Consider the following 72,089-nt stretch of genomic DNA (forward strand, 5'->3'; position numbering starts at 1 on the left):
TTTGAAGAAACATTTCTGATGTGCATTTTGAGACGAAACAATGTTACGATGTGAGTGCAAGGTGTTAAAATTATTATTTTTTGTCCGAGACTATAAGCCCTGTCCAGGAAACCACCCCTTTATGTTGGTGCTGTATTGTCTTTTAATGCTGATACACTCTTTAAAAGAAAGTGTTAAAATAACACATCTTGTGTGTAGTTAAGGAAAACACATTAAATGTGTTGTCCTTAACCTAACATATCTCTCTCTCCATCTCAAGGTTTTTATTGACGTCATCCTTGTTGTAAAACAGTACATTTCCACTGTTTGTGTTTGGTATAATAACACCTGCAAAATCAGCTTCTAGTCAAAGTCAGACCATCGACAAAGCTAAACTGAGCATTGAACGCAACTAAGATTATTCAATAAATCATCTTTATTTTATTATTATATCACTTTGTCTCCTGCTGTTTTCTTATACTTTTTGTATCTGCAATGTGGCTTAACTTACAACAAAGTTAATTTTTTTACCTGACATGAGAGACATCTATCTAACAATTTTGGATGTGGCCATAGGGTACATTGTGGTCATAAAGGGTTTGACATGTTTAGAAACAATGCTCAGGTAGGCTGTGGCATTTAAACGATGCCCAGTTGGCACTTAGGGGCCTAAAGTGTGCCAAAAAAACATCCCCCACACCATTACAGGACCACCACCATCCTGCACAGTGGTAACGAGGCATGATGGATCCATGTTCTCATTCTGTTTACGCTAAATTCTGACTCTACCATCTGAATGTCTTAACAGAAATCGTGACTCATCAGACCAGTCAACATTTTTCCAGTCTTTAACCTTCCAATTTTGGTGAGCTCATGCAAATTGTAGCCTCTTTTTCTTATTTGTGGTGGAGATGAGTGGTACCCGATGGGGTCTTCAGCTGTTGTAGCCCATCCACCTCAAGGTTGTGCATGTTGTGGCTTCAGAAATGCTTTGCTGCATACCTCGGTTGTAGTGAGTAGTTATTTCAGTCAAAGTTGCTCTTCTATCAGCTTGAATCAGTCGGCCCATTCTCCTCTGACCTATAGCATTAACAAGGATTTTTTTTACCTCATTCTTTGTAAACCCTAGACATGGTTGTGCGTGAAAATCCCAGTAACTGAGCAGATTGTGAAATACTCAGATCGGCCAGTCTGGCACCAACAAACATGCCACGCTCAAAATTGCTTAAATCATCTTTCTTTCCCATTCAGTTTGGAGTTTAGGAGATTGTTTTGACCAGGAATACACCCCTAAATGCATTGAAGCAACTGCCATGTGATTGGATGATTAGATAATTGCATTAATGAGAAATTGAACAGGTGTTCCTAATAATCCTTTAGGTGAGTGTATAGTGTTTGCATAAACAATGTATGTCAAAGTTTAACATACAACTTTCTGTGTACAATAGGATTGACGTTTACTCTTTATAGCATACAGTGTAGCTTTTTGAAATTTGCTGATCATTCTGATTTTAAGGTTGAACAGTTACGTGAAGTCGTGAACCATGAAGACCATAAAACACTTCCTCTCATGTATCTGGGTCAGTTTCATTTTGCAGATTTAAGGCATTGAAATAAATTATAGCTTCACGACTATAGGATTTAATAAAATGGTTACTGTAGTACAAACAGTTGGAAAACTGATAGACTACACTGTAAAAAAAAAAGTAATTAAAAAACAATTAAATGACTGTCTGCCAAACAAAAACCATGAAATGAAAGTAATATTTCTTAAACAACAAAAACAATAATTCTACAGATTATTTTTCTTTAGAAGTTATGCAGCCACACACTTATTTTACAAATTTCCCCAAGATTATTATGATCAAACACCTTAAAAGTGCCCAATAAAAGTGAGAGACATTGTCTCTGCATTTTACCCATCATGAACACACAAACCACACACAGACACAAATACTAAGAATCTATCCATGCAACACTTAAATCACTTCCTGCCAGCTGTAGAAATCAAACCCACAACATCTAGGTTATAAAACACTCTGACTCTCTAAGGGCATGTGTATTGGCAAGGGCCGCACGATACAATACATATCACGATACATGGCCCATTATCCAATGTATCACAATACAATACAATACGTTGCATATTGCGACACATTGCAATACTTTTTCTTTTTTTATCAAAAATATAAAAAAATTGAGCTGAATTTTTTTTACTTTTTTTGAAGCCAAAGTGCTTTCACACGTCCACTTGGTCGACTAAGGTGTTTTAAAGTCGCCATGAAACGGAAGTAGCGATTGCCTTATTTTCCCCGTGGTGACGTATATCCGAATGAAACGGCTTTTGAGATGAAATAAGGCAGGGCTGGATTTGAATTTGTCCATCGAGATCTGATTGGATCGTTTGAAGTTGGGTCGTGTTGCTAATTGCTAATCACTGCGATCTTCTCCCGGACCCCGCCCACCTGCCATACTTTTGACCGGAAGTGAAGAGAGATCGTTTTGAGGAGGGGAGGAGATTTGCATTTTTGATTAAAGATTATGAGCACACACGAATTTTAAAAAAATAATGAAGCTCACAGATAAGTCATTTGTTAATAATACCACACTATTAAAAATACATATATAGTTTTTCATTTCAATTTCATTGCGACTTTAAAATTTTCTGCCATTTTCTCACTCCCGCTAACTTCTGAGACATTGGATGAATGAATGACAGACAAGCGACAACTACAGCAGCGACAGAGGATGTTGTTTGACGCACACAGAGGGATTTGATGGGTTTCTAGAAATGTAGTAGAGATTGAAATACCGATACACTATCGTGGAAAAAAATTATCATGATAGATTGCTGTATCAATATTTTGCACAGCCCTACTCATGCTTGCGCAGCACAGGTCTGTGATTGTCACTTTTACCTCCAGACTTTGTGAGCTTTATTTATAAGCTTCTTGATGCCATTTTATATGGTATATGAGGCATACTTATTGTGCACTCATACCATGAACTTAACATTTTTTATGAACAATGAGCTTGCATATTCACAATATAAAATCTGCCACTAGGAGAATGGTGTGATGTCACTGGGATCATTGCGTGATCTCACGGGTTTGGACCTTTCTGTGATGATTACGTTTTGTTGGGTTAGGTGGTGGTAAATATCAGTAACCTAGAAAATATCTTAAAGGGACCATTTTGGAATCCATTCAGTTGATCTCCGGGTCTGGCGGTACCACTTTTAGCATAGCTTAGCACAATCCATTGAATCTGATTAGACCATTAGCATCGCGCTAAAAAATAACCAAAGAGTTTCGATATTGTTCCTATTTAAAACTTGACTCTTCTGTAGTTACATTGTGTACACAGATGGAAAATTAAAAGTTGTGATTTTCTATTTTTAGCGCAATGCTAATGGTCTAATCAGATTCAATGGATTGTGCTAAGCTATGCTAAAAGTGGTAGCGCCAGACCCAGAGATCAGCTAAATGGATTCCAAAAATAATTGGTCGTAAAATTAGGTCCCTTTTACAGACAGAGTAGCCTACTATAATGCTTCACTATGCATACAGAGACTTAGATTAAATGCTTGTTACATATATGTGCAGGAGAATCAGTGTGGCAGATTTTTTTGTTACCACTGAATGCGTCACTCATCCCTTTATCATCTGATCTGTGTCTTGTGCCTAAAAACATTCATTCTTAATCTGAGCATCTAGGTTACAGTTTTTTTACGATTGCTTACACACAAAATCTTTTCAGGTGGTCACACGATTTTTGAAACCTCACACTCAAAGTGCAAAACTACATGCTAAATTTTCAAAACCATAAGCTATTAGATAGACCTATAAATAGGTCAAAGGTCAGATTACCTGTTTTTGGCAATCTGCAAATCCCCCTCCACCAATTCCTGGACCAGGACCCCACACACAATTTACTGTATTCTACAGTAAAGAAAATACTTTTGGTTTACATGTTTATAGTTTTGTTGTATGCTAATGTATACAACAGTAATGTTTGGACTAATAAATATTTTCCTTTTCTACATTGCATTGGCGTTTCCCTCTCAGCAGATTACTTTCACTGGAGAACATTGTATTGAAATGTAGATATAACCCCATGAAAGACCAGATAGCTTTAGATTTAGAACAGCAGTGTTTACGTGGTATATCCAAAAATGTGTTATTATGAAAGAAGTGTTTGCCATTTGATGCAAATGCTTCATTCTGACATCTGTTTGTGTTGCATTTTGAAGGATATATGTGCTATTTTGCATTTTGTGTGTAGAGTTTTGAAAAAAGGAGACTTATTTTTGAAAACGTGTGTAAGCAATTGGTAAAAACTGTAATAAAGGAAAAATAATTTTCCCTGTTGTCCATCATTTAAGTTTTAATGTACGTGGAGACCCCTGCTGTTGGTTTTGGGGAATCGTTCCTTTCCCCAAAATTTTTTCATTATCACGTTCTGCTGATTCTATTTGCTGGCCATCTGATCATGGTCTGTGTCCATACATGGCTATAAAGTTGTCAGTTTATTACACACAGATGTCAGGACCCCATCCTCCTCTTAATAAAATAGTATTCATAACGGACAACATGATTCATTCTGGCACCTTCATCTCGTGTTATATTTTCTGGCAACAGTTGTAAAGAGCCATCATCATTTACACTGGATGCAATAATAATAACTTTAAATAGATTATGTGGATCGACTTTAAACAGTCGAATTCTCTCTCAACATTAAACTAAACTGTTGTTGAATGTTTATCTTAAGGATCGTGGTATCAAATGTTCTCAGAAAGATCCTTATCTTTTGTTTTATATAAATTCACGATCAGTATCTTCATGGTGTGTGTGATCTCTTTTTTGTTTTGCGTGCTTGTTGTGTATACAAAGTTATCACTCTTTTGCTATACAAACATTAATGCTCTTAGTTTCTAGCGGTGTGTGTGTGACATCAGCTGAACATCACATCCTAACCCTGATTCACCTAACAAAACATTAAACTTGCTAGTATGAATGATCTTCTGTGCATGATAAAGGTCAAAGTGTGTAAATTGTATAGTGTTCTGATACACACACACGGACATACATGGTTCACGGGGACAAGATGCAATGCATTTTATAAACTGAATATTCTATTCCCCTAACCAATCCCAGTCCCTAACCCCAACCATCACAAAAAACTGTTGGCAGTCTTCAATCTATAAAAAAGTACAATTTAGTATGTTTTTAAGTCCGTTTATAGCATTATACACTTTTCATATTCCTGTAAACCACTACTTTATGGCTGTGTGTGTGTGCAGATTTAAAATAACACCAAACCACAACCATCATTTCTGCTGAATGTTAACGTTCTGATGTCCTGTGTGTCATTCTGATCTTAAGCAGAAATGACGACAATCGAGCAGCATCTGTGTATGTGTGGTCCCACTTACTAGTACTAGTAGTACCTATTAATTGTAAGTTTTTTGTATAGAAAGTGCTCTATATAAACAATTGAAGTCTATGGAATGGCCTAATTTAGATAGATAAGTAAATGTGTGTGCGTGTCCATGTGTGTGCTTGAGTCACAAGAAATAGTTCAGTAGGAAATGATTGTTTCCTGTACAGTTCTCATATCAAGAGTTATATGAAGATTTGTGTGAATATTTTTACACGCTTATAAATAAAAAACTGTGTGAGGAAGTCACAGATGCAGACAGTATGTTTGCTGTACTAACGAATAAAGAATGGTTTGGTTTACAGAGGTGTTCGTGTGATTGGTTTTGATCTGATCTGTAGTCTGTATATGTAGATTTCAAATCACTTTCATGTGAGGTTTCATCTCAGCTGCATTTAGAGATGGTGGGCATCATGGTTTCACACTGGTGTTTGATCTATATTAGGACATGAACATGATAAACCAGAAACATTTCATGTGAGTTGTCAAAGAGCGTGCCATAAGACATATTAAACTAAAGTATTAACGTAAATAATGTTCAAATTTTTATTTTAAAAAGTTATTCTGTGTTTGTAAGGTCTGACGCTAATAGCACACAGGAAGTGTAAGGAAAGGAGGGGCATCACCACACACCAGAATAACGCTGTCAATCATTCACACACAACTCGACCTCATTCTGCTGCGCTCAACAAAGCCAGGTAAGCTTTGATATTTATGTCTTATATATGTAATTTTGACTGAATATGTGTATAAATATTGTACACAAATATTAATTTAAAAATGTTTTTCAGGTTTAAACACACATTTTTATATTTTTCATGTTTTTATACACTTTTATATTTATATATGTCACAAACCGTTATTGAATTTGGGCCTCATAGTTTTGTTATTAGAATCATTTATACATTTTTAGCCTAAAACTAGTTTTATAATTCATAACTATTTCAGTAACCAGTGTGTTATTTTATCAATATGTGGATCGAACTCACGAATACAACGCTACAGGAACATTAACTTTAATTGCAAATGATATGATCTTAACACAAGACTATATTAAACTGTGTGTGATTGTGAAGTGACTTCAATACTCTTCATTACGCTAAGATTTGAGTGGGACACAAACTAATGTTGTTTTGTGTAACACAGGTTTTTATGTATTTACGCGGGGTCGAGCAATATGTGCTTTTGGTCTTGATATAAGAGTTGTGTATGTACGTCATCAAATCCAACTTTTTATAGTTTGAATCACTGTCCTGTTGCCAAAAACACAGCAGCAACTTGAAACATGTCAACAACTCATCTAAATCTAACACAGTTTTACAACTAAGCTTCAGGTATACAATGATAATGAAATAAAAACAATGTCTGTGTCTCAATCAGCTCCCTTGTTCAGTAGGCTAGTTGGGGCACTGATCAGGGAGTCTGCCATTTTAAGGGCTGTGTCAATCGCAAAATCCTTTATGTGTACTGGAACATTCGTTTCCTAAACATTCCCACAATGCAATGCAAAAACCAATGAGCATTGATGGTCCCTGTATGTTCACAAAAATAGTCCCCTTAGTAACTTTTAATGGCAGGGGACGATTTTCGGGCAGTGCGTAACATCACTACGCCTGCTGCAGCCATGTTACATCAGCAAAGTCCTTGATCATTACGGCAGAATGAGACTATAGTTCCTAGCCATATCTGCCGAGAAAATCGCAACTTTTGATGTTCAGTCGGTCTTAGTACACGATGTAACTACAGAAGAGACAAGTTTTAAATAGGAAAAATATCCAAACTCTTTGGCAATGCTAATGGTCTAATCAGATTCAATGGATTGCGCTAAGCTGTGCTAAAAGTGGTACCGCCAGACCCGGAGATCAGCCGAATGGATTCCAAAACTGTAAAAATCAAATGTTTAATCCTAGGGGAGCTGGAAAATGAGCATATTTTCAAAAAAAGTGGAGTGTCCCTTTAAGGGAAGTCTCAATCCGAAAAACAATGCTCCCTATGTTCGTTTGACCTTTTCTGAAGCTCTCCAACTGAAATGACAGGAACCAATTCAATTAGACATAAAAGGCGTTTTTGTAATGTACAAAATTTAGTTTTAAGAGTAGTTTAGGTGAGAATATACTTATATACTGCTGGCTTTGATGTATCTGTGTCTGATGGTCTAACATCAGAAAATTTTCTTTAAGTGACCGTAGCATCATACATCTAGATTACTGTTTATATTTTTTCCACTTTCAGTATACTGTACTACCGTCTTCCTATTTATTTTTACACCTTTAACTGATATAGTCAACTCTTAAAATAAATGTGTTAAAACAACACATGTTGTGTCACATTAAATGTAATGTCCTTAACTAGACACATCTCTGCGTTATTTTTGGAACAACACACTTTGTGTTGTTTAAACACATCTTGTGTTGTACCTTTTATTTGTTTAAACATAAAAGCAACATGAAATGACACATAATGTTTTAAAATGACACATAATGTGTTCAATAGGATAACACAAAGCAATGTGTAAAAAATTTACACATCCTTTCTTAGAGTAACATGACTGTCTAAGAAGATCAGATTCAGTTTCACACGTTTTATTTACTATGAACTATTCCACCTCAAAGCTGACTTGTTACTAAAAACCTTAAACATGCACGTTTATAAATCAGCATGTAGATCTGTGAAAAAATATTTTTATAGGCTACACAAAAGAGGAAACACAACACTCTAAGAAAAGATGTGTTAATTTTAACAATTTTGTGTTATCCCATTTAACACATTATGTGTTATTTTCAGTGTTGGGGTAATGCATTACAAGTAATGTGCATTACGTAATAATATTACTTTTCTGAAGTAACGAGTAAAGTAACGCATTACTTTACAAATGTACACATTAAAGGGATAGTTCGGCCAAAGATGATATTAAACCCATGATTTACTCACCCCCAAGCTGTCCGAGTTGCATATGTCCATCGTTTTTCAGACAAACACATTTTCGGATATTTTAGAAAATGTTTTAGATCTTTCAGTTGATTAAGTGTAATGTTACAGGGTCCACGGACGCGACTAAGATGGTGGCGCTATCGGAAGGTATTTCTTTTCGTTAATAAAGTTTTAAATATGGATATTTCTATAAATACACAGCGCAGATTACCCTCAGAAGACCTTTGTTTATCATCCTGGAGCCGTCTGGATTTAATTTGTGAAGGATGGACGCACTTTTTTTGGACTTGAAGGTCGTGGACTATGGGTGGACCCTGTAACATTACATTTAATCAACTGAAAGATCTAAAACATTTTCTAAAATATCCGAAAATGTGTTTGTCTGAAAAACGATGGACATATGCAACTCGGACAGCTTGGGGGTGAGTAAATCATGGGTTTAATATCATTTTTGGCCGAACTATCCCTTTAATACTTGAGTTAAATTTTTTAAAAAGTAATGCGAGTTACTTTTCAGTTTAATTAATTAAATTTAAAAATAAAATAATGTACTGAATTAAACTGAACATATTAATGTAGAATTACGTACTCTGTGCGCCTGAGCGGGAACAGTTTGAGTCAGAAACGGAGATGGCAGGCCAGATCTTGACATTTTTGCATCTTAAAAAAAACCTGCAAGGCCTGAAAGAGATCAAGCTTCATACAAGTAAGAAAAAGTAACGCAAAAGTAAATTAAAAGTAACGTAAGCATTACTTTCCATAAAAAGTAACTAAGTTACGCAATTACTTACTTTTTTGGGGGAGTAACTTAATATTGTAATGCATTACTTTTAAAAGTAACTTTCCCCAACACTGGTTATTTTAACACATTATGTGTCATTTTGTGTTGATTTTGAGTTCAAATAAATAGAATGGACAACACATGATGTATTTAAACAACACAAAAACAACACAGAGATGTGTCTAGATGTGTTATTTTAACACATTCATTTTAAGAGTGAACTAGAAACCAAGTTTACGTTTTAAAAGTTATTAAATGTTTTTATCAAAAGATTGAGTATAGAATAAGCAATAAATGAAACTTTCTAGCTTTTCATATGATATAACAAACATGATCATTTAATGCAGGTTTTTTCTTATTCATCCGTGTTTCTGTTACTCATAGTGATTTAAATAAAGTCATAAACATCAGTGTGTAAATCACCTTCATCATTCATGTTGTGGTAATGAATGAAGCTCAGATTTTGTGTGAGGCTATTTTTGTGAGCAGACAGATTCTGATGGACAATTAAAGGGTTAAAATCATTTAAGGGAAGACCAGAGTCATATCTGGAGACAAAAATATCAGATAGACTTTGGTGGGTGGATGTTTTTTTTTTGCAACAGTTTTTTTTGTGATGCCACCACGACATCACACTGTATAACCACCTCCTAAAGAATACTGTAAACTTTACTGTACATCACCACCTACATCATCATCATTAGATGTTGACATTTAGTTAAAATTGTTTTAAATATTTTGTGTAGCCTATTTCTTGCTGTTCTTAGGTCAGCTGTGAATGTTTGTTCACTCTTAGCTAAACCTGAAACAGGAAAGGTGACAGGAAACCAGCGAAAACTTTACACTAAAATTAGATCTGTGCATCTTCAAATGAAGCTTTGAGCACATCAGAGTCAGATGATGTTCTTTTTTCTCTTTCTCCCTCTCTCTCTCGACAACAGGTTGTGTGTCAGTAATGATGTAACTTCTTGAATAATGGTAAGAACAGACTCTTCTTTACAATCCTCACTGTTTTATTTTGATATCTGTGTGTGCATGTTGTGTTTTGTGTATCAGTCTTCATGGTCAGATGTGTTTAATTCTCAGGATAGGATTAACAGGCTGGACAGTGACAGACTCACACAAGGTTTGTAAATAAACATATAAACCAACCAATCACATGACAGAGGGCAGGTCAGTATCCACCAATCAAACTCAGAGTTTACAGGAACAGACCAATGAAGCACTTTTTACTATTTTAAAGTACTATTATAACAAAATTTAAAGCAACAATTATTCTGGTTTGTTTATAAAAAAAATCTATGTTTAGTAAATCAACAATGCTTGTATTCATAACTCTCACAGTGTTCTAATATACTGCTATTGGCAATAATAAGTAAAAAACATACTATTTTAAAGTTTTTATCAATGATAAGTTGGCATAACTGGCTAAAATATATGTTAATTTGACAAAAATGCTGCATTTTTACAGTGTACACTATGAAGTTGACATATTTAAACTATATTTTATAAGTTGTAGCAACTCATCTCTGGTCAAGATAAATAATAGAAATAAATCGAAACAAGTTGATGAAAAAATGAAGGCAGCAAAGATGTTTTTAAAGTGTGGGTTAGGGTTTAATACTCATATTGGGGTGGTTTCGGACAGGGATTAGCTTAAGCAAGGACTAGGCCTCAGTTTAATTAGGAAATACAACTAGTTTTAACAAACGTGCCTTACTAAAAACATTACTTGTGTGCATTTAAAGATATGGAAACCGCCTCTATGTTAAATTAACGTGTTAAATTAAAGTGATGGTGGTATTCAGGGCTGTACAGTTCAACATGCATGTGTTATAAAAATCAGTCTGTGTGAAAAATGAATTTACCACACTGTAAAAAAATATTTGCTGCCTTAAAGGGTACATTTCACAAGACATTTTTCAGGAGTCAAATAAATATTTGGTGTCCCCAGAGTATATATGTGAAGTTTTAGCTCAAAATTCCATATAGATAATTTATTGTAACATGTTAAAATTGCCACTTTGTATGTGTGAGCAAAAAAATGATCTCGTGGTTGGAGATTAAGGGGCGGTATTATCCCCTTTTGACATCACAAGGGGGGACAAATTTCAATGACCTATTTTTAAACATGCTTGGAGAGAATGTTTACCAAAACTAAGTTACTGGGTTGATCTTTTTCACATTTTCTAGATTGGAATAAGCACTGGGGACCTGATTATAGCACTTAAACATGGAAAAACATTTTCATGATATTTTCCCTTTTTTTTGTTGAATTTTTGTTATATGAACTTATACAATTAAGTTTTATTTAAACTATATTTTGTAAGTTGTAATAAAAATAAGAAGTTAAAATGACTTCCGAGTTGATAAAACAAAAATATTTAAAGCAGCAACTCATTTTTTACAGTGTCACTGGAGCGACAAAGTTTGTCATGTAAAATCCACATTGTTTTCGTACTATTTGTTTGTCCATGTATAGACAGGAAAAATAGCATTGTGCTTTATCTAAACGATAAAATCAGACTTCAAATTCAGTATTAATAATGTAATAGTTTATCCCTCACACATATACCATGTAAACTTTTAACATGCTTTGTGTGTATGTATTTGTATTTGTTGTATGAGTAGAAATAATTAAACAATTTAAAGCTTCATCGTGGCCATGATAACCGTGCTGTAAAAATTAGGTACTGTGACAGCTTTGTTGTGAAATATTGCCATGTATAAAGAAAATCAAATGAGCTGGCTAAAACAAACAACACATTTGCACTTTTACTTATCTTTAGATTTAGGTACCTTAGTCATTATTACAGTATTCTGGCTCCATACACATACTGTACATTTTGAATTTATCTCCAACGTCTCCATGTAATGTCAATCACATAATACATATATCTTTGTGTTTGTGTGTAGCAGACAGAAATCCTGACGAACAAGCTTCTAAAAATCTTATCAAGAAAAGAGTAAGTACTACAGAGTTGTGTCGTGGGCATTTGTATCTCAGGCTGTGTTGTGTAATTGTTATCTCAGGTTGTGTAACTTTTATTTGCAGAATATTGTACACACCCCTCCTCGTCCCCCACGGACTGTCCAGCCAGGTAAGCACAATAACACAGGATATTCAACAAAACACACAGCATAAGACCACACACCCCACAATTTCCCTGCTGTTGTCTGATGTCTTGTTTATTATTAAAGTGCTTACCAATAAAACAAGATAACCAAAACATAAAACACCAAATCAAAAAGATTAAAACACAAAACGGCAGAATATTCAACTAGTTTAACATCCTCAACCAAATGCCTGGGCAAGTAAAAGATTGAAATTAAGCCAGTAAAGGCATGGTCCAACAGATCATCAAAAGTAATGTTTGTAATCAGCTCAATGGCCATGTTGTAAAATAAAACTGAAACATATCGGAAATATATTTGGGTGCTAGACCATACAAGGCCTTAAAAACAGCCAAAAACTGAAAATGGTTTATTTCTGTTGTAATATTTCTTAAATGAAAGAATCCAGCCTTCACCACAAAATTCACCTTATTTAATTTAAACACTGAATCAAAGATCACTCCTTGGTTTCTTGCATGCTTATGGACATTGGAGGCAAGAGGAACTGGACAGTTGAACAAATGCAAAGATGACCTAATAAAGCCAAATGTTAGGCATTCTGTTTTAGTCTCAGTCATTATTGAATTCATAATCATTGTCTGCTTTCAACAGTTGTGAACTATATAACAATGACATGCAACATTATTTAAGGACAAGCAGAAGCATATACAAGGAAAACAAAATGGGCCCCAAAACTAACCCCTGGGGAACCCCGTAGACACTAACTATAGAATCAACTGCATAATAATTTCCTACAGAACGTCTGTCCTTAAAATAAAAACCAAACCATTTAAGAGCATTTCCGCGAAAGCCTATACCACTGACATTATCGATTTAAAAGGATACCATGATCAATTGTGTTAAATGCTGCCAAGAGATCAAGGAGAATTAAAATAGCAGCCTTTCATGAGTCAGCAGCAATAAATTATTAACAGCTTTTAAGAGGGCATTGTTTTTGAAACTAAAACCTGAGTGACATTTATTAAAAACTAAATTTAATGAATAAATATATCAGCCTTTTCCAGTATTTTAGATAAAAAAGGCAGCATTGAAATCGATGCAACATGAAATTTGGATCATTTGGTATATCACTATTTATAATACATACAATTGTTGGGCCTACAACAACCAGAACTTGAAGATGACAACAAGAGGAAATAACCTCTGATGCACATTTTGTAGGTCTTAAATGCTGAACTATCCCCCGGTTTCACATACAAGGCTTAAGGTTAGTCCTAAGACTAAGACACATGTTTGAGTTGTCTCAATAGAAATTAACTTGCACTGACAGATCTTAAAATAAACGTGTCATTGATTTGTTTCAAGATAATATCCTTTTCTAATGCATTATAAAATATGCTTAACCTATTAATACTCAATTATGTGTAACTGGAACCTGTTGTACACAAACATGGACAATAACACTACTTCATGTTCAGAGAAAAATATTTGGTTATTATATTTATTGGTTCTTCCCAACCCCAAAAAGCTGGAAGAAATAAAAAATGCAAGCCAAACCAAAGCTCGAGCCTTAGGGGATTAAACATAAGTCCTGGCTTTAGCTAAGCCTTGTCTGTGAAACTAGTCATATATTTATTAAATTAAGAGTGCTTTTTTAATTTGCTGTCTTACAGTAAGTAAAGCCCCAGCTATCAACAGAGACATCAAACCTGGAAGAAGATTACCCAAGAGCTCATCAGGTAGAGCTATCTGTGTTTCTGTCTGAATGTCAGTCTGTCTGCATCTGTGTGTCTGTCTTTGAACTCTCACTACAGTGTAGTACAGTGTACTACTTCAGTGTAGTAGGCTTAGTGTTTACTGGATAGACAGATCATGTGAAACTTCACTAAACAGTGATGAGCTGGAGAAAGGAATGTGCTGTTTAGTTAAATCTCAGCAATTCTTCACTGCACGTCTGTCTCTCTGCAGATGGAAGGTTACCGTGTCTGGGATCAGCCGACAAGGTAAAATGAAATCTAAGCCACCTTAACCATTTAGCAGTCAATGCTTTAATATGAGAGACAACTCACTGAATATTATTCAATGTCTTTCATTGCAGGATTCTACGGTCACACAAAGGTAAAAACACTCTACTACCAATCCCAACACTGAAGATATCATACTGCAAGTTGTTTATGAGTTTTGTCATGCTCTGCTTTCAGGCCGGTTAGATCTTTACCTAGAGACCTGATGAGTTTACCACCTCTACCAACACAGACCATCACTGACTATCTAGAACAGATTGATGCATCTCCTCCATCCAGACCAGTACCACTTTCACCAAATACCAGAGGCCAAAACAGCCGATGGACAGAGTGAGATCATGTGACCTATCTGTTGGTGTGTTTGACGTCATGCAGTGCTGTGCGGACCGATTGGCAGCATGGTGATATTAAGTACTGTGAGATCGTTTTAATTTTACATTCATGCATTTGGCAGACGCTTTTATCCAATGCCACTTACAGCGCATTACAAGGTAAACAGTTTTATCTGAATGTGTGTTCTCGCTATACTTTGAAGTAATCCATCTGTCAGTTCTTGCAGCACCGCATAAGGTTGAACACACCTTGTTACCACAGTGTGTCATGGGATCTGTCTGTTAACGCTGCGTGTCATTTGATCTGTCTGTTACCGCAGCGTGTCATGTGATCCGTCTGTTACTGCAGCGTGTCATGTGATCTGTCTGTTACTGCAGCGTGTCATGCGATCTGTCTGTTACTGCAGCGTGTCATGTGATCCGTCTGTTACCACAGTGTGTCATGGGATCTGTCTGTTAACGCTGCGTGTCATGTGATCTGTCTGTTACCGCAGCGTGTCATTGGATCCGTCTGTTACAGCAGCGTGTCATGTGATCCGTCTGTTACCGCAGTGCATCATGTGATCCGTCTGTTACTGCAGAGTGTCGTGATCTGTCTGTTACTGCAGCGTGTCATGCGATCTGTCTGTTACTGCAGCGTGTCATGCGATCTGTCTGTTACTGCAGCGTGTCATGTGATCTGTCTGTTACTGCAGCGTGTCATGCGATCTGTCTGTTACTGCAGCGTGTCATGCGATCCGTCTGTTACTGCAGCGTGTCATGCGATCCGTCTGTTACCGCAGCGTGTCATGCGATCTGTCTGTTACTGCAGCACATCATGTGATCTGTCTGTTATCGCAGCCTGTCATGTGATCCGTCTGTTACCGCAGCCTGTCATGTGATCCGTCTGTTACCGCAGCGCGTCATGTGATCTGTCTGTTACTGCAGCGTGTCATGTGATCCGTCTGTCAGTGCAGCGTGTCATGTGATCTGTCTGTTACCGCAGCGTGTCATGTGATCCGTCTGTCAGTGCAGCGTGTCATGTGATCTGTCTGTGACCACAGCGTGTCATGCGATCTGTCTGTTACTGCAGCGTGTCATGTGATCTGTCTGTCAGTGCAGCGTGTCATGTGATCTTTCTGTTACCGCAGCTTATTACACGGCTCTCTGGAATGCTTGATTCTGATTGGTCAGTTGAGACATTTGCAGGTTCGTTCTTTTCAAATAATAACCGCTCCAAAGTAATAACGCATAGCTGGTACTACTTGTATGTTTAAAATTCCTCCGCCCCAACAAAGATTACCGTTTGGCGCCATCTTGTGACAAACATTGGACAACCACAATTAACAATCGAAAAACAGTGGATAGATTTGAACTATTCAAATGGCTCCCCAATTAAGACGAAAAAACGAAAGTTGAACTACGAAGAACAAACAATGACAAGAGAGAGCTTACTGAGACTGAACTTGACAAAATAGAGCATGACAGCTACGAAGCCAACACACAAAAAAATACAGAATGGCAATGGGCAATTCCTTAAATGGCAAGTAGCAGTGTAATAAGTGGGATAATGTACAGGAAGCCTCTAGTTATCGCGAAATAAGCCCCTTCAGTGTGATACAAGACCCTCCGCTTTGCGTCGGGTCCTGATCACACTGTCGGGGCTTATTTCGCGATAACTACCGGCTGCCTATACATTATCCCTTACGTGTCATGTGATCCGTCTGTCAGTGCAGCATGTCATATGATATGTTACTGCAGCATGTCGTAAGCTCTCTCTTAAAGAAACATTCTATTTATTTTTCAGATCAAGTCTAAGTGAAGTGAAAAATGTAAGTTGTACATAATTTTTCCTTTTTCTCTTGTGTGTTACAAGTTTATACATGTTCAGTATAAGAAATACAATTTTATGGTACTATTATCAAAAGAAACTATTTCATATTTAATTGCAAATAAGTTCCAGTTATCATTAAATATGTAAACATTGATCTTAAGAAGCTAGTAAGAATAACATTCAGAATAAGGAATGTAAACATCTCTCCAGTTAAAGAGATAGTTCAGCCAAATATTAAAACCTTATCGTTATTTACTCACCCTTATGTTGCAAATACTGTGTTTTCATTTTGGGGTGAATTATCCCTAAGGCAGAGGGATTTTTCACCAAATGGAATTGATTCCTCCGAAGTAAAATGATAACAAGAAATCATGTGTAGTAAATCATGCTTATTTTCACCTAAAGGTTAAAAACAGACAGCGGACATCTGAAGGTAAGTCAGGCTGTATTTATAGTTTTTCATATGAAAAATGCTGTCATTTGAGAATAATCTGATGGATTGTGAAATTATCACATGGATGTCGTGTGTAATTTAGGTGAAGTATCTCAGAGGTTTTCTCTGGATCTGGAGTCTCAGGATCTCAGCAGGTTTGGATGCTTCATTGTATTTTCATTATTATGTCGACTGCTAACTGTGTCATTACAGGAATTAATTGTCGTCTTTTGGTGTATGCTTTAATCCGCAGTGATTGTGTGACAGAGAACGACTCCGGTATTGCTGATGACCTCTAATAAAACATCTACTGAATCAATTGAATACATTGAGTTAGGCCAGTGAATCTGAATCTTGTATGTGTGTTAACAGTTCAGATTTATAATCTCTCATGATTACAGATTTAAGGAGACTGCAGAACCATGAGTGGCCACAAACGAAAGAAGATTCAAGCCACAGCGGTTTCAGCAGCCACACCAAACCTGTCCAGGTACACACACTAAAGACATGCAGTTCATTTGAACAATAAGGGACAGGGATTAAACTAGTCCTAGACTAAAGTAATTTTAAGAGCTAGTCATACACAAAACAACTTGCACTGACATCTTAAAATACATAAGTGTAGTAAGGCATGTTTGTTCAAACTAGTTATACTTTTTAATCAAACTAAGGTCTAATCCTGGTTTAAGCTAATCTCTGTTTAGGAAACCACCCCTAAAATTTGCATACAAGGAGATTGTTTTAATAGTAGTAGTGCTTTCATGTTTGTCTGTCGTTCAGGGTTTGGAGGAGCAGAACTGGTATGTTGGTGCGTTCAGCCGTGTGGATTCTGAACACGCTCTTCACCTGGTCAACCAGGTAAACACAACATTTTGTTTTTATAAATATTTTTTTCCTCATCAAATTATGAGAATTTGATTTGTACATCGAACACATTCGTAAACAGGAAGGCGCTTTTCTGGTACGCGACTGCTCAAGGAACACTACCCATGAACCATTTGTCCTTGCTGTGTTTTACGACAAAAAGGTTTTCAACATTCAAATCCGATTTAGTGAGGAAACCAGCAAATACACTCTAGGAACGGGACTCAGAACCAGTGAGGTAAGTTTTTATAATATGATGATTATATGTGACTTGAGTGAGCATGGTAAAGCTATTTCTGTCCTTTCTTCTGTTTTACAGAGGTTTGATTCCGTGACTGACATCATCAAATTCCATTCTATTTTTCCCATCGTTCTCATTGATGGACGGAAAACTTTGGCAGCAACTAATCCAAGGAGACAATGTGTCCTCATGTACCCAATCACAAAGAAGGACATGACAGAGCTGCTACGTTAAACGTCACTGAAACGTCTCATTCAAGAGAGCCGAGCAAATGTAAATAAATTAAAAGTAACTTTTTAATAATGTTTCACAGACATCTGGTATAAATGTAAAGAAATAAATCAATGAATAAAAGTAAACTCAAAATCACCTGGTTTTATCTGTTCATTTATATTTCTTATCATTTTGGGCCTTTTTTAATAGTACAATAATAATTCATCTGAAACATTGGAAAACTATATTACTTGTGGTTTAACAAAAATGATTCAATGTTTATCAAAATCAAACACATTTAGTTTCTTACTTGATAGAGTTTTTATAATTTGATAATTTGAGGTAGATGTCACTAGCTGCGTTTTCATTACAAATATGTGCAAAACTTGAGCGTTATTTTCTAAAAGACTATTGCAAAATAATGGCGTTTCCAATAACTGATGATATGCGACTGAAACACAGTTTTTCCTGTCACATTAAGTCACTCCAAACATCATGTCGACAAATGTGGGTAGGTTTACTAATATCACATCAACCACATGAGACATTTTTAACTGAATAGACAAACATTAATGTGAAGGAAAGCCCCTTAGGAGAAGCAACGTATAGGTGTCTTGTAGGTAATAGTACATAATTTTAAATCAAAAGAGATGTAGGAGTGTTATCCAAATATTATTGGCAAGAAAAATGACCACCTCATAACGGGCATAATTTTTTTTTGCTGAAATATGCGAGTTTTTGGGAAATTGACACGTTTCCATTGCACATTTTTAATTTTAAAAATATTAAAATTAAATAAATGTTTTCTTTTAATTTAAAAGGTAATGGAAACGCAGCTACGGTTCTAAACAGATCGAACAACCTTAACAGATCATTTTGTGTAGCATACATACATACTGATATACATTGTGTACATTCTGCTGTAGATGGTAAAACAGTGATTTAATATACACAGCTCAGGAAAAACAACATCAGATAACATTTAACATTCACAAGACACAAAAGCTTTAACAAGCAATGTGCAGAAATATATTTATGGACTCTGAACGTCAATCTGTCAGCACATATTCAGATTCAAGAGTACATGAACAAATTAGTGGTATGAAAAGACGCTGTACAATTATGATAAATGGATACATATAATCTTATAAATAGACAACTGCATTGGCACGATGTTTAAAATCTCTTCATTACTGGTCTATAGTTCTGCACAGAGTGTGAATATATATTGGCACAGATTTCATGACAATCTATAAGGTTGTAAAACACAGTCAATAATATAATGCAAAAACTGGAAATGATGCTACACATTGTCTGCAAATCGGAATTAGCCTAAAGACCAAAAACACTTGAATTCTAAATGAATGAATTTTGATTTGCTCCGATTTTTTGTAAGATAATATATTAAAACGTTTTTTTTTTTATTGTCATCAGGGAAAGAAAATAAGATACTTCAGTGACACAAGTTAAACATCTCAAACATAGAAAAGAGGTTTTAAAGGGTACCTCGACTATGAATTGTGATGTCAACAAAATGGTGGCTTCCGAATGAAAAGTTTATGACACTGAAATTTGTCCTGTTTTTAACTTCACTTTCATATAGCCAATGTTAATCTATTAAGCCATACATGTACCCTTTAAAACGGCTCTTTTATTAAACACAAATATGTACAAGTAAGAAACAGCAGTCGACAATACTAGAGCAGTTTTTCAGAGACTCCTCTGAGAACCAATTCTATTACCTGGTACTTTTGTCCGTGTACCTTTTTGAGTTTCATCTTAAATGAAGGCTGTTTGCTAACTGAAACCTCCGTCTGTTCCTGCATGCGATGGACCGGATGTATGAACTTATAGTTTTTCAGGGTTTGGACACCGACGCTGACCATGTGAACTAAAGGATTTGGATGATTTAGAACCACAACAGGTTGGTTAGGACCAGGAAACTTGACAAGCTGGTCCTCATTCAGAGGTGTTAACCTCAGTTCATGACCTTTAGGCAAAACATTTTGAAAGTCCATCACAACCGGTGGTGGTTTGCGTTTTTTCATTTTATCCTTCTTGTGTTTTTTACGAGGAGGTGCATGGTGGTTTTGGTCTTGACTATCATGGAAGTCTCTCTTTAAAATCAGCTTGATAGCTCCTTCATGGCCTCCGGACACGTTCTGGTTGCTTAACGTGCAGTAGAGAACAGGCCGTGCCGTCAAACTCTCCTCCCGTGTTGGTGCCTTTGGCACCTTCTTGGTGGATTCTAGGAGTGAACTCGGAATCCTTTGCAAAGTTACTTTGGGATACATGAGGGAGCCACGGCAAATACGTTTATCGGGGTCGCTTCCAGAGGGCGATGGAGAATCTCCCTTGTCTTTGTCTGAAATGTCGTCTATGTTGGATGTCATAGCCACTTTCAAAGGACTTTTTGTATTTTCTGTCAAATCACTTGTGTTAAGATTAGAAGATTTCTTAAGCGTGTTGGGTTTTCTTCCAGGCACAGTTTTCTCTTGACCACCACAAGCCTCAGTTGTTGCGGTGTCTTCAAGAATTTCAACCTTTGGCTCCAAATCGTCAACTTTGTGTTTCTCTTCGGTTTCTGCCTCCTTTTTAATCCTAAGACTACAGACCACTGACTTTTCTGTGCTGGGCATGTTTTCTTTTAACTTTTTTGTCACTGCCATCTTACAATCAGCACCTGAAACTATTTTCAACTGTCCCTGTAGTTTGATTAGTTGCAGATTTGTTTTCAAGGTGCTGTCATGAAATTCTGCCTCGAATTGAGAGACACTTCGAGTTGATGTAGGTGTGGGACAGAGAGAGAAAACTGATGAGATTACAGGAAGACCTTCAGAACTCAATTCTGTACCCTCACCAGCTGCCACTGGGGGTTTGAAAGGTGGGCCGTTGCTTTTCGGCTTCTGCTTGTTCATGGTTTGAACTGAAGAACACTTTGGTTTGTGTACTGGATGAAGATTTTTTTTGATAGTTTGAAAGTCAGTGCATGCTAAAGGTGGCTGCGTTTTTTCCTTAGGACAAGACTTAGATGGACCAGCTGTAGACTCAGGGGCAACTTGACATTTGAATGACAGTTTGTTTGCAGTGGCGACTGGTGAAGGACTCTCCACAGTGTCCTCCGGGTCTTGTGGAATTCCATTAGATGGTATTAGCCGCAGCTCCAGTTCCCGAGTTCCATTGACATTTTTCACCTCAACCAACTCAACCAAACAGCCAGCAGGAATATTTATCTCCTCTGGACAAGACACAGTCAAAGGCTTGTTGTGCTGAATGGGCTGATTTAAAGGTGCTAACAGTTCCACTTGGACACTAGACAGTGAACTTGCATTCTCCGTTGAGGACCCTATGAAAATTCTAGGATTTGTCTTTGGCTGGTGGCTCTTTTCTGTAGTTTGTTCTTTCTGCGTGGAAACCAGCAGATGTCTTTCAGAATGTGTGATTGGACTGTTAGAAAGCACCGCAGTCATTTTCTGTGGTGTCAAATTGTTTATTGCGGGCAAGGACTGACCAACCATCGGATTGGTTTGGATGCTCTGAACTGCAACATTTTTCTGGGATAATGCCCCTGCTGTCATATTGAGAAGAGGCCTGAGTGGGCTGTTCATTTCAACAGGCAGTCTGACCTGGACTTTGGGAACGATTTTGGAATGGATTGGCTTTTCTGGAACACCACTCCTTTGGCTTCTCAAAGGTGGTTCTGTAAAACCAGCAGGGACTCCTTTAAATGCTGCTTTCTGAATGGGCTTTTCTGGTTTACTATTACCCACCTTACTTTGACAATTCCCGCTGACCAAAGAACCTGATAGATTTCCATTTTCTTGCCCTGATCTTAGAACCACTTGCACTTGATTGTTGCCTATTGAGTGACTTATATTGGGAGCACAGCTGGGAACAGCACCTCTAAACTTCATCTTAGCAACAGGAACGCTAGGTGTGGCGTTAGTGGCGCACTGTGTTGTCGTATAGCAAGTCAAGCGTGCATCTCTACTATTAGTTTTGGCAATAGCAGATGACGTACTGGTCCTAGGCTGAGTTCCACCAGGGTATCCGACCTGTGCGTTTCCTTTAGGTAGAGCAGCTGTGCTGGGATTCATACAATGCTCTGTCATTTCAGGCCAACCGGATGTTCTTTGAATGTCAGTGACAGATGGGAGTTCGCCGGTTGGGGTGGTTATATCAAAATTTGTTATGAAGTCTTTTTCCTTAAGCCCCTTGTGCAAACGATTAATATGCTTCACCATGTAATCTCTTCGCACGGCTCCATACGAGCAGAAGCTACATCTATATGGGTACGAGCCAGTATGTGAGACAACGTGTTTCTGAGACTCTGTTTTTGAAAAGGAAACATGGCTGCAGAGCGCACAGGAGAACGTCACCTCGTTATGATGAGCCACATGTCTACGGAACAGACCGATGTCTTTTGTTGAAAAACGGCATTTCCGACAGCAAAGACGATCGTGGTCTTTGCTGGGTACAGCTTCGTCTTTATTCAGAAATGACATGAAACTTTGCTGTGAGCGCATGGTCAGGGCATTAGGCAAATAATTTCAAAGTCCATGGTGTTCCTGTTGATTGTCCAACCTGCACAATGTAGGGAAAAAGAGTGTTACATTCGCAATGTAATTAAAATGTAATTAAAATTCAAAACTCAAATTTTATTATTTCTTTATGCCATACAAGCATCTATGGCTTCAGTCATTGGCGAGACCCTGTTAATCAATATGTAAAGTAATCTACAAACAAGTTGGGGAAAGGGCAATGTTCTCCAATTTATCAACTTGTTAGTGCTCAACAATTTACCTAGACTTGCATGTCTTTGGAGTGTGGGAGGAAACGGGAGTAAAGCTATGTTGACATACACTGGGAGAACATGCAAAAAACCTGCTAGCTTACCCAGTGCTTAAACCCGATTTATTTCGGCTTTTCATTGAACTTATATGATGGGGGTCCTGAAAACGAACATTTTAATTACGGATTTAAAGGTGCAAGTTTTTGAAAATGACACCCTGTCATTTACTACGCAACCACAAATCTGTGATAATGGTGACATCATGCACATATGTCAATTCAGTCTATAGGCATGCACAAGTATAACCAAAACAATGGCGGACTACTGGAACGTGTTTGTGCTGCATATAGGGCCTGTTTACAACTGGATCACAAGTGGACAAGAGAGACACATTCCCATTTACACCTGGTATTTTAATCCATCTCTTTTGTCCACTTTCGACCACTTCTGTCCTGATTACTTTGAGGGGAGTGGTCTGTAGACATGTCCCTCTGCTTTCATTTTGTATGAATGAAATAAGCTTGCGCAACTTCATGCTAGCAAAATGAAAAAAATGAAAGAAGCGGAGTGCAGCCGGTTCAGTTTTATCAATGAAAGCCTAATGGTACATTCACACAAGACGAAAGGTTTGTCTGAAGCGTGGCCAGCAGTCAATCACAGTGGCCGCAACACATGCTCCGGTCTCTCTGCCTAGGTTATTTGTAAAAGGCGATCTGATTGGCTGACGCAGGCGTTGCCACTTGAAAAGTTGATTTCTGCCGCGAGCAATGGCAGTGATGCAGCGCCGACGGATCCACAATTCATTTTGGCAAAGCATGATGTCACCAATTGAAAGTGAATGGGAACGTACCGTAAGTATCGCACTGAACTCTGTGGGTTTGCGCTACAAGTCATGTCCGATGTAAAAACACAGTGCACAGTAAATTATATTAGATCAATAGGTGGAGAGTAGGCGGTCTTTTGTGGCTGTTCGAACAAATTCGACCACATGCACATCTTCACCACAAAAGCAATCTGGGCGAATGCGTTTCTGACTACCTTTGAATGTGGTTGAAAGTGGATGAACTCAAAACGTACACCTCGTTTACACTTGTCTTTAGTGTCGTCCACCTGTGATCCGAATGCATATGTGCACACAGGTGTGTAGTGTTTCTTTACAAAGTAACATTGCCATCTACTGGTCTTGCATGGTACAGCGTTTGTAGTCGTCTTCATTTAGTCATTGTTTGTGTGTGTACAATTTTTCAAAGAAGCAAGTAAAGCTTTTTAGTTTTTTACTATATTGTTGTCGTGTAAACATAGCCATAGAGATTTGTTGTGGGCTTTTTTGACCTTAAAGCAATCAGCAAAAAGCACTTGAAAACATCGTAGCAATTGCATATCCACAATGCTCATCCAGGATCAAAACAATGTGGCAAACTTTTGTCAAATCGCCTATATAACAAATTCAAGCTTTGCTATTTGTTGTTACTCTATTTGTAAAATAAAATTGCATTAACCCTTTAAAAATAGTAGTAGTTGTAGTAGTAGTAATCTAAAGTACAGTAGTTTAATCTAGAATAAAACCTCAGATCTTATAAAAGGCAGAAATAAAAAAATCTAAACACAAGTGAGACAAACATCCACATTCACTAAGAGAGAACCACTAAAATTATGATTTGTTTTTAAATCTATGTAATCTTCAGTAGTCAATTCTACGTTTTTTTTTGCTCTGCATATCCAATGAAGACATGAATATCGCTAGAAAGCAAACTCAATTTTGTCTAATCTCTATAGTAATCGCGTATAATCAGTAGATAGGAAGCGGTTTTCTAATTTGGCCACTGGAGAGGAACAACATGAAAATACATTCCCTCAGGGGAATATCTAATGTGTGTTCACGCACTGTATGATACCGTGCGAGTGTGCTCGATATATCTAACCCGAGCACAAAGGCGCCATTATGACCCAAGCGATTAAAACAACAACGCGTTTAACACAAACCTTGAGTGAAAATCCACATCCTCTTCACAAAACGGCGACTGTGCATTTAAATCATCCACCGATCAATCCATTCACGAAATCTTGGTACGTAAAATGCTTTTTTCTGCTGCTGTGTCTGTGCAGTGGAGATGCGGGTGCACGCAGCGCATGACGGTAGAACCGCTCCTCTGATTGGCTGTTTGCTTCAGTAGAGCTCTACAGCTCAGGCGCGCTCCCGCATTTTGTAACGATCTTTGGCCGTTTCTCCATCGGAAGGCTGCAGCCTCCGGAGGTCGCATTTTTAGGATGAATACGTCATCAAGACTGTCTTATTTCAAAATATTAACAATTATAAAGTTAACAGTTATTTTAGTTAATCGTAAATTGTTGTATTATGCGTATGGTTTGCGAATGTAATGCTCAGTTAACTTAGATAAACCAGGCTTGATGACGTATGCAGCCTGCATATGCGACCTCCGCAGGCTGCAACCTTTGGATTAAGAAACGGCCATTAATCACATAAACACGCACATGCGGAATCTTCGAAAGAATAAAGAGCACTGCGGGTTTATTTGCGGGAAATACCGGGTAGAATCACATTTGATACGTCAGCACAAATGTTTAGGCAGTACATTAGCGCAGTCACGTGACACTTAATTTTACATAACAGGAAAACAACAGACGTTTGTTTATATTATACAAGTGAAAATACTTGCATTTGCCTTTTTAACTGTTTGAGGTCATTTAAATGTTTTGACACCACTGACAAAATTATAAATGAGTTTGTGTAATATGTTTGAGATGTTTCTGGATTGTCATGTGTACTAAACATTAACCCAGCACAACACAACGTTCCCCTATCGTTTATGGTTATTTTTTTGGGGGGGGATAACGTTAGAACGTTTACTAACCTAAAAACTTTAACTTCGTAAATAATTTCATAAAGAACTTTTCTGGCTAACCAAAAACAAACAAAATAACGTTCTGGAAACAAAAAACTAACATTAGGAGAACGTTTTGGGGACCAAAAGCTAACGTTGGGGGAACGATTTAGAGACCAAAAATGGTTAGCTGGGAAGTCGTACCTACGTGGTACTAAATCCTGTGGAACTAATAATGTGTACATTTTTTCAGTTGTGTTATCATGAACCATAAGATAAACCCCTACATTGTTAAAACATATTATAATAATGAAACGAATTGTGCATTGTATCATGAAACCTTGTGTAAACGTATGGATTTTAAGGTTTAGATAACCTTGATCAGTTTAAACCCAAGAGCTTTTAAATACTGTAATTTTAAACAAGACAATCACTGAAATATTACATAATCGCCATCGTTGTACAGTTTTTCCGGGTTACGTCACTTCCTGCTGGGCGTGTGAGGGAGCCGAACGGTCTTTACTATATATGGGCAAAGCCGAGGCGCGCCGAGAGCTGCCGCCTCTTCCGCGTTCAGCGATCAGCCGGTGACAGAACCGCTCAGATCCGGACGGGCCCGTTTCACCTGCGTGCGTTCACTGCGAGGAAATATAGCCGATATGTCGTACGAGCTCAGTAAGTTTTGATGCTTTGTAGTCTGATCCATGCGCGCACGCGCGCGTGTCTGTGTGCCTCACCGTATGCAGACGCTTTTGCGTTTGGATAATATTGGGGATTATGATAATGTGGTTTAGTAAACGTTGGTGGTTATGGTAGTGTATTGTAGTTAGCGTGGGTGACTATGGGAGTGTAATTTAGTTCACGACGATAATTATTATAATGTAGTGTTGTTGTGATTACGGATATATATATATTTTGTAATGTGGGTGATAATGGTAGTTTAGTAAAGTTAGTGATTATGGTAGTATAGTTTAGGATAGGTGTAGTATCGGGATCGTGTGTTTACCTGCTGACGAGGCGTGTTTGTGCGTGTGTGTGAGAGAGTGAATGAATGAGTGTGTTAGGGCCAGGGTGTGTGTGTGTGTGTGTGTGTGTGTGTATATATAAAACATTAATGTATTGTAGGGCTGCATAACAACCTACTCTCTATGATAACAACTAATCGCAACTAATTGTTTGCAGAACAAAAGTTTTGGTTTATATATATGTGATCATATGTGTGTGTATTATGTATAATAATTTTGTAAATACACACACATGCATGTTTAATATTTAGCAAAAATGTGTATAAATTAAGTGTTTTTCAATATATATTTCTTCAATATACATGCATGTTTCTGCATTTATATATACATAATTATTATACACAATACACACAAACACACATAATGATGTAATCAAAAACTTTTATCCCTCAATCGATTAGTTGCAATTAGTTGTTATGCAGCCCTAATATATTGATATACAATGGGTGGTATGATCTATTGCTGTTAATCCACTGACATTTAAACCTGTTATAACACAGTAATAACAATGTTGACTTTAATATAGAGCTAATGTACAATATAGAACTTCTCAGATCTTAATTTGGGATTTAAGATAATCAGTTTCTGTGCCTGCAGATCTCAGTAAAAGTGCTACACGTTCTCCACCCTACGCATGTTTATTTATGAAATATATTACAAACAAAAGGCAGGGATTATTATAATTTTTACCATCATTACTTTATTTTTTCACTGAGATTGTTTGGTCTGTTAGTAGAATCTGTTGACTTTAGCAATCCTTGTTGCATTAATTTTCATGCCAATGGTGACAGCTCAGATACGAGAAACTTTTGTGTTGTTTTTCCAAATTTTGCATGCCTGTTGCTCAAGACGTATTACTGTTATCCTGATATCCTTTTAGATTGTGTTTTTTAATAAACTTTTCTCTTTGATATCTACATTTATTTGCCCCTATGTGGTACAATCCTAAAGATGCAGGGATCTCAGTGTGACTCCACGTACAACTTGTGGAATAGTTTGCATTTTCATTGGTTTGGAAACCAAATGTGGGTCATTCTGCACACAGCTGACACTCAGTGTATTTACTAACTTACTTCATCTTTTAACTTCTTCTTTCAAAAATGATCAGAATCAAAATGTATACAAGGGGACCTTTCCACATTTGCTTGGATTCATGTTTGTTTGTTAGTTAGAAACCTTTAACACTGGCGTACCTTACCATGATGAAGTTGTATTAGTGCTCCAAATATTGTGACCTAATAGTTTTTTTTCCTTCTGCAGAGCATGTGTTTGCCAGCCTGCCCCTTATGGAGAGGGGTGTGGCCAAAGTCCTGGGCGGAGACCCTAAAGGGAACAACTTCCTGTATACTAATGGAAAGAGCGTCATTATCAGAAATATTGATGTAAGACCTTTGAATCTGTCTTAAAGGAGTATGAGTTAAGCGCACTAAGGCTGTAGTAGGTGAATGAATGTCTGGTTATAGAGGACTGATGTCATTCCTCTGTCATGTCCTCTGTTCTTTGTTTTGTTTTATGTGAACGTAACCAGGTTATTGTGGTTGTGAATGAAGCCGATTAATTGACATTTACAATGAACATATCTTTACACAGACAGTTATTAAGTGATTGTCATGTTAACATATAGATGGAGGTTTGTGTCTATACTTGTATACTGTATATGTATGCATACTGTAGGTATTATGTGTGTTGTGTTACCAAATCAATTGTAAAAGTTTTACTACAATATTTGCTCTGTTTTAGTTTTCAATTCTACATTTATGTGACTACTGAGTCATGCCCCAATATCTGTTAATAAATAGATATTATATGAACCCTGTGCACAGGTGTATCTGGTTTGAGACCATGACGCTTTTTGTTGTTTTCAGAACCCCGCAATCGCGGACGTCTACACTGAGCATCCTCATCAGGTGATCGTAGCGAAGTACGCTCCCAGTGGATTCTACATCGCATCGGGTGGTGAGTCGCGTGACACCCGCTGTGGTTTTGTGCAGTACTCCTTGCGCACTATTTGATCACCCTGTTCTCCTGCAGATGTGTCAGGGAAAATCCGGATCTGGGACACGACGCAGAAGGAGCATCTGCTGAAGTACGAGTATCAGCCGTTCGGCGGGAAGATCAAGGACATCGCCTGGACCGAGGACAGCAAGAGAATTGCCGTGGTGGGGGAGGGCAGAGAGAAGTGAGTGACATGCGAATACCACACCCCTATTTCTAGCAGCATTTTGTCTGTTTTTCAGGAATTTGATTGGATTTTTATGCTATGCAGGTTTGGGGCTGTGTTTCTCTGGGACACAGGTTCTTCAGTGGGAGAAATCGTGGGTCACAGTAAGATCATCAACACTGTTGACATAAAGCAGACACGGCCGTATCGCCTGGTCACGGGCAGTGATGATAACTGCACCACCTTCATGGAGGGACCACCCTTCAAATTTAAATGCACCATGAGTGTGAGTTTCCATGCGTGTTTGCCATGTTTACTGTTATCCACATACGAGGACAGAAAAAGCAGTGTTCATTCAGGAATACTAAATGAATAAATTTTTGTTTTGTAAGAAAAGTGTGCTCACGCTTTTGTGTTTTTGTGTGTGCAGGATCACAGTCGGTTTGTCAACTGTGTGCGTTTTTCTCCTGATGGGAATCGCTACGCATCGGCTAGTGCAGACGGACTGGTGAGTTTAAAGATCATCATCTACTATGTTGCGTTATATACTTCATTTGTTTCTAAAATCTTTCATCAGTGGCGGCCAGTGACTTATTTTTTTAAGGGCGCATGATGCGAAGTTCGTCACAACATATATGTAGCCCGTCATGTGTGTGGTTCGTAATTTCAAAAGATGAGTTCGGAGCGTCGAGTGAAACTATGTGCATCACATGTCTTGTCAAAATAAGTGCCTGCTGCAGATGTGTCTAAATGGTTTATGATAAAAGAGACGCTCACATTTGCCAGATACTCGCATAATCTCATGCTTAATCAGAGTTTACTGTTAACACATTTTGAAAACACAAGCAACACACATGACAATCCGAAAACATATTTTGAATTTGCGCCCCTCGAAAAAGCAGACACGTGCCGCCACTATCTTTCACTCTAAAAGTGTTTTGACACTTGGTTTAATTGCCTGGTCCGAACACAAGCTGGATTGTTGCACCCGCTGGCCTCCTTTCGCATTAGGGTTGCAACAACTTTTTGACAAAATCGTTAAATTATCATTTATGAAAAAAGTTGATAATGAAAATATGCCGGATATTTATGCAATTTTATGTGATGAAATTGCGGGAACTTGCAAAACCTGTGGGAACTTGCAAAAACTTTTCAATGTTGTTCACGTCACATAATCACGTCACTTCATAACATTCCCATGGGAACAGGGGACATGGCTGCGCTTGTGTGAGGTAAAAAAATGTAACTTTCTTCTAAGATATATGTGATTTTTGCTACGAAAATGTGGGTATTATGAAATCATGCATGCTGCGAAAGTGCGGCGTATTTGAAAAATGCATCCCCACCCATAAATATGTGGTCTTTGGCTGATTATGTGTTAAATCATGCAATCGCCTAATTGCGTTTTTCTGGAGGGACTGCGTAATAGAATCAGGCGTTGCTTTTTGTCACAGTGCAACCAGCTTAGTTAAAAGCAAGCAAAAGCACGCTGGTTAAAAAATATTTAATTTCTTCCTTTAATTTGCAAGTTTGTATTTGTTTTTACGTTTTGTTTATTCATATTTTGACATTTAAAGATGTTTTGCTATTTAAAAGCTGCACAATTTTTTTTATTTAAGGCTTAAAATATAAACTCTTAAAGATTATGTTAACAAAACTCAATGTGTGGTCATTTGGACTTTTATAAGTAGAGGAGAGCAGGGCACAAAATAGTGTTTTTTGACTAATCAACACACACATCTCTGCTATAAATGCACACAACAACTGTTTGTTTGTGGGACCTACCGTCATCGTTCAATTACACCGAAAGTGACAGCAGTGCAAACTTTACAACTTACCCCATAGGTGGGGTCCATTGTTACAAACAGAGTTGTTACACCTGCTAGAAAATTTTGATTAAACACAAATCATTTAATAAAATTCTGTCTATATACTAAAAGGTGGATATTGTTTATATATCTGCCTATAATAGATAGATATCCACACATTCATCCATCCATGATCCTTCATCTAGTCATTCTTGCATTTTGCATCAATGCATATAAATACATTTTTTTGAAAGGGCTGCACATTTAAGACAAAAAAAATCATCATTGGCAGTTATTTCTCCTGATATTGTTTTAACAGTTACTATTGACACTTTTACCACTAACCCCGCGTTGTAAAAATGAATATCAATCCCAGCTTACTAGAAGTTGCTGACATGTTTCAAAATGGTGTTATGGTTTAGGTAACAAGACACTGATTAAAATAATATAAGGTTGGATTTGGTGACCTACACACAACTCAGAAATCGAAAAAAACACAAGATGAAGAAATGTACTTCCATGCCTCCAAAAGACTCTTTGTTGAATATCTTAACCAAAACACATCAATACTTTTCCCAAATTCACAGAAGATTATCTTCTGACAGGAAGAAAGAAAGACTGAATGCACAGATTGCTCGGCCCTGTATAAATATATAAAGTAGCCGTTTTACAATCAACCTTGCGTTAGTTTGTGCCCCCGCTCACTTATAACCTGATTAAGGGTTAATTTAGATATTTAGTTTTTTTCCAATTTAATTGATTTTGAAAATAATCATTTGTTGCAGCCGTAGTTCGCATTATATTATTTGGGTCCGAACCACAGTGCGCTTGCATAATCAAGTTGCATTCGTGTACTTATATTACGAGGTAATGGCTATAAAGGAGAAGCTGTGGCTTTGAACCCAGGTGTGCACCAGAAGTGCGAGTACAATCCCCCAGAGTCTGTAATGACAAGAACATCTTTCTCTTTGGAGCTTCTCTTCAACCAAAAAGTATTTGATTATTTCTCTCTCAATCTGTAAGAGTGATTCTGTTTGTCTCATTTTTCCCTGTGGTTTCTCATGAATGTCGTTTCAGATTGTGCTGTATGATGGGAAGACTGGGGAGAAGGTGGGCTCTCTTGGCGGAGAGAAGGCTCATGCTGGAGGCATTTATGCTGTGAGTGTCCGTGTAACAGCTGTTAATGATATTTGAAAAGAAAGAGATGATGATGTTGTTGATGATGTTTGTCTCTCTTTTTCTCTCAGGTCAGCTGGAGTCCTGACAGCACACAGCTCATCTCTGCATCAGGAGATAAGACTGTTAAATTATGGGACGTTGGCAGTGGGACGGCAGTGACGACCTTTAACCTTGGATCTGATGTTATGGATCAGCAGCTGGGCTGTTTGTGGCAGAAGAATCACCTGCTTAGTGTTTCCCTGTCTGGCTACATCAATTACCTGGACAAGAATAACCCTGACCGCACCCTGCGCACCATTAAAGTGAGTTTCTCTGAGTACACGCACGTACAAGGCTCGCTGAACTTCACTAAAAGTTTACTGTGTCTGCTGATGAAGCCGCTATTTTGGCATGTGTTGTCTGTCATGTATTACCATCCATTTTGTTGAATTAATTGAGAAAATCTGGGTACCGAAACCCACATGATGCATTTAGTGCAGATGCTCCAGTTCCTTATCTCACAGGATGGTTTTAAATACTCTGTGCTGTGCAAGATTCAGGAAATTACCACAATTTGGTCACCGAATCAGATTTGTCAGTTCTTGATTTGTTCTTTAGCCTCACTTTTCTACGAATGCATTTGCAAGTTTCTAGAAAAAACTGGTCTGCCACTGTAAGGAGAATCAGCCATCCTTTCCGACTCCTTTTGGCGCTGTCTTAAGCCCTTTTCACACTGAGATTATGGAAAAAACACGGATGTATCCAGGGTGTCCAGGATTGTTTGATTTTTGGTTAATTCACACTGCCATTGATTTTCTGGAATCTGTACGTGCATTCACACAGATGCCGTAAAGATCTTGTAAAGACGTGTGACTTAAAATCCTGCACTTGGTGGTTTTTTCCACAGTGTCTGAAGTTTGCTAAGGATCATTATTGCTGGGCATAGATTAATCTAGATAAGTCTTATACAAAATAAAAGTATTTTTTTGCATGATATATGACTTTGTGCTGTGTGTAAATATTATGTATATTATATATTAATGTTTATTATATATTATATATATATATAGGGTGACCATAAGTGCCATTCTTCCCGGACGCATCCCGTCCAGGATTTTGTTTTCGTCTTCCGGAAGTCGTATTTGTCGACCGCATACGTCATAGAGGATTATTATTATTATTACAGAAAAGCAACCGTTACATTTTAAGGTAAGAATGAAACTACGATTTTATATCTTATGTTTTTAACTGAATGGCGTATGCGGTCAACAAATACGACTTCCGGAAGACGCACCGAAATCCTGGACGGGATGCGTCCGGGAAGAATGGCACGTATGGTCACCCTACATATATACATTTAAGAAATGTTTTATTTATATATGATTTTTATTTTATTTTATATAATATAAAAATATATATAAATATATATATAAATGTTTCTTAAATACATACATGAATGTGTGTACTTATTTATATATACATAATAATTACACACAGCACAAACTCGTATATTATGCAAAAAGTTACTTTTATTTTGTATGAGATTAATCTATGCCCAGCACTAGTTAAATTCATATCAACTTATTTTCAACATCAAATTTAACATTCAGTATTACAACTTAGCAAAACAATTACACAAAATGGTTACAGTTGCCTCATTGTTATACCTTTGAAAATGAATCCACACTTTTGACTTTTTTTAGACATGTTTTACACAATATACAGAATTAGACAAGTATACAAAGCGTACTTCATCAGCGCATATGTTTTTTTGTGGTAAGCTACGCTAATTTGGTTGTGTGACTGTAAACAGTGACTATTCAAAGTGACTGATCCCAGCGCTATGCCCCTTGCATTGCATTAGAGCCGCTTTTAGAACCGGACCTTAAGAATTCTGTGCGGTTCCGGTTCCTTTTAAAAAACATGAATAAGAATAAGAACCGGTTGTCGGTTCCAACCCTAGTCTTAAGCGTGGGATAGACCAAGCCGGTCGTTGGCCATCAGGTAATGTTGGGTGGTTTTTAAGTGTCTGTCAGCTTTTGTTTTGTCGGCATGTTCTGCACTGTTGCCTTTAGTAAAACTGTGTCAGCTGTTTCTTTTGCACGATTCGGCGTGTCGAAAAGGCAGAAGAGCTTGTCGGGAGGAGAATTTTGATTGGCTGTTAAACTTGGCAAATGAGCACACAAGACATAAACAGAACTGACAAATGCAAACCAATGATGGAGTAAAGAGGAACATTAGAGTCTTGTCACCTCATCAAAGCTTAGTAAAACTGAAACGGTAATAATGCTAATGTTTAAGAAGTAATGTTAAAATAGCACAACTTTTAGCTTGTCTACCTGTACCTTCCATCAAACAGAGTTTTCATTTATTTAATGCAGTTTTCTCCTTATTCCTTTCTTTATCCACAAGACTGAGTTTATATACACACCACACGCATGCAACAAAATCTTCACAGCCGTCTGCAGTGTTGCATCTTGTTTTTATGTCACATGATGAACTCCTGCTGCTGTGCAAAAATAATCTATTTTAGAAGATAGCGGTGAAGTTGTTTAATGGATTTGTTGTTGTGTGTGTTTGTGTCAGGGCCACACCAAGTCCATCCAGTGTCTTACGGTTCATAAGGCGGACGGCCGATCCACCATCTATTCAGCCAGCCACGATGGACACATTAATATCCTTCAGTTCTCTAATGATTGAATTATTATTGTGTAAAGTAGTGTGTGTGAGTTTATCCTTAACCTTGTGTGTGCACATTACTGGGACTCCGAGACTGGAGAGAATGACGAGTTTTTGGGGAAGGGACATACTAACCAGGTCTCCAGGATGGTTGTGGATGAGTCCAGTCGTCTGGTCAGCTGCAGTATGGACGATACAGTCCGCTTTACTGACCTCCGTAAGAATGAGTACAGGTGAGTAAGAGATTTAATATTATGAATAAATCACTTCTGTTAGTGAAAGGGTGAGTTAATGTGTTTTTTAATTTGTTGTGTAAGTGTGTATTAGTACATGTTAACGATATGCAAAAAGTACATACCCCAAAGTAAACGATGACGCAACGTAAATCTCTTTTCTTGAACTAAAGCAAACACACGGATTGTAGGCAACAGTTTACTTCCTGGGATTGGTGATGTAGAGAAGACCGACATTATCATAATTCCTCCCGCTTTGACTTACAGCCTGTAAGTTAACTCTTGTTAGCAATCAAATCGTTCAAACATGGAAAGGAGCCTCATGTTTCGCGCTGATGTCAGAGGAATTCAGGCCAACAAAAAGTACAGATTAGCTGGCCAATCAGGGGATACAAAGCTTTTCAAATCTGTGCGTTTTAGGAAGAGAGTTAATATGGAGCTACAAAAATACAGCAGCAATACAAACAGAGATTACGTTACTGGAGTTTATGTCCACTTTTAGATATCCACTTGTTAACTTCCTTAAGCACTTCCCCTTGGGGAATGTGTAATAAAAGACATAAATGTAGACTTAAACAGTCTATGATTAATGGTAAATTTAATATTTGTCATTTTGTTCTTATAATATCAAGATGATGGTCAGTTCAGTTCTGTAAAATGATTCCTGTTACACATTTTAACTTCTGTAAATATTCGGGGGGCTGTCAAATTAAACGCGTTAACGTAAATTCATTTTAATGACACTCATTTTATTAATAATAAATGTGCGATTATCGCAACACACAATTACTGATCATAGGCCTAGCACGTTTAAACTGATAAATTGAGCCGCAGCCTTAAACGGGAAATAGTCATTAAACTTCTTAAATAATCTTTATTTGTACATTTTCTGAGAGGTTTACCGAACTAAATTTGTTTAAGAATTTGCTTAAATAATACAAATGATGCATGTCCTTCCTTCCACACACGTCTGACATTTTGGTTTCGGATTTAAAAACACGCAGAAATGAGAAAATAAAGATAAGTTTGATGTTAAAAGAGTTATTAGGAACTAAATGACTTGAAAATGACCTTCATCGTGCTGACTGACACATGTGAAGCATGCACACAGGCACATGACCCCGGTATATGTACACATACAGAATTACAGTTTTTAAAATATCTGTTTTGACAAGAATTCACGCAGATATAATCAGTTATGTCTTAAGTAAATGTTTGATTAACTGTTGGGACAAAATATCTGAGGTGTAATATTTTATTAGATCCTTGCATTACAGTAAATCTTAAAGGTGTCTGTCTCAAACAATGCAATGTAAATTTTTCAAATGTCAATCAAACAATAAAAGAAAGAAAGAAGTTGAACATATATTGATATTGTTTTTGACTTTGTGTGAGCCAAATCTATTAGTTATACCAGTGATTTTAAGGTATTGATGCGGTAATTGTATCTTTTTTTCCAAAATAATTTATGCTGACTCTTTCACTAATAATAAACATACATTTGCATAAAGCATACATATTTGTCCATGCCCATGTTGATTAGAGTATTAAAAACTTGAAATGTGTTAAATTAAGATAAATATAGAACAGATTAAGTTGCGATTTAATCACGAGTTAACTCATGACAATCGTGCGATTCATTTAGATTAAATATTTTAATCGAATGACAGCCCTAGTACATATTCCAATTAAAATACAATAAAAGTGAGGATTTATTTGAACTTTTAAAGGTGCGGTGCATGATCTCTGAAAGCCAATGTTGACATTTGAAATGACCTTAACCAGTGCTTCCCAATCTGGTCCTCAAGCACCCCCTCCCAAAAAGTTTTAGATGTCTCCTTATTTAACACACCTGATTTAACTCATAAACAAACACGCCCCTACCCCAATAGAATCGGGACCTTCTTTTGATAGACCCGCCCCACACATACGCAGCCCAGGCAACGATTTAGGTTCGTAGTGTGTTTGGTACTCGGCCCAAATCCATTCTCAAAAATCATGCACCCCGCCTTTAATTCTTGGTAAATGGTTTTGAGACCTCACTGTCTGTTATTTTTCATATCTGTACATTGACAGCACACTCAACACATTTTCTCTAATTGTGTTTGCATGTTAGTGCATCTGATATGGTTAAAATGGACAAGCAGCCAAAGTCTGTAAGCGTGGGATCTGGAGGTCTTGCTGTCACTGCGTGTATTGGACAGGTACAGACACAACATATACTGGGTTTGCATTATTTTTCGATAACTGCACACCTAATTTGTCAAATGGCACCAGAGCAATGTTTTTGGTAACCGTGGTTTAAGTGGAATAATAAACTTCGTTCCTTTTGAACTATTTGAAAATAATGCATTATTTTCTTATAATTCAATGGCCCATCATCAATTATTCCTTACTTGAGGCTGATCATCTGTAGCTGTATGTGTTAACATGAACACACTTTGTCTTGTGCAGCTGGTTTTGATGAAAGATAAGAAGAAGCTCTTCACTCTGGATGGTCTTGAGTACGAGCCTGAAGCCATCGCTGTTCATCCTGGGGGCGGAACCGTGGCTGTGGGCGGAGCTGTAAGTCACCAATCACACACCTAACAGGAACGTTTTGCCAATCATTGCTAGACTGACATGTGATACAACCAATCACAGTTCATATTCCATGTGCCTTTCAGGGAACATAAAACAACACAGAGGCACGATGTTGAGCAACAGTTTAGTTTGTGTGGTTTGATTGTGTTTGTTTGACCTGTTGTCGTAGGATGGAAAGGTGCGTCTGTACTCGGTTCAGGCAAACACCCTGAAAGATGATGGGAAGGTGCTGGAAGTTCCGGGACCTGTGACAGACATGTCATACTCATGGGACGGAGCCTTCCTCGCGGTGACAGATGAAAAGAAAGTTGTCACTGTGTTTACCGTCGCTGATGGATACACGGTAAATCAGCCTGTCCAGTATTTTATAATAAACTACACTTTTATTATTTGGATTTTAATTCTTTCACAGTAATGTTGGTCATTAATTGATTGGAAAACCAAAGGTCTATTAAAAAGGTCTATCAAAAATGTTTCTTAAGCAACAGGAAAAAGTGAAGAGGATTTAAGAATTGTCTTGAGGTTATCAAAAAATACAGATGAAAAGAAAACGTACAGTGTAAAAATAAAATGCAGCACGAAGTTAAAACAACTTTGTTTTGCAAGTCAATTCAACCTACTATTTTAAGTTTTGACCTGTGATAAGTTGACATAACTTATAAAAACATGTTGTTGCTTTTTTTGTAGGGATAAACAATTTAAATGAGAAAATCCAAAAATCTTTTTTTTCTTGTGGTTTGTCATGTTCTCCGAAGAGATTTTGTGTTTCTTTGATCAGTCAAGATCAAAAGAAGACGAGATTGTGTCTTAACCGTAATTCGCTGAATATTTGCTTTTAAGGAGAAGAACGAGTTTTATGGACATCACGCAAAGATCGTCTGTTTGGCCTGGTCTCCTGACAATGAGCACTTTGCCACTGGTGGAATGGACATGTTGGTTTATGTGTGGACCGTCAGCAATCCTGACAAGAGGATTAAAATACCAGGTAATACACACACACGCAATGCTGTTTTAATTGTTTTGTGTATTATTTGATATCCTGATGATATCTTTGTGTGTGGCAGATGCACATCGATTACATCACATCAGTGGCCTGGCCTGGCTCAACCCGAACACGCTTGTCACAACGTCTCACGACGCATGTGTGAAACAGTGGACTTTAAAAATCTAAACCTTTGGGATCAACAGAAATAGAGACGATCGTCTCTCTCGCTCTGTCTGTCTGTCTCTCTCTTTATGGCTCTTTGTCTAGTTTCTGTCCGTATGTCACTGCTGTCCCGCCGCGTTTCTCACGCAGTTTATAAGCCCTTAATTCAGCTAATGAGCATACACACAGTGGAATGATGTCATGTTGTGTATCGCTGCACAGATAGACAGACATGAACCCACAACCACTGAAGCACTTGATCTTCCAATCTGACCTGAAACATTCCAGAAGCAGGGGTCAGAGTTCATCACCCGGCCTGAGGTTCTTGAACCCTCACATGGCCGTGTGTTCCAGGAGCTCTGCGGCAGACGTCTCCTCTCCCGTGTGTGTATGTGTATGTGTGTGCGTTTAGGTGGAGAGGATGTTGGGGAGCAATAATCATGAGAAATAGACAGCAGAAAGTGCAGGTCTGACAGTAGATACATATCCACTGTCATTCACATTCTGTTTATTTACCTTGGGTTTTTTTCTTTGGTTCATTTCTCATTGGGTGTGATTGGTTTATGTTAATAATAATAATGATTAAACACTTTTTATGCAACTTCTCTGGTTCGGTCTGTATCAAACACACATTTAGTGAATCTAAACATACAAGGTTTTATGCAGTTTTACATTGTGTTCATATCATGACAAAATAAAAACATTTGCTTCCCAAATTTTTGTTACTGTAATGCATCTGGATAATTCATTTGGACTTGTAATTCAGATTATATGATGATAAAATCAATTCAACAAATGCTGGCATGATGTGTGAACACTTATTTTAAAACATGGTACACAAAGGCGTTTTTTTTTCAAAATGCAACTTTTTCATCTCTGTTATTGATAGATGTGAAAATGAGGATGAGTTCAGTAAAACTGTTATCCTACAGTAAGAATGTAACCTTTTTACTTTTATTATGGTATTTAGCATACATACAGAGTTTGTACAAATGTATACAGCTCACAACAATTAAAACAAAATAAAATTATACTAAGAAAATGAACAGGGGTATATGAATGAAACATATATAACAGTTTGCGTCAAAAATAAACTTAACTACACAGATTAATATAACAAAGTGCTTCATAAGTTTTTAATATTGCTTAAAGTCTTTCCATATTCTTCAATTTCTTTAATAAATTGTACACATTTTGGCTTGGCTTTAGCACACATTTTTGCATGAATATAATATTTACCAAGTAAAATAAAAAGAGATACTTTTAGAATTAGGTAATTTTAGAATTAACTATCAGTACAAACAGAAAAAAATTACATCATAAAAGTTCAATTTGAAAAATTTTACTTTTTAATAATATGTCTATTTTCTTATTCTTTAAAGCTCAAAATAATGTGCAGGTAACAAATACTGACAAAGAATAACAACGATAACAAAAAAGACAACAACCGGGGGCTTTTTTGTTCTCAGACATTTTGATTTAGGTGAGGTATTTTTCAAACTATCATAAAAACAATAAAGAGAGGTTGTTAGATTAATAATAAAAATATCTCTCAGATGTATCTAAAAAAACCTAGCATCACGTCCTTCCAAAACATGCATTCATTATAAATTTAATTTCTAATAAACACTAAAAACATTTTGCCAAAATATCTTAGTAAATGGACAATACCATAAAAGATTAACTAACTAAATTTTCATCAGAATTGTCACAGAAGGAGCACATTGAGGAAATGTCCTTTATGAATTGTTTTAAGTAGTGGTTTGCTGAGTAACACTTATTAACCCTTAATTATTATTAAATGGAATTATTTTAAAGAAATTTCATTTACTTTATTGGTTAAGAAATAGAAGTGTGGAAGCATCCAAACTTCTTTCCAGCATAGAATGTCTACAGTAATATTCCAATAAGCAGTTACAAATGGCAAAATAACAATGTCCTGCTGGAATAATGAACGGATTAAGCTATTATTGTATTATTATTATATTATTTTTATAAAAATTATAACTATTAGGTTATTATATCTCTTTCTGGATGACGACAGTGTGACGCGTAATGATGAGACCGCCCTCACGAGCGCGAGAAGCAATGCGCGGGAGAAGAGTGCTAGGAAAATAAAAGTCATAAAATTTCATAAGGATCTAATAATAAACAACTCCGAAGGACAAGCGGGAAAACTTAGTTTTATACTTAAACTTACTGCAGTTGACGAATTAACCAGCAAATGCAATTTAAACGTCTCGTGTTTCTCATTTGAGATGATGATCAGTGAGAGGATACTAACGGATGACAGAGATGAGGCAGACATACAGAAGGTGAGACGTGTTAGTGTGCAAATGAATGTTTAAATGTTTCACAAGCAGCTGGATAACAGTTCATTAGTTTAGTACACAATTATTCAGGTTGTGTGTCATTGTTTTTGTGTGTTCTGCATTTCAACTGTATAAAGTTTAGTTTGAATTGTGTGTGTGAATGGAAGCAAGCACGCGAAAGTGAATTACTGTAATGAGCCTCATGTGAAAGTGAAGGAGACTGAACACAGATTCCAGACAGACGTACGGATTCAGAGGAGAAACACAGACGACTTCAGTGAGTTTATGGTTGTATTTCTTTTGAGGAATTCTACTCAAAGTTAATGAACTGTGTAGAAATACATGCAATTCTGATCTCTCTCTATCTCTCTGTTTGTGTTTCTTATCTCTGAATGTGTTTATTTATACTGTAATAACAGTGATAATAGTTGTGTAATATAATCTATGTTATGTTTAACAAATGAATTATTGTGTATTTCAGAGTTAACTGTAGAGTTTTTAAATGTATGGTTAACCTGTTTCCTTCACTCATGTTATGGCATGTATGGTATGTGTTTGTAATGTGGTCACGAGCATACGGTCCTGTAGTCATCAGATTCCCGTTGGCATTACTCTGTGTTTTACTGTCATTTGGTCTTAGAGCCCCAAGAGATTCTTGTGTTTGTGTAACAGAGAGCCCTCAAACAAACACACATACTGTACATTGAACATCTTAATACATTTTTATGGTCTCTCTTGTAAGTAAATGTTTTACAGAGAGTATTATCAGATGCATGATCTTATCGTTTTTAATCATCAGAGTATCAAAGCATGTACAGTAACTTCAGACTGTAGCTGCATGTGATGTGTTTAACAGTACGGAATATGTAAGCAGTAAGGTACACGAGGCTATGCTATTTCCTGAATAAGTCACAGCTTAAAGGGATAGTTCACCCAAAAATGAAAATGTTGTCAACAAAGTAAGATATTTTTAGGAATGTTTGTAATCAAACCGTTTGTAAGCCCCATTGACTTCCATAGTAGGAAAAATAATACTATGGAAGTGAATGGGTCTCACAAACAGTTTGGTTACAGGCTTGAAACAACATGGGAGCGAGTAAATTATGACAAGATTTTCATTTTTGAGGAACTTTCCCTTTAAGGGCGTTGTCTATACTTATTTCACAATACAGCACCAGCCATGAGTAACTTACTGTTTTTTTAAACGCTTACCAAAAAATACAAATATTACAGAGGGAAAAACATGTATGAACATAACTTTCATGAAGAAAAGTCACTAAAAGTCCCTGACTTTTAACAGTAACACAGGGCAACAGACTGCCACCAAATTGTGGCATTTTGCCACCAAAATTTGAGAGTGTGCCACTGAATTTTGCATCCAGTCGCACATGTGCGACCAGTAAATTTGACCTTTTTTTCTGATGTGACAGTGAATTTGAAACAGCACATTGTACTTTCTGCATCTATCATCAAAGTATGTATTAGTAATACAGTGTAAATTTGTAGAAATGTGATTATTTGGTTAGCATGTTGATTTAGTTGGTTGCCCCTAAATTTTTTGGATGCGCCCCTAAAATTTTCAGTTGGGGGCCACTGTGCTCCTATTAAAAAAGTTAATCTGGAGCCCTGTAGCAGAATATTTCACACGTTTACATTATTAAAAGTGATGTGAAGTGATACACAGAATCATTGAGTACAGCGATCATAGATGTGTTTTATTGTTTTATCATAAATAAACCACAGCTATTGACCAATTAGAATCAAGGATTAGAACTGACCGTCCTATAATTTAACAGTATAATAAGTCAATTGTGTCTTAGGTGACCATGCCCCCATTGGTTAAATTGTTTTGCAATGGCACAGTGACCATATAAATTTATTTCTCAGTCTCTTCATTAATACAACCAGAAAATACAATACATTTATATGCATTGTTAAAGGGGCGATGAATTGGCTGTTTTATTGTTTTATACTCATTAAATTGTTTTATACCATTGTCATAACTCTTAAGCAACTGAAATAAGTTGTTGTAAAACGGATCTCAGTTCAGAGAAACGGCCGCACATGGCACAGAAGCCGCTCTGCTGTGCACGCGCGCTTGCTCTGATTAAGTTCAGCTGAAGGCGCTTGCTGTTTTTTGTTTCCCATGTAAAGAGCAGCTCGCGTGGTGTCTCCTGCATTTGCCATGCTATCTTTTGACTGGCTGTAGCTAGCTAAGTTATAGGAGGTTGACTCGCAGCAAAATCGTGACACCCTTAACAAGCGCGCATCATAATCTAAATCGCGGCTGGGAAGTCCTTATCACTAGCTTTGGATATTTCACAATGTGCTTGTGAGGTTGGCACAACCAGGTGGTGTACAAACTTTGGCAATCTTGGCATGTTTGCTGCTTTGGGAAGCACATGTGTTACTTCCCTACATGTGAACTTGTGAGCGGGGCTACAACAGCAGTCGTTGCTTGGATGCATTGTTAAAAATCTCTACAAGGTCATAAATTTGGACATTCCCAACTCTGCCGTTTTTTCTTGGCTTGGTGCCAAAAACTGTTATAATTCAGTAACAAGGACGTTTGCAGTTCTGAAACTTGCAGGATGTTCGTTAAGTATATGATGACCTCATATATAACAAAAATCAAGTAAAAAATTTTTTTCTTTGATTCACCGCTGCTTTAAAAAAGCAGAAACCTGCAGACTCTCAAACCTAAATGAACTTAAATCCTTATTTCTAAATCAAATCTAATGACTTCAGTCTCCACAAAAGAGTTCAAGATGTGTAGTGCCAACAGAGGTCACACTAAATACTTTAACCTTTGCTCTGAAAATTGTGTTGTTGTTTTTTTGCATGTGCACATATAGACATATATTAATAATGTTGATTATAATAAATGACATACTTTGATATTTGAACGACTTATAGCACAAGCACACTTTCCAAGCAAAACATTTGACTAAGTTATAAAACATTAGCTACAGCCATAAAGCTACTAATAATCTTTACACCAAGCTGGGGTTCTTTTCAGTTTTTTCCCAGGCCTAATGAATTCTGGGAGATTCTGAAAGAGCTGTTTAGATAGAAACATGTCATGATACTGTTTTCTTTTAAAACTTACCTTATAGTCAGGTTTCCACGAAGCTCGTATGGGGCGCTGCAGGGTGCTGGAGCACACAGTGGCTGTGAGTGTTTTTGTTGGACTTTGTCCTGTAAGGTACACAGATTCTGTCCTAATGTGGAGATAGGGAGAGACAGACGGACGGACGGACAGTCTTCTGTGATCCTGCATGAGGTTTGTCATCTTCATGTTCTCATGGGGAATTTACACTGAGCTTGTAAATATTTGATGGAAAGCTGTTGAAAGATTTACTTCTGTGAACAGATTGTAGTGTGTGTTGTTTAGTAATATTAGCAAATGTTGAAAAGGCACCAGGTACACATAGCACACATAGTTTCTCTGAATGTATGGAGATGTATGTAAAGTGTGGATTTACATATGTGTGTTTGTGTGAGAGAAGTGTGGAGTTACGCATGTGTGTTTGTGTCAGCAGTATTTGTTACATCTTCTGGCGTTTTATGCCTGGATAGGACAGACTGGACAGGAAAGTACAGGGTGAAGAGAGGGAGAATGGGATCTCTGTGTTGTGTGTGTGTGTTGTGTCAGTAGTGTTGAGTTACATGTGTGTGTGTCAGTAGTGTGGAGTTACATGTGTTTGTTGTGTGTTTGTCAGCAGTGTTGAGTTACACGTGTGTGTTGTGTGTGTGTGTGTCTGTCTGTCTGTCTGTCTTTGTGTGTGTCTGTGCATGTGTGTCAGCAGCGTATCAGTAGCGAGAAAAAAAGTGAATTTCACAATTACTGTTTTCAAATGTTCAATGAATGATTATTACAGTATTTACTGTATCAGACACTGTTAATATTTTTCCACCAGGTGTCACTGTTGCTCTTAATATTGTTGTTCTGAAAGTTACTGTGTGTGTGCTTGCGTGCGTGTGTTTCAGTGGCCTGATTTCAGGAGATGGAGAAAAAGACCAAAATTAAGCAAATGCCGGACAAAGACCCCAATGATGCCAAAGCTCCATCTGAACAGGTGTGTGTGTTTGCACTTTTGGGTTATTCTGACATTATACCTATTACTTCATATAAAACAATAGAAGTATAATTGACTGATCTCATATTAACTCATAACTTATTGCGTGAGTCAGACATTTTTCTCTGTTAAAATTAAGTCGCACACATATTTTTTTAGATTTCACACCTGTCGGATCTGTAACAGCAACTTAAACCATTGTAATGCTCCAGGATTACACATCATCTCCTACACATGTCATGTACTGATCAGAGAAAGAATGTGATTCATCTTTAAATATCCCTGTTGATTATAATATAGACACACTGATGACACAAACCACAGAAATAACTCCTAAAACTCTTTGGTGTAATATTACATCTACATGACTTTACATCATGTTTATTTCGCCTGACGGCTTTGTCCGAAGCAATGAAAGTAGAAAGTATTTTTAAGAGTAGCACAGAACTATTACAGAAGAGATGATAGTTGTGAATGTTGTAAATCTGAACTGTTAATTTCTCTCATCAGCGCCTGACCGTCGGTCTGATCAGTGCTGCATTCTTTGGCTCTCTGGGTTCGTCCTTCCTGTATGGCTATAATCTGTCTGTGGTCAACGCACCTGCCACTGTGAGTTCTGCTCCGACCTTTAACCTCTAAACACACACAATTATCCAAAGAGTTTTGTGTAAGCTGTTTAAAGTACCTACCTTACCAGAGACCCCTGCAGTGTGTTTGAGATCAGAGACTCTGGCATGATGCTCTCTCGCTCTCTCTCTCTTTTTCTCTCTAGTATATAAAGACCTTCTACAATAAAACATGGATGAGTCGGTATAATGAGCCAATAGGAGATGAGACAGTCACTCTACTGTGGTCCATCACAGTGTCTATCTTTGCCATTGGTGGACTGGTGGGGGCGCTGATGGTCTCTTTACTCATCAAGGTGTTGGGCAGGTTAGATCGTGTCCTTTGTGTTATCTTCATTTCTCACTCACTCATGCTTTAAACTCCCCCATCTATTCTTCTAAAATTTTTTGGAGGTGGCATTTGAAGACTCTGTTTGTGTGCATGTTAGATATATTTCAGCCTGTTTATTACAACAGAAAGAGATAGACTGACAGACAGCAAGGCACATGCACAGAAAAATGTTAGAAAGACAGACAAGAGACAGTCTGGTGCTCATCAGGTGGTAATTGGTTAAAGGGATAGTTCGGCCTAAAATGATATTAAACCCATGATTTACTCACCCCGAAGCCGCCCGAGATGCATATGTCCATCATTTTTCAGACGAACACATTTTCAGTTATTTTAGAAAGTGTTTTAGATCTTTCAGTTAATCAAATGTGAAGTTATGGGGTCCACGTCCTTCAAGTCCAAAAAATGTGTATCTATCCTTCACAAAATAAATCCACAAAGGCCTTCTGAGGGTAATCCGACCTGTTTTGTTGTAGAAATATCCACATTTAAAACTTTATAAACGAAAATAACTTGCTTCTGGTAATGCAGCCATCTTAGTCATGTCCGCATTCAAGATGAGAGCTTACACAGCTTATGGAGGTTTCTCTGCTGCTGCTTTGTGCCCCAGCCCTCCGAATTTGTCATACATATGCATCTTGGACGGCTTCGGGGTGAGTAAATCATGGGTTTAATATCATTTTTGGCCGAACTATCCCTTTAATGTTAATTGTTTGTTTAGTGGTGTACATAAGCAGTAAAAGTCATCACATGTGCATCTACAATCATTTACTGCTCTGTGTATCATCGACAGAATTATCAGTAGTTTATAGGGCTGTGTATCACCAACAATTTCTCGGTACGATGCATATCCTGATACAAGGCCACGATACGATTGTCGTCACGATACAAGACAGTTTTGAATTACATTTTTATTTAGAACTTAGTAACATTGCTTAATCACAACCAAGAAAAACTATGACGGTAGCATAATCCAACAGTGTATGCACTCTAAAGTTACTGTACAGAGCCGTCTTACTGTAAGTACACCTACCAGTTTTCCTTCCTGAGGGTTCTGAAGATGAAGGCAATGGTGAAGCGACTCAAATTTGGCTATACTCATTGCTTAGCCTCCCTCATAGTCATGCCATGGACAAGGACATGATCAACTAAAGTGGTTCGAATTTCTGCTTGTCTCCTTACCCTTCTTCTCCCTCCTCCTCCTTCACCACATTCTCCTCCTCTCATTCCTTCTTCACCATGTCCTCTTCCTCCTCGTTCACCATGTCCTCCTCATCTCCCTCCTCCTTCCCCATTTCCTCCTCTTCCTCGACCTATTCCTTCATTTCTCTGTGGATCCATTGTTCCAAAGCTCAGTGAACTTATTCGGGCACTTGTATTTTTTTTCAAAATATATTTTGATATTTTTATCACTAGCGTGTTAAAATAATTAAATGCAATTAAATGCAGTCAGTCAGACCACCAGCACTGCGCCCAAGTTTGATCCGCGAGCTGTGGGCAAGAGGTTTTTAATGTTGCATGGAATGACTGGAGTGTGGCTCTGTTTCACATACGCATACAGGCACACAAACACACAAACCAGATCCATGAACAACCAAGAGAAGAAACGCTCTTGCGGATCATGACGCACACGCCGCTTGGTGGTCCGTGGATTTGGTTTGTGTGTGCGTGAAACAAAAGTGTAGTGGAGGCTTTATGATTACTTAACCGTGACATTTTAAATCATGGTTAATAGTGAAAGCGGTTAATCGCTGCATCCCAAGTGACAACTAAAGTTTGAAGTAGCTCTATGTCGGCTTGTTGCAACTCTGGTGCCCTTGAGCAAGGTACCTTACCCTAATTGCTTACCTGGCATTGGGATAGCTGCCCACTGCTCTGTGTGGGTGTGTGTTCACTACTCACTAGGATGGGTTAAATGCAGGGGTCACATTTCAAATATGCGTTGCATACTTGGCAAGCTTGCCTCTTTCATTCTTTTCTTTTCTTTTTCTCCTGACACACACTTTACACCTGCAGCTCTTTGTTGTGTTTTTTTCTTAATGCATTACTGTGATAAGAGAGAGGCTAATAAAGCAGCGTGCGCTTCATTGATGTTAAATGCGTGCAAAAGATTTATTATGGATTGCTCATGAGGCGACGTGCAGTCTTTTTTGTGCAATGCTACTTTAACTTCATGACTCACCCTTTGCAGCAGTTTAGGTTAAGATATCCGCACTTTCATACTGAACTCATTGATTTTTAAATGAGAGTAAGAGAAAGGGAGAGAGAGAATGTGGGGTGCTTAGGCAAGGTGTGCAGACACGTGCCCGTGAAAGACTCTTTTACTCTCTGTGCTCTGCGGGTCACATGAATACAGATCAACTGCGCTTTGTCGCACTACATTTAAAAGTGTATCCGAATCTATACGGAAGGTGCTGTAATGTTGCGCGCATCATCAGGAGTTCATGACAATGTATCGTCGTATCAATATTTTAAACACAGCGCTAGTGGTTTATGAAGCATTTTCTGTTGTGTTATAGGCTGAATACACCCAAAACACAAGCTGAGATGATTATCTGACTAATGACATCGGAAATGAATTTAGTTATTTTGCTTTAGATTTTCGAAATTGTTCTCAAAAACACACACACTCAAGCTGTGACAGATCAGGGTTTTTAATCTCCTGCATTGTTTAAAAGACATTCAACACCTGACACACACAGAGACAGACACACACATACAGATGATGTGCCGGGCTTATTGTAACTCTGATCACACACTGCATTACGAATCAACACAAACACTCCCAAGGACGTTTAACAGGAAGTGTATGTCGGGCGAGGATGGAGTTTTAGACTGGAGAGATGGAGATTATTTCCCAAGGGAAATTTCTCATCTGCAGCTTGTCGGGACCAAAGTTCAGACAGTTAGAAATTCTGCTCCAATCTTCAAAACCTTCGGGCTAAATCTTCACTTTCTCTTTTGCTCGCTCACTCGTTCTGCTGTTTTACTCACTCTATATTTGCCTCATTAAATTTCTGTGTGCCTCTGTGATGAGATTGACACATATCATGCATGACACAGAGATTTAATGAGGCAGATATAGAGCGAGTAAAACATAGATGTGGAAAATCTGTCTTCATGATGTATGTGGAGGCATGATTAAATGCTCAAGAGTTTGTCGATACTCTCTTATTGTGTGTTCACACCAGACGCGAAAGAAGCGGTTGACGCATAGTTGACCACTTAATCTTTTCGAGTTAACTCGTTTCATTTTTGCGCGTGACATTCAGACGTGAATAAGCTAAATTTGCCGGCTTTAGCTAGCTTGTAGTCTTAATATGTATATATAAAGATCAAATTGAGTAAAGAGCGTTTTTTTACAACTTCCCAGATTGTCCAACCTCCTCACTCACTTTCTTCCAAGCAAGATCCTTTTTATTCCTGTTTTTATAAAAGTATGAAGATGTGTCGTACAGTTCCTTGTGTCCACATACAGCGACAATGATTTTGTCCTCCATTTTTGTTTTGTATTTCTGCCTCAAATCGCTACGTTGTAATCACGTCACTATTAGAGCAAGCTCCTGATTGGTTAACGCAGCGCAAATATCTGCCAAGGTTTAGATTTTTAAACTCGCCTGATTTGTGCAAATCACTCGTTATGCATGCCAAACGCCCAAAATGCCTGCGCTCATTGCGCCGCAGAATGTCTCTTACGTCTTTGCATTGACTTCACAAGAGCATAAACAACTGTTTCTAAGTCTCTAATAGAAAGAAAGGGCTTCATCTTCGTGATGAGTCTCAGGTTAAAAAAACAAGATTTGACCATAGAATTAATCTGCTTATCAAATTTAAATTCTGGGTCAAATAGTACAAATAGTAGTAATTTTTCACCAGTGGTTTACTATACTTGGCCAAAGGGCCAAGAATAGAATTTATGGTACCATATTTCCCATCTGAGCCAAAAAATATAATCTCAGTTTTACTTTCATTAAATGTAAAAAAAATAATGGCATCCAGTCCCTAATGTCAGCTAAGCAGTTCAGCAAAGGAGAGATATCTGATCCCGTATCTTTTCTAAGTCGCAGATAAATCTGTGAGTCGTCAGCATAAAAATGAAACGAGACACCATGCTTCCTAAATATTGTTCCCAAAGGGAGCAAATACATAGAAAACAAAAGGGGGGCAAGAATTGACCCTTGTGGAACGCCACACCTTAGTGGAGCTGAAGTTGACATGCATTCACCCAGTTTCACCGCAAAAGTCCTGTCAACCAAATAAGAACTAAACCATTTAAGGGCTGTACCACATAAACCAAAATGGTTTTCCAATCGGGAAACCATAATATTATGAACTACCGTATCAAAGGCTGCACTAAGGTCGAGCAGCATTAAGATCGAAGGGGTTCCAGTATTAGCATTTAAAAGTATGTCATTCTGAACCCTCAAAAGGGCTATTTCCGTGCTGTGTTTTTGTATTAAACCTGACTTAAAGACTTCAAAAACTAAGTTATTTTCTCAAAATAATTGTAATTGAGTAAAAGCTACCTTCTCCAAGACCTTTGAAAGAAAAGGCAGTTTTGAAATAGTTCTGAAGTTGGCTAGGTCAGTGCGGTCCAAACCAGCTCTCTTTATATTGGTTGCTCTAGCAAATTTAAAATTGGTCGGAACTACTCCTAATTTCAAACAATTATTTATTAAAGTTAAAATACAGGGACCCACTACTTTAAAAGCTTGTTTCAAGAACCATGTCGGGATATCATCTTGGGGGCTAGTAGAAGGTTTCATACGCATGACAATCTCTGTCAAATCGGACATGGAAACTAGCTCAAACTGATGGAAGACAGTTGAGCATGAAGACCCAGAAGTTTGATCATCATAATCTAACAACCGAATGGAAGATCTAATATCCTCAACTTTATCTATAAAAAACTTTTGGAACTTATCACATAACTGTACAGAGACTTCAAACCCAGATGATGCCGGTGGATTTATTGCTGTATGTAATGTATTAAATAAGGCTTTTGGATTACCATCGTTTTTCTGGATAAAATCAAAAAATAATTTCATTCTTTCTGCCTTAATCAAATAACAGCCCTTTAAAAATTTCAAATGACACCTTTTAGGACATATGGTCTGGAGTGGAGCAATCTGATCTAAAATATTAATACATGTCATCATAAAAGAAGAAAGTAGTTGAGCCCCATCCACATTCGCATGTAAACCCTCACTGTCTAAATGCAATGCCACCATGTCATTAAATATAGTGCAAATAAGTCATCAACCATTTTAGAATTCAACCTTCGACGTTTAGAAGGTTACACATGTGAAGTTTCTTTAGGGCAAAGGAGGGAGATATTAAAAATGACTGCTTTATGATCGGAAAATCCATTGTCAATAATTTCAAGGTCAGAAACAATCAAACCATATGAATGAACAAGGTCCAAAGTGTGACCATGTATGTGTGTTGGACCATTCACATATTGCACAAGATTATGTGAATCAATGAGATTAGCAAAGTCTTTTGACAATGTCTCAGCTGGACAGCAGACATGGATGTTAAAATCCCCTACAATCAAAAGTCTATCATACTTCAGCATTAGTCCACTAAGTAATTTTCGTCAATGAAGTTCTTGTAGGTTTATGGTGGCCGATACACCACAACACACAGCACAGCGGTATGTACCTCAATTAAAGCTCACGTAACACACGCTGTTTCTGCATTTATGATGTTAATCTGGAGTACCTATAGAGTAGTATGACATCCTTTATAGGGGTGGCACGGTTCACAAAACCCTCGGTTCGGTTCGTATCACGGTTCTATGGTCACGGTTCACGGTTCAGTACGGTTCTTGTTGTTATTTTTTCTTTACATTTTTAACACTCCAGAAATGTATTATCTTATTAATGTATTAATTATCCATAATTTAGGATACAGTATTAAAAAAAGTTATATCATGTAATCATGCACAAACTGAATTTGACTTTAAGCACATTGGACCATCTCTGAGGAAAGCCAGATGAGATTTTGATAGAGCAAGAGGGAAGACATTGATGATTTCAACATGCTTTTCATTTATTTGGCAAAAAAGAGAATGTGTATTGCCATCTATCTACATAAACTTTATGTGCATTTTTAGCACACAAAGATAACTTGCATTTATTAAAATGCCAACTTCAGTGTAGCTCAGATTTATCACTGAGAGGCTGCTTTAATACTGAGAGTTTATGTGGACGAGAGAGAAACATAACCTTTGCACCTGTAATATTAAAATCTCTTTAAGTCTCTTTTGTCCACTTTTGACCACTTCTGATTACTTTGAGGGGCAATTTCTGAAATAAGATCGCGCAACTTTCACACGCTAGCAAAATGAAACTACGCGGAAATCAGCCGCTTTAATTTTATCAATGAAAGGCTAAAAATAGCGCTGAATATGAAAAGACGTAAAACATTGTTGTCAGTACCTCAGATTAGATAAATGGTCGGAGAGAATGCGATCTCCTGTGGCTGTTGGAGCATATTCAACCCATAGACTGCAGTTCTATCTATTGTTTTATTTCCGCTGTCATCATAAGTAACATGAAATACAAATGTGTTTCCACACACCAAACTTATACGACGCTGGCGCATCCTCCAACTGCGGGCAGACTTCCATTTCTCTCCCACTTGCCATTTCTACACGTAACATAACCCGCAGTACTTATACTCCAAACCAGTCACCTCTTCTTTCGCGCGAAAGGGAAACACGCTATTTGAGGTCACATACAGGGCATGAGACTACATTGCGCATGCCATGAACCGTTAAACCGTGCGGTACACACGCGCTCCGAACCGAGACAAGCGAACCGAACGGTTCAGATTTTTTTCATGGACCGTGCCACCCCTAATCCTTTATATCTCCGAAGAGTCTTTAGTTTAATCAGATTTGTAAAAGAAAGATTAGCTTTACCGAATCTTTTTCCGATAACGTACGAAAAAATGAAGAAGGAGGAGTTATACCGCGGGAGGAGCGAGTACGAGTCATGCAACACTATACAACACTTATAACTTATGATTCACTCCATGTTCGTGTCATTTATATAATATGCACGCGACTATTTCCAATATAAGACAGAAGTCTTACTTACCCTGTGCAACCAGGCTGTCTTTCTTCTCCTTACATCCAAAAACACACTTCTCCTTTCGTGCCATTGTTGAGTTTTGAAATTAAACAAAGCTGAGTGGCGTAGATGTTTGCAAGCTACAGCGTCTCCCGCTGATTGATGGGTGGTTTTCCGGGGGAAGTGCCCATATAAAGAAGTGATACGTATAGAAAACCCCTGAAACATCAATTGGACCTGTAATCGAAAAAAACTTTCCGAAACTTGTACGAACCCTGGCGTGCATTCGGCACAAAAATACTCTGTAACGTGTCCAACTGCTTTTTTGACACTTTGCCTATACGTTTAGAATGAGGAAACAACTCTATAACTGTGTTAATAAGTCAGAATGCTTGAAATACCATTGATCCCCCCCTTTAACATCAACAGAACCTCAAAGCTAGTAAATGTATAAGATTTCACACTTTTGCAGTCAAATTTCCTTGCAAAAACAGATGCCAAGACACCACCACGGCCAGTGGTGCGAGGAGAACTAAAAAAGTTACAGTCATGTGGCACCATATCTGTTAATGGGTTGAGATCATCCACCCTTAGCCAAGTCTCCGTAATAAATAAACAATCCAAGCGCTGTGTAGTAATAAAGTCATTTAAAATGAAAGATTTATTTACCATCGACCTTGGGTTAATCAGGACCATCTTAGCCAACACCTGTTCATTAGATGGCTGTGATATAAAACACAGCGACTGCAGATTAGCTAAGTTGACACCACCGCGACAGAGATGAGGCAAAATACCTGAGAGGTTGAAGCACTAGCATCAGGCACCACAGGTGTTATCCAGCGATCCCGGGGGTCATAGCAGTCGAGGATCATCCCACACCTGGAAATAGACGAAAGGCGGCGTGTTCCATTCAAAGACGCTAAGTATACTTTCCATCACGTATGTTGAAAAAAAGAAGAGACAGACAGGACAAACAAAATCAACCATGCGAGCTGCAGACGGCCAGCCAAACACAACGGCGCCATCTTCACAAGCAGGGTTGTACATAGTGTAAGCTTGCCTTTGTTATATTAAGATTGTGTTATGGAGATGAACTATCACAAGATCTGACAAAAAACAAGTGAAAGCATCCAACAGACTCACACTGAAGGGATGTGAGCTGATCCAAATTCTGTTCGAATGTCACAGTCAAGTAACAAGTGAAGCTTTAAAGACCCACTGACAGGTGACTGTAGGTCATAAATGGACAGAAACAGATCTCATCACAGAATTGCATGCTCTGTCCTCTGCACGGACAGATAAATACTCAGCCATTAGATCAATTAATAGCATAGCGCTTCATTAACCCCCTCAAAATAAGTTTGACTCATCCAGTTTCAGTGAGGTGTTTACAATCCATACGATAAAAGATGCCAATTTCAAGGATTTTGTCTTTGTACAGGGATGAGCACTGTTGCCATGGTGACAACTTTTCTATTAGGATTCATCAGCAGTCAGACCCCAACTGGCAGGATCAGACATTTCAGTGTGTAATATATTCTGTGTCCCAGTTTGCCTACTTATAGATGGTTTTATCACGTCTGGGTGGAACTTAACTTCCGGTCTCTGTTTGTTTAATTGTCTGACTAGTGGCTAAACTGAAGCTCGTCAGAAATAACAAATGTTTTGGTTTCCTAAAGATGAGGGGAGACGGCGATCATGGATCAATGCTATGTGAACGGAGGTTTGGCAGCCGATCTGTTGTTAAGATGTATACATTATATAGTACACATTATACAAAGTAATGTTAGCTCAGTGTAGTTTTTGATACGCTTGATACTTGTTTATTTTATATAAACACCACACTACTCTAAAAGGACTCAAACTGTCCTAGTCAAACTTACTGATTCTTTGCCAAGTTTACCGAAAGTTATGTTTGTTCCACGAAAGCCATTTATGTTACTGCTAAAATTGTCTAAACTGTACCCTAAAAGTATGTACTTTTGTTTTTGTAAGTATTTTTGTTATGGAAAAGTCCTTTATATACATCTTAAGTCATTGTATAGAAGGCTATTGTAATGTTTAGTGTTCATTTGGTTGTTAATGTTGTCTATTTTTAAATGTAAAGATGCAGTCAGGGAGTTTAAGCAGCATCTAGTGGTGAGACCAAAGTTTAAAGTGTCTTCACCTGTAGTGACGTTTGAATTTTATAGAATTTTATAATTTTGTAGGAAATTTTCCTCAGCTGACCTGGTAAACATTTTAACTAAAATGATGGAAATTATGTTTGATGTTAAAATTTGGAATAGTTATAAAATAATATAGTACACGTGCTATATAATAACATTGTTCTCTTTGTCTATATAGGAAAGGATCACTTTTGGCCAATAATGTTCTCGCACTGACTGCTGCACTGCTATTAGCTCTTGGGGAGATGGCTGGCTCTTTTGAGATGCTCATTATTGGTCGTTTCATCATTGGCATGGACTCAGGTAAGTCCTACTGCTGTGAGATTTTTAAATAATGCATTTATATGTTTTAGTATGAATTATTTATAAGTCATTCATCTGAATGAATGTTTTTACACACACAGCATGCAATAGTTTATATGATGTAGATTTTAATCCCAGAAGATGAAAATAGCACAAAAGGTTCAAAATTACATAGAGGTACCAGAAACATCAGATGATATTAATAATGGCACCTATAAAAAGGTTTAAATTATATACATTTCTCTCTCTCTCTCTCTCTCTCTCTCTCTCTCTCTCTCTCTCTCTCTCTCTCTCTCTCTCTCTCTCTCTATCTCTCTCTCTCTCTCTCTCTCTCTCTCTCTCTCTCTCTCTCAGGTGTGTCTTTGAGTGTTTTGCCAATGTATCTAGGTGAGATTTCACCCCGGCAAGTACGTGGTCTCATTGGTCAGTTTCATGCCATCTTCATCTGTCTGGGTGTTTTTACTGGACAGGTGTTGGGCTTACCTGAAATATTTGGACAGGTGAGTGTGTGTAGGGGTGTGTGCAGGTGTGTGGGTATGCAACCATATGCTCTTGTGTGATATTTTGACCACTGTCAAACACAGAAATTGTCATATTGTGGCAGGGTTCCCAAGGGTCTGGAATTTCAAGGAATTTTAAAAAGTCTTTTCCAGACCTTAAAAGTCAGGGAATTTGATATTTTTTGTCAAAGTGTTTGTTGCTTTAATTATTAGTTTCCATTCATTAAAATGTAATCTGCTTGTTAACTTGTGACTTAAGGAATACCATTTCCGGGTCCAAGCTTCCACTGACTACAATTTAAACAGCTGTTTATTGGTACTGTTTATTCATTTAAAGGAACAGTATGTAGGATTGTGGCCAAAACTGGTATTGCAATAACAAAACTTGTGGCTAAAACTGGTACTGCAATCACACAACTGTTGGCCAATACACAACATGAAAACATAAACATCAGTTGAGGGCTGCAACTCCACTTTTTAAATGGCAATATCCTGGCCAGACCACTGTTGTGAATGATATAAGTATTTGAAATGAAAATGATTTCTTAATGTCTAGTGACATTTCAGGGCCATTTTATGATTAATTGATATAAATTTCTTACATACTGTTCCTTTAAGCTACATTTTTATAAACTTTTTTTATAAAAAAGCTTTTTTATTCATGGAAAAGTCATCGAATTTGATATTTGACTTAGAATGGGAACCTTGATATGTAAATGTGTGTTGGCATGAGGTTCAATTTTATTTTATTTATATAGCACTTTTCACAATTGTTCATCATTCCAAAGCATCTTCACATGAAATAGAAACAAAAAAACAAAACAGAAAAGCTACAAACAACAAAGTACTACAGTTTTAAATATAGTTTAGGATGGAGTAGTTGAAGTTACATGGAGTTATTCAAATTAATTTTTCATTTAAATAAAATAATATGTAGCACTCCATTTCAAGCTATATTATGAACACATAGTCTAGGATGAAGTACATGGAGGTATTAAATTTTGTTAGTGATATAATAATGCAATAAGTAATCCTCCAATTCCAAATACTGGGTTAAGCTAATGTCAGCAGTCTCCCAGTAAGCAAGCCAGCGGGGTGATAGCGGTCAAGGTGCTCATTAGCAGCAAATGTCAGCTTTCATTAGAGCTACGATAGTTCATACGATGTAGATTTTAATCCCGGAAGACAAAAATAGCACAAAAAGGTCAAAATTACTTTTCTCTTACTTTTTTTGTTTTCTCCTACTGTTAAATTTAATGCTAATGTGCTGCTAACATTGTCTTTTCTGTTCATAATGGCCTAGAGCTAAATAGCTAAACCATTTATGAGTATTCATTATAGTTTGTTTTAAAATCTTATTATTCCTTCATTTTAAAATGTTGATGCTTTTGAAATGCAATGAAGTACAAGTAAGTCGTGTGATATTGTTAATGGAAATCGAATCAACCACAACAGTGCTTCGTAAACCTACAAATTGCTTTAACACATCAGATATCTGTCTGTTCACATCCAGTGGGCTTTTGTCCCATGTGATGGTTTCCAGTCAGGATAAAACACAGCGTTCCCAGAGAAACATCAGGATACAGGGCAGAGCAAGTTGATTGCCCCAGACAACAGGTGACCTGAACAAATCCTCACGCCCTGATTTAAACCTGTCTGTCAGCGTTTGATCAAATAATGGTCTGATGCTTGAGGCTTTGACATTACTCATCATGCAGGTGTGTGTTTGGTTCGCAATGCTCCTGTGAAGGTCTGCAGATGATGCTGTGACCTCCAGGACAAAGACCCAGGTTTCGAAGAAAACCAGCGCAAATTGACATGTCCGGCACGTACAAATATTGTATCTGCGCCTCCCTACCTGGCTGGCACCATGTCATATCATATTTTTTGATAGTTTCAGATATTTACAATGCATCTAAAAGAAACTTCAGACACACAAAGAACATCAGACTGGCCACAATATTGTGAATAAAGCACATCTGCTGTTGTTTTGTGTAATATCAGACACTTTGATTGGATGTTTTTTTTTCTTTGCAGGAAAGCAGATGGAACTTCCTCTTCGCATTCCTGGCTGTTCCTGCACTGCTGCAGTTGTGTGTCCTTCCCTTCTTGCCCGAGAGTCCAAGATTTCTGCTGATAGAACGACGGGATGAGGCTCGAGCGGAGAGAGGTGCTGTCATACACACACATTTAAGATGGAGGGTTGTTGAAATTCATATTTTTTAACAAATTCATAAAATTAAAGTTTGAGATTAGAGAAACGTCCTGGTCTAACATTGGTCAAGTTAGAGATATTAATTTCAGTAAATCTTCCCGAATGACAATCGCAGCTTGTTAACCGAACATTAATAGATAATATTTCATATAAAATTGTCATTGAGTAAAAACCCAGAATTTTATTTTATTTGAACGTGCCAACAGCAGCAACAGCAGAACCAGGATTCAAGCATTATACAATTTTCAAGCAACATTAAATTATCAAACAGCATGCAATAAGTCCAGAGGATTAATATCCAAAGAGGGCAGATTGTCTCTTTTTCATCTACTACAGTTGCCATTTCTAAAGCAAGACATAGTTTTGTTGTTGCGTCTTCTCTCTCTATTTATGTAAAAAGAAAGATGTTTATGTTAAGGGTCTTGGACAGAGGTGAACAGCAAAGGTCTGTCTGTACAGGCTCGAAACGGAGATAGACCACGGACCACGTCATCTTGCACATAAACGCGGGTCTCCGTGCAGCTTCCAAACCATACTCAACACATATGCAGTACAAATGATTTTCTCAAACAAATTATTTACTCACCAGACCGTCAGGGCCGAAATGATTCAGGACATTTACAAATTAAGGATAGAAAACTTGTGAAATGTCTGTAGGCATGTTTCGATCGGTCATAAATTCGTACTTTCGGTTAACCAGTCAATATGAACATCCTTAGGTCAAATCTGACTGTCTGTTTGTGTCTCTCTTTCTCTGCCTGTATCTCTGTTTTTCTTTCTCTCTTTCTATCTCTCTATGGTCTTTGAAGTGTTTTGGTTAGTTCATTTGTGTACAGATTGACAGATTGAGGTTGTGTGTTAAAGATAAAGATCAGAACTTAAATCAAACACACACTCCTGAGGGAAAGAGTTTCAAAGTCAAAACACACTTAATCTCATCGGTGGACATGAGCTGAAGCTCCCAGAGGAGTGTTTGTGTACGTGCGTGTGTGCGCATGTAGTGTTTCTCATAGATCTGAAATATACTTGCGCTGGTAGCGGGAAGAATTGGCAGTCATTACCCACCAACAAAAAAGTGGTCTACTACCTGTGGTACCACCTAAACAATCTCTTCACTGTTTCCCTACCCACAATGAAAAAGGCAGTACTTGCTTTTATCTCTCATCTTTGCGATGACCCCGCACCTGCTCGCGGCCTTGAGTGAAATGTGTTTGTGTGGTAGGCCAATCGGTGGATGGAGCACATGGTAATAAAAAACAATTGACATGTCATGCAAATGAGCTGTGAAAACCCGGTCGCACATTCTGTTTTATGTCACGGATGCCCCCAGTTGGGGGAGCATTTGAGCTGCAAAGCACTCATGAGCGTGAAGCCTACCTTCCATAGAAATGAATGAAAACACATAACATTTGCTTCACATCAGTGCACACGCACTTATGGGTACGTGCAATGGCGCGGACCAGAGCAAGGCCTATATATGTGCCAGGGCTCAGCTCTGGATGGCCCTATTTAAACCCTGCCATTCAGAAAGCAAGGCTCAAGTTTACAAATATTGAAGAATATAACTCGCTTTCTGCGCACTGAAATCATCATTAGAGATAGAGAGAAAGAAAGACAACAAATTTGCTCGCACACCAAATTCAAAGAAAAGAAAGGGCACCCTCCCATGCCAATCTCTTCTGGAGAGGTGAGATACACGCTTACAACTAGTTGGGAAAGAAATGACAATGCAGAAGCGCAGATACTAGTTCATCGATAGCAGATATTTTCAATATCACAGATGGATGCTACAAAATTGGTATGTGACACCAAATATACTTGGGAAGCCGTTAGTATACCTGGACTCCCCTCCCATGTAAAGTCAATGTGCCGGAAACTGTGTGCATGTGCGTGTGTGTGTCATCACAGTCTTGACAATGTAACCAATCACAGTTCAGTTTAATAATGACATATGACATGTATATAAGACTAAATCTAAAATAAATGCAATCCACAGTTGTGTCTGTGTATATTTTGTTAACTCTAAATGTCTTTCCAAGACTTGATGTCTCCCTATATGCGTCTGACTATTAGCATTTCAGGTTTTTCTGGGTCGTAAAGATGTGTCTCGTGAGCTGGAGGAGGTCCATGCTGAGAGTCGAACTCAGAACACGCAGCGGCCGGCGTCTGTGCTGGAGCTCTTTCGAAAGCGAGCGGTCCGCTGGCAGCTCATCACTGTCATCGTGGTCATGAGCTGTTACCAGCTCTGTGGACTCAATGCTGTCAGTTTATAACACATATCAGAATAGCACACATCTGATCGCTGCGGTCATTTTTAATTACTCCTTGTATTTACAGATCTGGTATTACACTAACGGGATCTTTGAGGATGCTGGTTTCAAAAAGTCCCTTATTCCATACATCACGCTCAGCACGGGCGGCATCGAGACGCTGGCAGCCATCGTATCGGTGAGCTGAACCTACTCCAGATCCACTTCAGTGTGTTTTCACAGTTTTTTGATCTGGTTTGCCAAACGTTCTGGTTTTAGGAGTGAAACTGAGATTTTAGAGCCCAAAATGTGAAAATTATTTTACCTTAAACTTTGGTTTCTGAAGCAAACCATGAAGGTGTACGGTAGAGGTCTTCTCGGGTCTAAATAAATGTAACGGACACAAAATTATCCAAATCACTTTTTACCCGAACCCGACATGCACAAATACATTTTTTAACGAAAGACCCGGCCCGTGACAAACCTTTGAAAATTAACCCGCTGCTCTATTTATTTTCATTTGTTATCTGAGGACGACATCAAGGTTACCGCTAAAATGTGCATTGAAAAGTCATTGACAGGTCTGGGTCAACGAAAACACGATGTTGCAAGCGCTCTTGGCAAAGCGATCAGGGGTTGGAAAAAGGCTTGATGCACACACATAAAGAAACACATTCATTTTAAATTTGCACACATGAAACTTTTTGAAATGAACCCGCATGGGTCTCGCGTTGGACCTCGGTTTTTCGGATCTAAGTGGACTTATGAAGACCTCTAGTGTGTGGTCCTCCAGCACCAGATACTGACAGTACGGCACACCTGTGCAATACTGAAAAATATATATAGAACATGCATCTGTGAACTGTGATCTGATAGTGTAAAGGACCTGAATGAAAGCCTATCACAATATGTGTGTTGTGTGTGAATGTGTGGTTATAATTAGTTTTGGGAGAGAGCTTCTTCTCATGGGAAATTTAAAGGGTTATCTGCCCTTTTAGCATGGCGTGAGAACACTAAATCAGAGAGCATTCTGGGATTTCTGCATAAAGAGAGATGAAACAATGGACATCACTAGAAAGACCTCCTGCAACCTGCACTGTAAATAAATTCCGTAGAAATTGCAGCTGGGTTGCCGGTAATTTACCGTAGATTTAAATTTATGTTTTTAACTGGCAACATTTTGTTAAAAGTTAAATGAACATTAAACATTTACAAGTCTTTGTCTTTATAGAGTAAAACTAAAAAAACAGCATCAAGCAAAACATTCTGGAAAACAAAATCTGAAGCAAAAAACAGAAAAAGGTTGATGATGACTTCTGGTTCCCAGAATGCTTTGCATGAGGTTGTTATTGTATAGTTTTATTCTGGAAAGATAAAGACTTGTTAATATTTAAAATTGATTGAACTTTGAGCAAATTCTTGCCAGTAAATTACAGGAAATTGTCTGTTTATTTTGAATAAGTTTGATAGCATCATTGCAGTCCACACTATAATACAATAGATGGAGATTTACTGTACATGTCATGCTGTAGAAACAGACCAGATGATGTCACTTCCTCACCATTTAATGAAATGTTGCATTGCTAGCAAATATTATGCAGATATTTTATGCATAGAGACAGATGCTAATTTGAAAACCACGCCCACCAGGGGGGAAATCACTCCAACCGTCTCCATTGACTTTGTATCACGAGAGGCCGCCTCCTTGTCATTTCTGGCTAATAACAAAAAACAGAATAATGCCTAAAAGCTGCTGTGTGACAAGATGTACAGCTTACAAGCCAAAAAAAAAAATATATATAAGTTTTTAAAAGCTGTCAAGCCGTAAATCCCAGCATTTAATGAGACAAAAGTGGATCGCCGACGACGTTTCCCTCTAGTGGGCGCAGTTCTACTAATAGGAGTACTATGAAAAGTTGCCTGTTTCCACTTTTGTGTCTTTAAACGCTCGTTTTTTGGGGTTGACAGCTTATAAAAACTTATTTCTGTTTTTTTGGCTTGTTAGCTGTACATCCTGTCACACAGCAGCTTTTATGCATTATTCTGTTTTTGTTAAAAAACAGAAATGACAATGAGGAAGCCTCTCGCAATATAAAGTCAATGGAGACGGATGGATTGTGGTTTTCAGGTTATGTAGTCTCTATATTATGCATGTGCTCATAATGCTTCAAAAGTCTAAATGTGTTATTTATGTTATATGCCAATTTATTACTGAAGTGATGCTTGAATTTTATTATCTGAAAACTATCCAACAACAGCCAATCAGAATCAAGCATTCAGCAGAGCATGAACGTGTAACAGTAATTATACAAATATGAATAATACAACAGCTACGATGCCAATTAAATGTCAGTGTACATCACACGCGTTGTGAAATAAGTGCATTTTTAGATGTGTGTTTTTTTTTTATTGTACACATACACATAGCATCATTCACACACTGTCTGTATGTCTGTGTTGTTTGTCTGTCTCTCAGGGTTTAGTGATAGAGAAAGTTGGTCGCAGACCGTTATTAATTTTTGGCTTTTCAGCGATGGCCGTTTGCTTCAGTCTTCTGACAGTCTTCCTGAATTTCCAGGTAAATAAAACACACACACACACACACACACATACTGCAGGTCATACCACTGTGTCTGTCAGCCGGACTGTCAATCCTATTATTTCAGTAATAATAATCTGTGTTGCTGACTGTAGCTCAGTTGATAAAGAGTATTAATGCATAAACGTTAATAATTCTCCACACCAATATTTCAACTTCATTATATCAAACATTAAATTTAAACAATGGCTGAAGCTAAAGTATCTTTCATCTAAGTAAATATTAAATACATTTTGACATTGTCTGGTGTTATCAACCAATTATGTATTTTGTAAGGTATGTTTCTAAGAAACTCCTTAAATGTCCTAATATAAGATCTAGTCCTGGATTAATCTTAACCCTGTCTGGGAAACCCCGTATATATTTTTTTACATTTTTGTTAATAAAACCATGTGTTTATTTGGTTTTGATACTTAAATGATGAGAAAAAAATAATTGTTTTAAAGAAAGAGTTTGGTTCTAAAACGAGACCACTTAAAAAATCTTGTTTTTTATTTGGCATTTCAATTAATATCAATAAAACTGCAGTCGGTTTGTTTTGATTTAAGCATTCATAACAAAAAATTACAGCTAAATAGCACAATAAAACACAATAAAAGCATAATATTAAACATGTTTAAAAAAAAATAAATTCTTGTTTTCAAACCCCCAACTCTTCAAATATTGTCGTTTAAAACGCTTTTTACTTTTAATGGCCAAAAATATCAGATTACTTGATCATCAGTAATAGTGCTGCACAATTAATCGCATCGCAATCGCAATCGCAATGTCAGCCTGTGCAATTATATGACAGCAAAATGTTGCAATTATATTAAATAAATCCATGTGTGGACTTGTTAACACCAACTTTCTGATAACAGTTTGATGATTTTCCTTGCTGTTTATAAAAAGAAAGAAAAACGAACAAAAAAGGTAGTGCATGTGTGACATGCACCTGTGTGGTGTGCGTCGTCACTTGTGTGTGTGCAGCGCGGAAATACCAGAGCGAAGATGGATGCAGAGGAGGTTGACAGTGATCTGGTAGCTAAAAAAAAAAACTCTATGCTGTTGTATGGCAGTATTTTGGATTTAGGATTACTGACACTGAGCAGTTGCTACATCACGTGGCAATACGAAAACATTTCTAGTTTTACAAATACACATTTTAGCATTATCACTAAACTGTGTGTGGATTTTCCTTAACCCTCAGAAACCTAATCAATCGTCGACGATTGAAAACGGCACCTCTGATTCATATTTAAATAACTTAATAACCGTAAAACGTAGCTTCTTACCGTTTTTTTCTGCTAATAGCTGAGGAGTTAGCCATCACGGGGATATATTTGGTGTCTTTCTAGCTTTTACAGAAAGTTTTTTATCCAGCCTGAAACTTGTCCCTCTTTTCGGAGTTGTTCAGCAATGCATCCAAACTCTTACATCCTAGATGTATCCACTTGATGTCCATAATTTATCGATTTTTCTATCGGGTTTACCGCTAGCTAAATGCTACAATGTCCACTGATGCTTTTTGTTTGTGTACGTCATCACGCATGTGTGCGTCATGACGCATGTGTGCGTCATCACGCATGTGGCTTGAGGCTTTGCATCAATAAATGTAATGAAAGCGCCTGGACTTTTTTTGTAAAAATTTAAATAATTTTTGATCTGTATAATTTATAATGTTCATTTCTGTGCTCAAGGACTCCAAAGACATGAGACAACTGTTTTACAGAGGAAAAAAGCTTAGCTTTTATTATTTTGTGTGTGATTACAATAAATATATAATTGATTCAATTTCTGTTTTATTTTTTTATTTGTCTTTATGGTCCCATAACTTATTTTACATTCATGTGACATCAATACAACACACATATTCTGACAGTCCAACTTGTCCTGAAAAAAAAGATGTTTGTAGATTGTCTGTGCACTACAGGGTTGATGTTTTACAAGCTTTTTAAGAAAATAAAACCAGACGGACAATACATTGTAAAAATGACCTTAGGGCTCTTAGGGTTAAAACCCATCAAGTTGACTCATGATACCATTTATTATAATCGCAATCGCACATCGCAATATTAGCATGAATAACCGCAATGGGAAAAATTGCCCAAATCGTGCAGCCCTAATCAGTAATTATTGTTAGCAGGGGCGCTGCTAAGACTTATTTACTTTATTTACTTATTTTACTTTGTTTTATTTGTCTACTTATATTAGCAAAGTGTAAGAATCTTGTCTCATCTTATTCTCGTGAAAATCTCATGTCTCGTTTCGTCTTGTGGGTAAGTGTCTCCTCACACCCCTAGAAAATACATCTGTTTTTTTGTCATGAAAGATAAAAGGTCTTAAAAAAACACATGGATGCATACTTAAATTTGGAATTCATTGTCTTGATATCTTAAAATTAATTCATAATGGTCTTAAAAAAATTAATTTGTCTTGGTGAAACCTGCAGTAACCATGCTTTATGTCTTTCTTTCTTAAAAAAGAAAGTCATTTTTTGGAGGAAAACATTCCAGGATTTTTTTCCGTAAAGTGGACTTTATAGACGGGTTGCAGGTTTACAAACATTACAGGGTTTGTGCGCATCCAGGAGGCAGAAAGCTCAATTGGTGAGCTGTTCCGCTACTGCAACAACCTTAAAGGGGACAGAGAATGAAAAAGCATTTTTACCTTGTCTTTGTTGAATAATGGTAGTCTACCCACATTCACAAACATACAAAAAGTGCTAGACATGCTAAACATCTCAGTCTGATAGAAATTCCTCTTTTAGAAATGTCAGCCAGAAAACGGCCCAATCTGAAAAACTGATGCTTATGACATCACAGGTATCTCACTGCCCCTCCGTTTTAAAATAATTGGCTACATTTTTTCAGTGGCAGCAAAGTCAGCCAATCAGTAATGAGATTGCAAGTTAAGCCAGTAGGGAGAGCCTCTGTTGGTACTATTATCCACGCAACAACTCCTTGGCATTTTGACTTACAGTCACCGCTACTACCTACAACACAAGGCACGTCTCTTCTTTCTGCCTCTCGGTTGCATGCGCAAGCAGTGATGACGTCGCCTAGCAACCCATCTATTGGACCTTAACAGTTGAAAGTTTCAATGCAGCTTCAAAGGGCTCTAAACAATCCCAAAATAGGTGTAGAACAAAGGCTATATAACACATAAATAAATAGGTTGCGGAACTGTGCGCAAGTTAAAAAAGGCTGTGACGCTGAAAGTGGATGGACCTGTGTGGTGGTGTACATTGCAGTTTTGTAACTTCTGTCCAACAATGACAGAAAGTCCAATAAGGCTATGAGAGGTCAGAGTCACAGTGGAGCAACTGATGCCATGGGTGTGTACAGAACCGGTCATGTAAGAAATAGGTAGTAAAAAAACGCTTTGTGCAAAAATCTATTTGTGGCGAGCATTTTCAATTTTCTTGGTCTGTTGAGCAAGTAAAATTCTCTCTGACTTACCAAAACATTCACTTCTCCCAGAGAAGCGCGTTAATATCGAGCCCTGACTGTTAATGTATGACCGACTGCTTACATGAGTGTGAATCTCTCTCTGTCCATAGGATCGATTCTCATGGATGCCATATCTTAGTTTTGTCTCCATCCTTGCTCTGATTGCTTCCTTTTGCTCTGGCCCAGGTACACACACACACACACACACACACACACACACACACTATTGAGACCCTTAAACTTTTCAAGCATTTAAACCTGAAGTCTTTCGTTTGATAATATCCAGCAGTTATATAAATCCATCATATTAACCAAAATAAGTGATATAACAGAATCTCAAAGAATTGAGTTTATTACACAGGGTAATCATATGATAGGAGAAAAGAAAATAGGAATTAAGACAATGCCACTGATGCTAGCAGATTTGCATCTCATTTGAATATCTGTCTTCTGACAGGACCAGAGAAATAAATATTCATGAAAGTGTCTGAGACAGGCCAGACAAACGCACACCTGAGAGAAAACACACAGAATTAAATGAAGGAAACATGATGGACAGACAGTTAACAGGATCAGCCATCAGTGTGTGTGTGTGTGTGTGTGTGTGTGTGTGTGTGTGTGTGTGTGTGTGTGTGTGTGTGTGTGTGTGTGTGTGTGTGTGTGTGTGTGTGTGTGTGTGTGTGCTTGTTTGTGTGTGTGTGTGTGTGTGTGTGTGTGTGTGCTTGTTTGTGTGTGTCTGCGTGTGTGTGTGTCCATGCCCTTGCTTGTGTGTGCGCATGCATGCGTGTGTCCATGCGCTTGCTTGTGTATGTGTGTGTGAGTGCTTGATTGCTTGTGTGTGTGTGTGTGTGTGTGTGTGTGTGTGTGTGTGTGTGTGTGTGTGTGTGTGTGTGTGTGTGTGTGTGTGTGTGTGTGTGTGTGTGTGTGTGTGTGTGCAGTCAGATTTTACTCGTCATAAATATTTATTTGCAGTTGTGGAACTGTATTTTGTATAATTCCTTGTAACCCTTTATACTTTAACACATCCCTGTCTAGTTATTTATTCATGTTGTCAATGACATTATAAAGGAATTATGGGTAAAACTTTAAGGTCTCTCATGAGAGTTTGGATGAAACATCATAGCCAGATTGTTTATGCATCAAACGATTAAACGTTTTAAACAGGCTTTAAATTAAAAATCTAATTGTTTCTCTGTATATGAATTAGAAACTGCAAGCAATCAGAGTTGTCTGCTGAATGAAGAAGAGCAGTTTTTCACAGTGGGATTGTGGTTTGCATCATTTACAGGGTTCCCACGGGTCGTGGAATTTCTGGAATATCAAGGAATTTTAAAAGGTCTTTTCCATACATTAAAAGTCAGGGAATTGTATATATTTTTTGTCCAACTGATGGAATATCAAGTATTTTGTTTGTTGCTTTAAATTTTAGTTTTCATTTATCAAAATGTAATCCGCTTGTTAACTTGTGATGTAAGGAATACTATTTCCGAGTCCAGGCTGATTACAATTTAAACAGCTGTTTATTTATTTCACGTATTTAAACTACATTTTTATAAACTTGCGTGGTACACTACATTATCCAGGCTCACGGCATCCCCAAAATAGGTCATGGAAATTCAGCTTTTTAATCAGTGAAAGTCAGGGAATTTGACATTTGACTTAAGAGTGGGAACCCTGCATTTACTATAGGGATGTTCATTTCAGTTAATTTTCCAGACTGACAACAGCAGGTTATTAACTGAACATTAACCGTTAACTGATAAGATTTTAGATTAAACTGTCATTGAGTAAAAATACAGCTGACAGTTGTCTGTAACCCAATAAAAACAACACTAACATTTTATTTAATATGAACATGCAAACAGCAGCAACATATCAACAACAGAACCAGGATTTATACTAGGGATGCTCCGATCAGGATTTTTGCAGGCGATACCGATAACCGATTTGTTATCTTCGTGATCAGCTGATTCCAATCTCTTTAATGACTGTAACATGTTGAGTTCCACTGGAATGAAAAAGCAGATTGGTCTGTAGTAGTCAACGTCTGGTTAAGGCAATGAGAGGAGCTTCAGGGTGATTAGATGTTGTGTAAGGAGAAGAGCTGAGTGTTGTGAATGTACAGAGTGCACTAGAGGCAGAGCTTTCATTTAAGATTCATTCAAACTGTTCAAAGTGATTCATTTCCATAAAGATAAAGAGAGAGCTTGAGGTTAGAGATGGGTTTATCTCTCTTGAGATGTGGAGAGTCGTGACATCAGGTGCTCTGCCCACAAAGTCAGCAGTGATGTCATCAGTTTTTCTACAGTTTATGTAATGATATAGCAAAGCGTGTGTGTATGTGTGTTGCGTGTGTAAGTGCAGATGGTAATTTCTAAGGGAGTGATCCAGATGTGCCGAGACTGCTTTCCAAAAAATACCTCAGCTAATGTGCTGTAAAAGGAATAGTTCACCCAAAAATGAAAATTCTGTCATCATTTTCTCATCTTCATGTTGTTTTTAACCAGTATGAATTTCTTTTTTCTGATGAACACAAAATAATATATTTTGATAAATGATGGTAAGCACACAGCTGATTGTAACCATTGACTTTCATAGTAGGAAAAACAAATACGATGGAATTCAATGGGTACGGTCAACTGTGTGCTAACCATCATTTATCAAAATATCTCCTTTATCACAATACTTTCATAATATTCGTTTTCCTACTATGGAATATATTTGACTTTATTTGACAATTTGTGATTTTTTTTAGTTAGTGAGCAGCAGTAAAATGTCCACACGAGTTGGTTGTCATGATATTTCACAGTGATAAGGAGGTTTCAGTGTTTACTGCAGCTCTGTCTCCTCTCTCACACAGATACCAAGAAACTGACATCTGTCTGTTTTGTTAGGTGGCATCCCATTTGTTTTGACTGGTGAACTGTTTGAACAGACGAATCGTCCGGCTGCGTTCATGATCGCTGGAACCGTGAACTGGCTGTCAAACTTTGCTGTAGGATTGCTCTTCCCCTTTATACAGGTGAGACACACACATATGATTTAATCTAGAGTTATCTCTAACAGATGATTTTAACTCACACTGGAGATAGATGTGTGTATCCTACATACACCCACATACACTGATCAGCCATAACATTACAGCCACCTGCTTATAATCGTGTAGGTTACCCTTGTGCTGCCAATAAACCTCAGACAATAAAAAGACGAAAACATTCAAAAAGGTTTTGTCCCCAATGTTTAATTTATAGATAATAACAAATAATATTTTAATGATATTTTGTTTGACCATTGAACTAGGAAATGTTTCCACTTTTCATTTAAAAAATCTAGTCACCTTAGTATATAAGGTTTTAAATTGATGCAGTTGTTACCAATTCAGTCATCTTTCCATTCAGAAATTTCTGATTGAGAAGTGATCTGACATTCAATCTGACCATGACCATTTTTGAATTTGAGATTAATTCATTACCTGAAAGTGCAATAAAAAAGCTTTCCATTGATGTATGGTTTGTTAGGATTTGAAAATTAGGATACAAAAATTGAAATATTGGAAAAAATGTTCAAATGAAATCCTTAGCAACACATATTATTATTGACAAAAATATTTTTAAAATATTTGAGGTTTGTAATTTACAAAATATCTTCATGGAACATGATTTTTGCTTAATATTCTAATGATTTTGACATAAAAAAGCAAAAATTTCAATCAATACAATGTATTGCGGGCTATTGCTATAAATATACTCGTGTGACTTGTGGTCCATTTAAAAAATGGTTATAAGTAGAACTGATAACAATCCTATGGACATTTTTTAAATGCTAATGTAAATCTTATGCTCTATTTACCAGTGGTGGCCGGTGATTTCTTTTTTCAAGGGCGCTCGATGCAAAGTTTGTCACAACATGTAGCCCATCATTTGTGTGGTTCATAATTTAAAAAATATGTGTTCTGTGCATCGAGTGAACCTGTGTGCATAACGTGTCTTGTCAAAATAAGTGCCTGCTGCAGACGCGTCTAAAGGGTTTATGATAAAAGAGACGCTTGCGTTTGCCAGATACTCGCATAATCTCATGCGTAATCAGAGTTTACTGTTAAGGGAGTGTCTTGAGTGTATTTTGTGAACGTGAGCATCTCTTTTATCATAAACGGTTTTGACACGTGTGCAGCAGGCACTTATTTTGACAAAACACGTGATGCACATGGTTCACATGATGCCACAAACACATATTTTGAAAACACAAGCAACACACATGACACTCCGAACACTTATTTTGAATTTGCGCCCCTCGGATGAGCAGTCACGAGCCACCACTGCTATTTACATTACATTTACATTTCATAATAGTCCTATTTTATATAATTTCCCTTATTTCTAAAATGTTTGTCCTCATGTCCCTGTAGTTTGTGCTAAATAAAGCATGCAGTACTGAGAAAGTCTTTATTCAAGCATAACAATGACGCCTTCCTGGCGTGCGTGCGTGTGTGTGTGTACCTGGTAACTATCAACGTTGTGGGGACCAGTATAGGAATACCAGTACATTTTTGACCTTGTGGGGACATTTTAAGGCCCTTATGAGGAAACAAGCTTATAAATCTAACAGAATGATGTTTATTGAAAATCTGTAGTAGTGAAAGCTGTGATGGCTGGGGTTTGGGTTAGGGGAAGGATAGAATATACAGTTTGTGTAGTATAAAAACCATTACATCTATGGAATGTCCACACTAAACATTGAAACCAGAATTTGTATGTGTGCGCATGCGTGTGTGTGGTTTGTGGTCTTGCACATATAATCTGATTCTCCATCATAATCCAGGCAGGTCAGATTATCAGAGCACAGAGACAGTTTCATTCAGTTGGACTGAATATTTTTGTAGCTTTAATAATCTTTCATATAGGAGTGTGAGATGACCATTACTCATGTTCACATTGCTTTTGTATTTCTTTGTAATAAAATAACTAGTTCAGTGTTAATTATAAAATCTGACCTAAATAGGCTGAAGGATTTAACTAGATTAATATAGTAAACCCTGTTTACCTCTGCTCTGTTAAGAGTCAATATAAACACATCAGTCCGTAACTCTGTTTAGAAGGTTGCCTACCATGAGAGCAGTTCCATGTGTGCTCATAAAGCAGATGTATTTTTAATAAATAAATCAATCTAATGTCAAATAGATTCTGTAATAAACCAATAATTAACTCGACACAGAATCTTGTGGATGGATATTTGCTCCTGTATCACTGTGCTTTTATAACAGTTCCTCCAGTTTTTCGCGATTTTGTGATCACGGAACACAACGCAAAATCAACAAAAAAAAACTTTTTTGCGATCCTGCATAATTTGTTATTTCCTTGCAAAATGTTTCATAATTTTTTATATAAAATGATCAAATAATTGTCATGACTTGTGATACAGAGTAGACAACTTGGTGAACATTTTTGGCTTTATTTTCTTTAGTTTCTTTCCAGCACGCTGCCCCCCACTAACAGCAACCCCCCGGTCCCCACAGTTAACAGCCAATCACAATCTCCTGAGCACATATTCTCTTCTTTAATACAAAAGTTTTTAATTGTAAGCTATTACAATGCATTATTTTCTTCAGGATACACACGTAAAAGGTCTGTGTGGCGCACCTGCTGTCTC

General features: G+C 37.5%; 4 protein-coding genes across 9 annotated transcripts in view; 3 read left to right on the forward strand and 1 right to left on the reverse strand.

Moving 5' to 3' along the window:
• The first annotated feature begins 5,735 nt into the window (after positions 1-5,735).
• LOC135760371 (uncharacterized) lies at positions 5,736-18,279 on the forward strand. 3 transcript variants are annotated; one of them, XM_065274336.2, is made up of 18 exons: positions 5,736-5,895; positions 5,996-6,116; positions 10,072-10,108; positions 10,217-10,256; positions 12,047-12,096; positions 12,186-12,231; positions 13,879-13,944; positions 14,174-14,208; positions 14,304-14,323; positions 14,407-14,559; positions 16,348-16,372; positions 16,780-16,807; positions 16,911-16,962; positions 17,061-17,086; positions 17,209-17,297; positions 17,588-17,665; positions 17,754-17,909; positions 17,991-18,279. In XM_065274336.2, the coding sequence occupies exons 3-18, from the start codon at positions 10,106-10,108 to the stop codon at positions 18,144-18,146; spliced, it is 1,023 nt and encodes a 340-aa protein (XP_065130408.2). In that variant the 5' UTR covers positions 5,736-5,895; positions 5,996-6,116; positions 10,072-10,105; the 3' UTR covers positions 18,147-18,279. The 3 variants fall into 3 exon arrangements, with proteins under 3 accessions (XP_065130408.2, XP_065130417.2, XP_073668165.1); XM_065274345.2 differs by having other exon boundaries at positions 5,761-5,895; positions 12,050-12,096; XM_073812064.1 differs by lacking the exons at positions 5,736-5,895; positions 5,996-6,116; positions 10,072-10,108 and having other exon boundaries at positions 10,249-10,256; positions 12,164-12,231.
• A 767-nt stretch (positions 18,280-19,046) lies between these two features.
• On the reverse strand, positions 19,047-25,086 carry znf518b (zinc finger protein 518B). Its single transcript, XM_065274324.2, has 2 exons — positions 24,901-25,086; positions 19,047-22,709 (listed from the first exon to the last, which is right to left on the reverse strand). The coding sequence occupies exon 2, from the start codon at positions 22,649-22,651 to the stop codon at positions 19,823-19,825; it is 2,829 nt and encodes a 942-aa protein (XP_065130396.2). The 5' UTR covers positions 22,652-22,709; positions 24,901-25,086; the 3' UTR covers positions 19,047-19,822.
• A 1,190-nt stretch (positions 25,087-26,276) lies between these two features.
• Positions 26,277-39,155, forward strand: wdr1 (WD repeat domain 1). Its single transcript, XM_065274417.2, has 15 exons — positions 26,277-26,435; positions 28,046-28,167; positions 28,651-28,741; positions 28,817-28,964; positions 29,052-29,232; positions 29,377-29,454; positions 31,832-31,912; positions 32,002-32,235; positions 34,499-34,586; positions 34,668-34,824; positions 36,941-37,028; positions 37,279-37,389; positions 37,577-37,750; positions 38,248-38,392; positions 38,472-39,155. Exons 1-15 carry the CDS (start codon positions 26,420-26,422, stop codon positions 38,576-38,578), a joined length of 1,821 nt encoding a protein of 606 aa, XP_065130489.1. The 5' UTR covers positions 26,277-26,419; the 3' UTR covers positions 38,579-39,155.
• Positions 39,156-40,568: 1,413 nt separating this feature from the next.
• The window catches only part of slc2a9l2 (solute carrier family 2 member 9, like 2), a 34,660-nt gene continuing 3,139 nt past the window's right edge, over positions 40,569-72,089 (forward strand). The window contains exons 1-14 of one of the 4 annotated variants that reach the window (XM_073812123.1): positions 40,569-40,869; positions 41,009-41,143; positions 43,983-44,149; positions 44,857-44,945; positions 45,456-45,554; positions 45,718-45,878; positions 55,325-55,449; positions 55,804-55,949; positions 57,987-58,119; positions 60,238-60,425; positions 60,502-60,612; positions 62,890-62,991; positions 66,554-66,629; positions 69,338-69,465. In XM_073812123.1, the coding sequence (XP_073668224.1) occupies positions 44,874-44,945; positions 45,456-45,554; positions 45,718-45,878; positions 55,325-55,449; positions 55,804-55,949; positions 57,987-58,119; positions 60,238-60,425; positions 60,502-60,612; positions 62,890-62,991; positions 66,554-66,629; positions 69,338-69,465 (1,341 nt within the window). In that variant the 5' untranslated portion in view covers positions 40,569-40,869; positions 41,009-41,143; positions 43,983-44,149; positions 44,857-44,873. The remainder of the gene's footprint in view (positions 40,870-41,008; positions 41,144-43,982; positions 44,150-44,856; positions 44,946-45,455; positions 45,555-45,717; positions 45,879-55,324; positions 55,450-55,803; positions 55,950-57,986; positions 58,120-60,237; positions 60,426-60,501; positions 60,613-62,889; positions 62,992-66,553; positions 66,630-69,337; positions 69,466-72,089) is intronic. The other 3 variants (XM_065274386.2, XM_065274392.2, XM_065274377.2) reach the window with 3 other exon arrangements.

Source organism: Paramisgurnus dabryanus, chromosome 16, assembly GCF_030506205.2.
Source record: "Paramisgurnus dabryanus chromosome 16, PD_genome_1.1, whole genome shotgun sequence".
In the NCBI taxonomy this organism is placed as follows: domain Eukaryota; kingdom Metazoa; phylum Chordata; class Actinopteri; order Cypriniformes; family Cobitidae; genus Paramisgurnus; species Paramisgurnus dabryanus.

Excerpts from the sequence above, each read along its gene's own strand:
- znf518b (XM_065274324.2), bottom strand. The coding sequence starts at position 22,651 with ATGCGCTCACAGCAAAGTTTCATGTCATTTCTGAATAAAGACGAAGCT.
- wdr1 (XM_065274417.2), top strand. Across the intron at positions 37,029-37,278 it reads TCACTGCGTGTATTGGACAG|CTGGTTTTGATGAAAGATAA; the intron begins GTACAGACACAA and ends TGTCTTGTGCAG. Across the intron at positions 37,751-38,247 it reads CCGTCGCTGATGGATACACG|GAGAAGAACGAGTTTTATGG; the intron begins GTAAATCAGCCT and ends TTTGCTTTTAAG.
- LOC135760371 (XM_065274336.2), top strand. Across the intron at positions 16,373-16,779 it reads GTCTAAGTGAAGTGAAAAAT|GTTAAAAACAGACAGCGGAC; the intron begins GTAAGTTGTACA and ends TTTCACCTAAAG. Across the intron at positions 16,808-16,910 it reads CAGACAGCGGACATCTGAAG|GTGAAGTATCTCAGAGGTTT; the intron begins GTAAGTCAGGCT and ends TGTGTAATTTAG.